Source organism: Neopsephotus bourkii, unplaced genomic scaffold, assembly GCF_033783945.1.
Source record: "Neopsephotus bourkii isolate Nb327-2 ecotype Australia unplaced genomic scaffold, CSIRO-AGI_Nbou_v1 NB_311, whole genome shotgun sequence".
Taxonomy (NCBI): Eukaryota; Metazoa; Chordata; class Aves; order Psittaciformes; family Psittacidae; genus Neopsephotus; species Neopsephotus bourkii.
The window spans coordinates 1-72,089 of record NW_026900819.1 but is presented as its reverse complement, the minus strand read 5'-3'; the positions used below and the strand labels follow the sequence as shown (position 1 = coordinate 72,089).

The 72,089-nt window shown below is 40.0% G+C and overlaps 2 protein-coding genes across 6 annotated transcripts; one reads left to right on the top strand and one right to left on the bottom strand.

Annotated features, from left to right (window-relative positions):
• The first annotated feature begins 33,364 nt into the window (after window positions 1-33,364).
• On the top strand, window positions 33,365-45,719 carry CCNH (cyclin H). 5 transcript variants are annotated; one of them, XM_061347262.1, is made up of 9 exons: window positions 33,365-33,507; window positions 33,653-33,775; window positions 35,999-36,072; window positions 36,344-36,554; window positions 36,845-37,008; window positions 39,345-39,415; window positions 41,318-41,429; window positions 41,997-42,057; window positions 45,646-45,719. In XM_061347262.1, the coding sequence occupies exons 1-9, from the start codon at window positions 33,391-33,393 to the stop codon at window positions 45,682-45,684; spliced, it is 972 nt and encodes a 323-aa protein (XP_061203246.1). In that variant the 5' UTR covers window positions 33,365-33,390; the 3' UTR covers window positions 45,685-45,719. The 5 variants fall into 5 exon arrangements, with proteins under 5 accessions (XP_061203246.1, XP_061203247.1, XP_061203249.1 ...); XM_061347263.1 differs by lacking the exon at window positions 45,646-45,719 and adding an exon at window positions 44,950-45,639 and having other exon boundaries at window positions 41,997-42,069; XM_061347265.1 differs by lacking the exon at window positions 45,646-45,719 and adding an exon at window positions 42,898-43,090.
• A 3,318-nt stretch (window positions 45,720-49,037) lies between these two features.
• Window positions 49,038-70,113, bottom strand: LOC133208972 (ras GTPase-activating protein 1). Its single transcript, XM_061347260.1, has 16 exons — window positions 69,789-70,113; window positions 68,064-68,220; window positions 65,652-65,739; window positions 62,985-63,062; window positions 61,545-61,702; window positions 61,193-61,269; window positions 60,343-60,515; window positions 59,972-60,131; window positions 59,635-59,777; window positions 58,432-58,547; window positions 58,224-58,310; window positions 55,548-55,615; window positions 53,523-53,611; window positions 51,838-51,915; window positions 50,384-50,518; window positions 49,038-49,568 (listed from the first exon to the last, which is right to left on the bottom strand). The coding sequence occupies exons 1-16, from the start codon at window positions 69,931-69,933 to the stop codon at window positions 49,485-49,487; spliced, it is 1,836 nt and encodes a 611-aa protein (XP_061203244.1). The 5' UTR covers window positions 69,934-70,113; the 3' UTR covers window positions 49,038-49,484.
• Between the last annotated feature and the right edge of the window lie 1,976 nt (window positions 70,114-72,089).

Here is a 72,089-nt window from a genome sequence, read left to right as displayed (position 1 = left end):
AATTCCAGATAAATTGTAAGGTCTTAAAAAGGCAGCCCTGTACCCAAACTCTAATTACTCCACCTACATCCAAAGAAAGAAGAGAACCACACTCTGCACATCTAATAGCACTCAGCTACTCTGATAAAAAATATTTGAAAGGATGTTTGCTTGGCATGGTATTAACGAGAAATCTCATCTGTTCAGAGGCAGTAATGCCCCTTTTAACTTCATTTCTTTAAGGAGCGGGGAATAATTTAGTTGAATAGGCAGTGGAGTGCCTCTTTCCTAGTTCTCTTTTTAAAGAAAATATTAGTGGCATCAGATCTCAGGGTTTTATATTATTATTATTATTATTGTTGTTGTTGTTGTTGTTGTTGTTGTTGTCGTTGCTGCTGTTATTGCTGTCTAAAGCCACTCTTGAAACATCAGGAAAGCAGCAATCTTCGCTACCTTGGTGAAATGAGAATGCAGATAGATAAGAGGTCTGTTTAGATTCATGTTCTCCATTCTTACAGAAAAGAAATGAGACATCCAAACATGTTGGCTAATCATGTCACAAACAGAAAAATTTTAAAAATATGCCTACCAAAACGATCCTGTGATTATTATTTACTGGTCTCAGCTGTTGCTGCTGAAGACAAAAAATGGAAGAACGATCTCCCACTGAATTTTAAGTTTTTATGATACTCACATTTTTCAAGGGCAGAAAATCTACCTGGCAAACAAACCTGACCTTTTTTTAAAGGTCATCACAGTCATTAGACTTATAAACTTGGATAGGTCTGATTAAAGCCAACAATGAATTTTAAAGTGCAGATGTAGCCATATGCTAACACACTCATGGGGGTCCTCCAAAGCGATCGTTGTCTTTTCTTCCTTTTCTTTCAGACTGACAACCCCAAATCATACCAAAAACCCCATACTTTGTATACATGGTTTTTGCTTGTTATATAGAGATGATCCTGTTATAAATAACTATTTACTGAAAGAAGAAGCAGTGAAGAGCACATAAAGGCCACATGCTGAAGCGCTTCTTCAAAGATTCCTTCTCATGCTGCTAGCCAATCTCTCCAGGCTGGACACATGGCAATGATGGAGGAAAATAGTTGCTCATTGTGTAGTAAATGAACTAAGAAGGATCATTTTCACAAGGATGTGTGCCCTGTGCTCCCTAGTTTTTCCTGCAGCTCATCCATCTCCTTCTCCCATCCCCTACTTGCCATGCCTGACAGCATATGCCATGATTATCTGTGTGATGATGTAACAGCCAGTGTGTGCATACTGAGTGACCAGCTGGTTGTTGCTTCTTATAAAGGACAAGGATCTGAATTATGACTTCCTTTGCCTCACCAGGGAGCACTAATTTGGACTTGTATTTTACATCCTGCCCACAATTTGCTGGTTACTGCCACTGAGAAGAGGATGGCCAAGTTCTTCAGTACTTTCAGAAGTGGCCAAAAGTTTAAGAAATGTTCAGTGAAAACTAGCAGACAGGTAGTATGATCAGATATATATCATTTTCCTAAGAGTTGGGTTGATAGTGTGTGTGCAATTAGGTGCAAATGCAATACAAAATACAGCACAAAATATGAGTTTTGGTGACTTCATACATTACCATCTGCCATATGAGTCACAGAATCCAGCTGGGTGCTTACAATCACCCTGTCCCAACTGTGAAAATAAAGCTTATTAGCTAAAGCCTTAGCATATTTCTACAAACCTGCACCTTTGCAGATTTGGGTTTAGGTTCTCCACCATCCTCAGTGAAGCATTTGGAATTTTCTTGCATATTGACAAGCATATTTTTTCAACCCAAAGCAATTTTTGGAGAAAATTTAGCTATTGCATATCTACCATGTGATTTTTGATGTTAGAATTGATGTTTGCTATGTGACCCTAGCCCAGCTCTTAGAGGCAATATATGGCTTAGGTAATGGAAAGAAAAAATTCTAAAGATGACCTTGATGCACAAAAGAAACACAATAAATATGTTAATATTCTAAAAGGATTGCTCTGAAAAGCTTACCTTTTTCTCCCTTCCAATAGTTAATTTATTTAACTGCAAGTTAACAAGACACCAATATGCAAGTCATCTATACTTCATTAGTATCAAATTCCCTTTAACACAGAACTGGATTCCTCTTCAGTCCCTCATCAAGCCTGATTTTAGTCCTCCACGGAAAAAGCTGGTAATGGTACAGATTCACAGGTGACCAGCAAAAAAACCTACCACTGCCATAATCTTAAATGTCAGATATGACAGATTTTTAATATTTTAATGGGGAAACTAGTATAAGATGAAGACAAGTTCTTTTGGCACAAACTAAGAAGATTTTTATGGCTTGCTAATCGACTTAGTGTGAGGTGCTCCTACCCATGGCAGGGGGGTTGGAACTAGATGATCTTAAGGTCCTTTCCAATCCTAACTATTCTATGATTCTAAATTTATTTACTGTTAGGATAGTTTCACATGCATTGCTATGCTTCAAACATGTTTTTGAGTGAGGACCAGCTCAGCTAAATCAATTTCACTCTAGATTATGAAGATCTTAGTGGTTGCCTTCTTGAAATCTTGCCCATCCCATAGCCACAGAAGGTATAAATTGCATTTTTGTAAAAGAAGTTAATTGGATGTTGAAGACTATATATTAGAAAAAAAACTCTTCCCTGTGAGGGTGGTGAGGCCCTGGCACAGGTTGCCCGAGAAGCTGTGGCTGCCCCATCCCTGGCAGTGCTCAAGGCCAGGTTGGATGGGGCTTAGACCAACCTGGTCTAGTGGGAGGTGTCCCTACCCGTGGCAGGGGGTTGGAAGTGGATGAGGTTTAAGGTGCCTCCCAATACAAACCAGTCTGTGATGCTGTTATTTTATAACAGAGTCAGTAACAGGGTGGAAATGCCTTTAGAATGGGAGGGGTGGCAGTCAATATGGTGCAAGTATTTGGCAAAGCAGATGCAGCTCCCAGGCAGTGGGCCAGCACACACACAGGAGTGTGCCTAGGAAGTACCATTCTTCCTTAATGACATTTTACATGTGATGCAAAAACTCTTCATGGCTGCATTTTCAGACTAATTTTTTAAGCAAAAGGCAAAAAGCTGCTAGCACTGAGTCCTGTTAATCTGTTTAGAAATGGAGTGTCAGGAGAAAAGCATGCTTTTTCAGCCAAGTCCTCTTCCACTTCATTTACATGGAAATGGACTGGAGGAAAGGATGCAGAAAAAGCAAGCAAGTAAGAAAAGTCATTAATAGTAAGGGCAACCAAGAAAACAGTTTTCACCTTCAAAACCTGTGGCTAAATTTAGATTTAAGGGTGTTGAGATTTAAGGGGAAGTAATGGCTGTGGATAGCAAAACGTTTAAAGTATTTGGCTGTACAAGGAATGTCCTTCTTAAAAAATGAATTTCACTTCAGCTGAGGAAAAGAGGCAGCCTAAGCACATCAGCAGTTTTCTAAGAATGTACAAACAGCAAAAAACTAGTGAGCTATTAAGCAGAGGATCCAAAGTTGTGCTACCAATTTGCCTGAGAAGGTAGGATTGCCGTGGTGCTCATGATGAGAGCTTCAGCTTTGCATTTTTTAACAGGATAACATGTAATTTATTACCCAAAGTCCTGGTATTACACTGGACATGACCTGCAGGAAGACAGGAGGTATCAAACTTATCACATCTTCATCCTGCTTCACACTCATTGCTAATCTCTGGCTGGAGGCTCTGGAATGTAAGATTCATCTGCTGAGGGCTCAGAGCAACTGTAAAACTGTGTTTCAAATTCTCCTTATCTGTTTGGGTTTGGGTTTGGTTCTTGTTGGGTTTGGTTTGTTTGTTGTTCTGGTTTGTGGTTTTTTTTAATTTTTTATTAGTTTGTTTGGTTTTTTTAAATGTAAAATTTGTAACTGCTTTTGTGTAATAAGACTTCTTTCCCCCACAGCAACCCTAGCCAACAAGGGCACCACCTGAAAACTAATAGGCTAAATAATAATGTGAAGTGGCTGCAGCTTTCTGTTTATCATATGAATAGAAGCAACAATGGTCACAGTAGGCAGGGTCTTAGGAGGAAGACATAAAGGATATACATTCACATAGAGCTCCATGTCAGCGTGCTACAAGCTCTGCAAAGGCAGAATGTGAATAATTGCATCAGATATGTCAAAAAAACAGCAAGCATGGGAATGGTGTGGGTTACTCAAAGTTTCACTGCCATAGCTCCTAGGCAAAGAGGGGAAATGTGCATGTTTATGAGGAAATAGTGTCCTGCAGATGAACAGATCTTTAAAACAAAAAAACTCACTTATCATAATTTCTTTATGGGAAATCATATTCAGATCAAGAACATGTTTATGCAGCAAAACACAGGGAGCAGACAGAAAGCTAACTTAACTTGGCTGTTTCAGTCATGAAAATGGGTCAAGGTAGGCTTCAGCCAATGTAGCTGGGACATAAGATCTTGGGAATTATGGATCAGTATATTCCTGGTTATCACTATGTTGTGCTTTTGTTAGCATGTTTGCTTCCATTTTCAAACTTAAATTAGCATAATTGAATTAGCACTGACTACAGCTTCAGGTTTGTTTTACTGCATTGAATAAATTTGAAACCAATAAAGTCAGACTCCATCACAGAAAGTGTCACTTTGTCATATTGGCACAAGGACAGATGAAAACTATGTGGGTGGCAGGGACAAATCTAGCTCATCCATACCAGGAGCTAAAATAGATATAAGCTTTCTCCTGTGAGGAAGCCGAAAGGCTGTCCCTGCCCACTTCAGCAGCATGCAAAACCAGATACAAAGAAGCATGAAATATGTAACAGGGTGCAGGCAGTCTTCATGCACAGTCATACTGTGATAGCTGTAAATTTGATGTACAGATGGTATTTAAGATTTGGAGAGTCTAAACAAAATAAATAGTTGTCCAAATAAATCAACACACGTTTGCATGTTGTAGATACCCAGTCTTCCATTGGATCTCTGAATAGTTTTATATTTCACATACAAATGTTAACTGAGAAAAAAAGAACTAAAAAAGAGAAATAATGGAAATCCAAATTATACTTTACTGGACGTACCAGTTGTGGGATTGTTCTGTTAAGTTCAGCTTAAAAAAATGGGGGGTGGGGGGCGGGGGGGGGGGAGTGGATTTGAGAATCCATCCAAAACTTCCTTCTAAAGCACCTGTAGCATGTGTCAGGAAATCATTGATATTTGAACGAAAACACATCATCTCTCACTAGAAATACACATGGCAGTCATGAACCAACCAAGAAGTACAGGCCAACTATACAAGGGTTCTGAAGGAATCTTCAAAGCATAGCTTGTTTACAGAAGCACATCCAGAGAAATATCCCCAGAATGCTAGCTTTTTCCAGTCACTAAAATCTTGACAACTAACTAAGATGTTCTGAGATTAAAATCTGTGAAAGAAGAGGAAAAGTTGAAACCTCAAAAGGCTGAGGCAACTGGGGTTTAATTGAATTAACTTGGGAATTTTAATTGGATGTTGAAGATTAGATATTAGGAAAAAACTCTTCCCTGTGAGAGTGGTGAGGACCTGCCACAGGCTGCCCAGAGAAGCTGTGGCTGCCCCATCCCTGGCAGTGTTCAAGGCCAGGTTGGACAGGGCTTGGAGCAATCTGGTTGAGTGAGAGGTGTCCCTGCCTGTGGCGGGGTGTTGGAACTGGATGAGCTTTAAGGTGCCTTCCAACCCAAGCCAGTCTGGGATTCTATGATTCTTGAATGCAGATAAAGCTCACCCATTTAGGATATGCTTAGCAAGACAAGGAGAGCAAAGAGGTGCTATAAAGGTGGGAGAGGGGAAGTTCTAGGGTGTCTCATCTTTCCAGATGAATGTAACAGCGAATCAGCAGAAAATTTTTGTACCTTTTCAGTAAATCAAAGTGCATATAATCAGAATAAAAAACATATAGTTCCATTAACATCAGCTTAAAGAAGCGAATTCATAACAGCTAAAAATCTGTCTCCCAGCATTTTCAAAAACACCTACAAAAGTTTGATGGCTCTTACAGCTCACTGTGACATATAAAGTCCTTTCCCTAGTAGGAAAGAAACACATATTTTATTAAAGCACAGGAGAACACATATCAGACTCAGTGTTGAAAATTACTGTGAGACCATTGTTGCAGATCACAAGAAGACTACAGTTTGAATTGATAGGACTCATTTTCAAAATATTAAAGTTGTGCTTTATTACCAGTAAGGAAAGGAGTCTGATAAAGATAATAATAATAATAATCAAGATATTACTTCTGCCTACACTGCAAGAGAGGAAAAGAATTCAGGGAACAGTAGCTACTGCTCTATAACTGAATTGTGTTCTTCCCCTACTACTTACCTCAAAACAAAAAGTACAGGTTAAAAAATGCAGTGAGATAGATAATGGAGCATCGGGGTGGCCAAACATCTTGATCTGCTCCGATACCTCAGAATCTTTCATTAAGATTTACATCATGAGGCTGACTTACGTGGCAAAGCAATTTTTTCACAGAAGAAAGAAGTGAGCGCTATCCGGCTGGATCAGTTGACATTTCTTGTGCTCATAGCAAATAATGGAGACTTCCTTGTGTGAACAGGACTGACCAATGGACATGCTGTCTTCAACCGCTCTGAAGCAGAGTGTTTTTCATGTGATTGCTGTGTCACTGCTTACAGTTGAACAAGTGGTACCCTGATTTTACCCATTTTCAGTCATGAAACAAGCAAGGCACAAGAAAACACCACTTTTTCAAAACGCTGCTCATACCGACATCAGTGTTTTCAAACTGAACTTTAATTCTTCATCTCAAAAACTGTCAGCTCAGCTCCCAGTTAAAAATGGCAATGAACAGTGCCTGAAGCACGACATCAGATCAGAATTTATTGGATATTTGCTTTGCTGAATTTCATCCAGGCAGCCATTTGCATTTATTTAAGGTGCATGAAAGGAATGCACATGTGCACACACAACAGTTTTTCTGATCTTGAAATTTTAGTAATGACAGTGGAAGTGTTTAATTATAGTGCAATTACAGTGGAATTGTCTAAGGCAAGGCTGGATAGAACTTTAAGCAACCTGGTCTAGTGGAAAGTGTCCCTGCCTCTGGCAGGGGGTTGGAACTGAATGAGCTTTAAGGTCCCTTCTGACCCAAAACCTTCTGATCCAGTCCCTGTAATTTCATGATTCTACAGGAAGTTGAACTATCTACAAGAAAAAACAGGAGAAAAACTCAAAAATTAAGAACACAACATATCCCTCATGGAGAATTATCATGACAGAAATGGCTGCATGCCAGCAGTGAACAATTAGCAAAATTACTGAGGACTTCATAGCACTTCTCACATCACTGCTCCATTCATGGTAAAAACAGATTGAGGACTGTTGTGATTAGACTTTTTTTTATGTGATAGTTGATAGCAGAGTTTTACTGAGTGAGATTGGACTGGTGTTCTCACCAAACCAAAAGGCCTTTCTGAGTGGGAGGTTTTGCAAAAGCATGAGCTTACCCAGCTTCTGGAAGCTTGTCCTTCTGCACAGAAACTGCTTTCATCTTGGTCCACTGTCCTGCATCCCAGCATGACACAACACAACACAGAGATACATTTAGGTCTGTTCCAGACTCAACAGCCCCAGCACTGATTTTAATGGTGTGAAAATACTTTGACAGCAGGTCAATATGCCAACAATGGAAATAATTGAACAGCTGCTGAAATGACATTTAATGGATAGTCTACTCAGAAAGGAAAGGACTACAATAATCAGAATGCTTATACTTATAGAAAAAGATGAAAAAATCCTCATAAAAATGAGATATATTAATGTTTTTTTCATGAGACATTGTATCTTGACAGGATGGAGCTGAGTCATGACAGATCAGTATCAAGTACAGGAAGAGTAAAAGTGATGAGGATGATGTTATGACCCACTTCTGACAGCAGTGAACTAGGATGCTGAGCACTTCTTAAGTCTTTTGGACTAGAAAGTGTTTTGCACCCTACAGTTGCTGAATACTAGCCAAGACAAGAAAAGCTGTTTTTAAAGCAGGAATTTTTGGCTAAGATTATTGGCTGCTACTGTATCATACATTTTTTATGACAAAGGAGTAATTTTTATTCTCAGCAATCACTGCAAAATAAAGACAACTGTTCTTTATACTAAGGGCATGACCTAATGGCATATTGGCTTCTGTGAGTTTTTGGTGTCTCCATACTTCACCGGTTCATGTCTTCGATTTCTCGCTGAACATTTTTATTGGCTGCCTAGTCTTCTTCGGTACACAGTATGTCCAACATTAATTCCTGCATCTCACTGGTTTGTTTCAGCTCAGCTGCACATTACTATCTACCACAGCAGGTATCTCCCAGGCACCCTGGATAACCTGACTGGGTGACCCTTGATAACCCTGATTTGGAAAGTGATTTGGCTAGCCATTTGCAGTTCATTGCATAAATAGGATCCAGGTGCCCAAATACCTTTCAGGATTGGAGCTGTGTTTGTACACAGGTATGCTGCTTTCCGACTTTGAGAAGCATGGCCACAGGCTCAGACGTGTCTGCTGGCTCCAGCAGAGCTTTTCTGACTTGCACTCTTTCAGGCTTGAGAGCCTCTTAGTCGTTTGATGGACACTGTATATTCCCAAAGAAATTATTATTCAAATAATGTCTTCAGTTAATCAAGTAGTATTCTTAATGGAGACAGAGCCACCTGCTAGGGCATCTTGATTAGGATTCCACTGTATTAAATTTACAGTAGTTGTGGGAAGACCAGATCCAAGCAAAACAAACCAGGTTTTCTTCTTTCTCTTCTTTTTTCTCAAAATTATTCAATGCACAGGAATTGCCTTCCCTCCTCAGCCAAGGAAAAAAGAAAAGACACCAAAACAACCTCAAAATCCACTCAACCCCCCCCAGATCTCACAACTTAACTTTCTATTTCTTCTCCAAGTTTAATCACAAAAAAACCCAACAACAACAACAACAAAAGAACAACAACCACCCACACACAAAAAATAATCTCCTCAAAAGCTTATTTAGTGCAAGGTTCACTAAAAAGAGGACCTGAGTTTACAAATGTAAAAGAAAGTTATCTGAATTTTTGGTTTGTAAAAAACCAAATCCAGTTTCACTGGCATGGGACTTCCATCCAGACATTTGTATGACTCTTGGAAAAAAACTTCACTTCTGTGGTGATCAGCAACGTGGAAGGTGCTTTACATTTTAGCAGCTGGGTAAATACTTTTAATGGACTTTTGTGTATGTGTTTATGACAACACAGGTGGTATCACAGAATCAAAACAAAACCCTGCTCTAGGCTTTTGCAAAGAAATGGAGAAAAACACTTCCTTTCAAATATTTTCATGTGTTTATTGGCAATATTTTAGAAATAGTTTTCAAAACAGCAGAAAACAGGAGCACATTACAGAAAACATACTTGTTTAAGACAGCCACTTGTACTGCAGACTGGGAGTTTTCAGAAACTGGCCACCCCCACCAGCCTTTATATGGATTACTTACAGGAAATTGTGTTTCTTTATTCGTTCATTCATTCATTTATTTGTCTTGGTCAGGTCAGGAGTAAGAAAAATAAAGTTTTGCTCTTGTAATCATCAGGAACAAGCTGCCATGGACTTGAAATACTAGCTCCTTCACAAAGTTCAGCTGTCATTGTTAAAAGGCGAAAAGAAAAAAAATGCAATGCTTCAGCATTGTGTTTTGGTTGCTTAGATGTGATGTGCTACTGGCAGCTAAAAAGAATTCATTTACAGAATAATTCATATAAGCAGCAGATGGTGAAATGACAGTACCATCAGCTGTTAAAAATATTAATCTAAGCTAACTATGAGAACTTGTACATGACCTAATCATCTACAGTGCCAGTTAAACACTTTGTGAATCTTTTTGCCATAGCACCCCTGGATAAGGTTGCTAGTAACCCCATAATATTGAAAGAAATCAGAAAAGTGCTTTTCAAATAATTTTCTAAAACAAAAATTTATAAAACAAACCTTTGTTTGTGTATCTGAGTGAAACCAGAGGATGATTACAGATGCGCAGTCAGGATCATACACTCACCTTCATTTTGTTTCAGGAAAAATATTATTTACTTTCATGAACATGCTTGAAGAACTTGGAAAATTACTGTTCAAATCAGCAGCGGCATCAGGACCCCTAACCTTTTTAATAAATGACAGTTGTCTGGGGAGAGATGATGAGAAAAAGTCGATTTTCTTTCCACTTAAACATAACAACATGACTAAGATATTGCTAAAATAAAAGTACAACATTTGTGTATCTCAGTTAATTAACACTGCGCCTTTGTCCTGTAATAAACATACATGTGACTCTTTAAGGTAAGGATAAGCTATATCCTGTAACAGCATCAGCTAGTTCAGATTAAAAACATGAATTTACATTTTAGAAGCCACTTCATTCTCATGAAAAAAACCCTAACATACTATAAAGATACTATATTCTAACTTTTGTACTCGTCATGATATTTCAAATTCCTCAAGTGTTCCTTAGCATTGCCTTATAACTTTGATTGAGAAACCTTAAGAAATCTGATGGCTCTTTATACCTTGTGCTCACATTTATGCAAATAGGGAAAATATCCAGCAGTATCCTTTAAAAAAAAATCACATATGTGACTGAATCTACAAAAGAGCAATCACAGACCATTTAATGTATTCCCCCCAGGGAGAAAATAAGAAAATCAAGGAGCAACAATCACAGGCAAAACTTTGCAATACAATTGCCTTGAAAAAGCTATAAATATTTCTCACAAAATAAATATTGTCCATTCCTGTCAGCCTTTTCAACCTCTTTTGTGTTCCCAGAAATTGCCCGTAATGAAAACAGAGCAGAGCCAATCAGACTGCTCCTACTGCACTGTAGGAGCTGGAAGCCCTGAATTTAAAATAAGTCTTCTGCATTATTCATAGACAATGTATGTTTATGTAAATTACCGAAAGCAGAAGTGTATATTAAAGCAGAAAAAGAAGTAAACCAAGTGCTGTTAAAAATACCCCACTTAAACTACACCTTAGCAGGATATATGTATGTATGTATATGTATGTCCCTTCTACACCTAAAAATGAGTGCAGACATGTGCTGTATCATGTATGGAAAATAAATATACTTCCTGGCTTCTAGGACAGTCATATTTTTCTACATTCATGCTGGAGCAAGTATATAAACACAAAACTAAGTAGGCGAACCTTTCAGAGAGAAAGGCACTGGGGGGATTTGGTACTGCTAGCTTCAGGGAAGTTATACATTTAAAACTACAGGAGAGATACTTGCTAGAGCAGTTCTCACTTGAGAACTTGGAAAAATAGAAAAAAATCTTAAACTTACTCTTTCAAAGAAACCCACAACATTTCTACGTCAAGGCTTCTCTTTTCACCCATTTTGACTAGCTACTATCTAGGCACATACACCATCTGCTGAAAGGAAAAGTTTTAGAGAAGAACTCATTCATTGCTAACACACAGGCAAGAGTTAAAATGCTAATTTCATTCTAGCATTATGAGTGACAAGAGGAGGAGGAACGTTTATGTAAAAGAGTTTTCTACTTTGAGGTCAACTCTGCAGCCCTCTGCAGCTGAGTAGTACGCATAGCAGAAATACATTGACTGTTCTCAGGTTCATATATTTGCATACAAGATTTAGTAACTTCTTTCTAATGTGTTTAAATTTGGCATTTTATTATTTTGGAAATCTCATACTAATATACGCTATGCATTAGGTTATACAATATTAATGAATATGACACAATCTATTACATAAATATTAAACTATGAGAAATCATTCCACTTTTCATTCTTTAAATAGACTGGTGGTTAAGCTTAAAGCATAACTTACTGAGTGACAATGACTGCATAATTACATATTCATTGTGAGCAGGAAACTGTTTTTCTGTTCTGTATTGCAATTTCCCTGTAATGCAATATAACAAACCCAACATCTTTTGGAATACTGCAGATTTACAAATTGCATCTCAAATGGTCCAAGTTCCTTTAAAAATATGTGTATTTCAAGTAATTCCTGACTTATTTGACACAAACAAGAGAGGCAGAAGCAGAAGAAATTTAGGGTCAAGGTGTCTGACAGGAAAGAAGTGTTTTGAAAGAAATTTTTCCATTCTGCCACAACACTGATTTTTCATCAGTTAGCACCTGGATTATAACATAAAAATGTCCCAGAGACTCCACTGTTGAGATGGTTTTAGAGTGTAGAAAATACACTCCTGTGGGAGGCAGCTGGACCTCAGGACTACATGGGCAAGCAGTACTCAATGAGTAACTTACCCCTGATTCCAAACATCTCTCTCCAGAACACTGGTCTGTACCTTACTTTTCCTACATGCACTTACACATCAAGTACCTCTCCATCACCATCTTCCTATATGTGTAGTACATTCATCATTTGGGAATGTTCATAATGGAACACGTAGACAAGGGTTTGGGTTGTTCTATCTGAGCAACACTGCCATGAATGTCAAAAATCCCCCAGGGCAAGGAGCTGAGGACCTATACTATTATGTCAACTCTCATCTCTCAGGGTTATAATAAGAAACATTCAATGCTATAAAGTCTGAGAATAGAGCACTGTAATTAGTTTATGCTGTTAACCCAATGACAAGCAGGATCCACTTGAAAGACTCTTCTAGAAAAGAATGTTCTGCACATAGATGTCTCCGAAAAGACTTTGTGTCTTTCAGTAATGGGTTGTACAAAACAAACTTGGCAATCTTGGACAGCAGTTTGATCAAGTGTTTGATACAGGCATCTGTCGTGGTTTAACCCTAGCCAGACAGATTGTTACCCACTCCCCCCCCCCCCCTTCTTGCCCTCCCCCTACTCCTGGGGGAACGGAGAGGAGAATCAAAAAGAAATGCAACTCCTATGGGTTGAGATAAGAACAGTATAGTAACTAAGGTATAGCACAAATCACTACTGCTACCACCAATAATAGTAATGATAAAGGAATTAACAAGGGAAGAGAATACAACACCCCATCACCAGCTGACCAATAACTCGACCCCAGCACGACCAAACACCGACCGATACCTCCTCCAACCCCTGCAGTCCACCTCTAGCCCCCTTCCCAGTTACATCGTGGGCATGACGTGCTGTGGTATGGAATACCTCTTTGGTCAGTTTGGGTCAGGTGTCCTGTCCCTGCTTCCTCACAGCTTCCCTCCTCCCTGGCAGAGCATGAGGCCCACAAAGTCCTTGGCCAAACCAAAACATCATTGTTTTTCAGCTCTGTTCCCAGCTGAAAGTCAAAACACAGCACTGCAACAGCTACCAAGAAAGAGAAAAATGACTGCTACTGCTAAACCCAGGACAGCATCTTACAATATTCCTGTGATATAGTACTCAGTATCTCTGATGCTGAGGAATGAAATGGTTACATATACTGGCTACATGCTTTACGTGATATTTCCTCCATAGATATATATACATACACACACATATCAAATCTATTTATACCAAAATAAACGTGCATTATCAGAAGGATCAACATACTTACCTTTCTGACAATATTGTGACTGTGCAAGGACCAAGTGAGATACAATCCAAGTAAGGAGATAAAACTACCTTATGCAATTTTAGGAAGCAACATATTTAGTCTTCTGCTGAGGCTGAGTTAAGGAAAAGAAATACAGTTAGAAGTTTGTTTTGACTAGATTGTGCGTGGATTTTTTGAGAAAAATTGTCAGTGTAACCCTTAAGAAGTTTAAGAAATCCAGACTGATATCCTAGAATCTCTCAGTGTGGTATTTTTCTTATTCAGGCAACTTAGTTAATAGACATGTTTCTTGGAAGTTTCTGAAAATAATCTCTTGAACAGAAAATTTAGCACAGTCATTGTGGTCCAAGAAAGGCAGCTCTCAGTCTTCAAACACAGCACCTGTCCTAGCTCTGAATGTCATAGCTGTTAAGTACTATGACCTGCCAAATTAGAAAGAGAAGTTCTGTTCTTTCAGAGAGGTCTCAGTGATATCCAACACATAACTCTGGAAGGCTGCAACAGCTGACTAAAAAGCTGAGACATTTAAATTATTGACTTTTATTACAGAAATACTTTAACGTATCTTACACAATGGTCCTCTTTCAGTTTATGGTAAATTACAGTGCACACACTTCAGAGGCAGACATCCAAGGAATGGTTATCAGAACAAGGCAGACTCTAGGGGTATGTGGAGCAAAACAATTCTCCAGTAAAATGACCTACACACTCATTAGGGAGTGATGCTATCTAAAAGCATTGGGACAGGTACTACATGCACAATTTCACACCCTCATTTTCAAAAAGTTTGTAGAAGTACCAGTCTTGGAGATTTTATTTTAAACTTCAGTGCAGAATGACTATGGAGTCTCCAACTCTACTTGTTCAGGTGCCCAGATAGAGTATTTTTTAGCTTGTTTGTGGCCTGGTTTCTGCCCTAAACACACTAAAACATACATGTATTAGATAATGAGAGAGCACTTGGAAGCTGTTGCCTAACACTGGAGAACCCATGCACCTCTGATATCTTCTGTATACAGACACAATCAAAATTAAGAACAAACCTTGCATTATACCTTGAGCTGTGGTCAGTAAGTAAACACTTGGTGAGACAGCAGCTGAAGATCTGGGGCGCATATTCCAAGCCCTTCCATAAGACTTGGGAAGGTTATATCCAGATGCTGTAGCTTAGCCATAGCTGGATGACGCAGGTAAGTCAAAACACATGTGCAATGGTGTTACAGCAATGTATTCCACTTGCTATACAATCATCGACTGAATGATAGTAAACCAATGGGAAGGAATTTCTTTCTAAACATGGAGAAAGACAGAAATAGCACAAAAAATACCCCAAATCATCTGGGTGATTACAGAATATTGTGGGGGTTTTGTTTATGAAAACCTCTCAAAATGAATAAGATGTAATGTAAAAATGGAATCACTGCAAAATGCCAGCAATTATTCTGCAAATTGTGCTTGTGGTTGGCATGAAGCTGCAGCTGATTTACACACAGCAAAGTAAGAAATAAAGCAATGTGACACACAGGACTTCAGAAACATCAGATATTCATTCCTCCTACAAATTCTACCAGCTCCAACAAATAAATACTGCCACTTATGGATCAAAGGCAGTGTTGCAATTATTATATGTTCACTGTATTCTAAACCTATTTGGTTTTCTTTAATGGGATTAGGACTAGGAACCTCAAGATCACACAATAGTTTCTCAAATAAACCAAAGGAACACCCTTTAAAGTTTATTACAGGGAAAAGTCTATATCTTCAATCAGAATGCCAGGATTTTATGGAATGAGAAAGTGTGCAGTGGAAGGATAAAACTCATCAGAGACTTGATATTCTGGGCAAACAATGCATGCATGAAGCTTATGTTATTATCTGAAGAACATTAACACAATAACAGCCTCTTCTCACTGAAACACTCTGAAGAAATAATTTCAATATCTTTATAGAGAAATGCCCTGTTTGAAACCTGCTAGTATTTTTATACAAAATGCTGGCTATTTCAAATCGTGTTTTGGTAAAGTGGGGAAGTATCCTTGGACACCTGCCATAACACTGATGCTGTACCAACAATAAAAACCCATAAAATTTACTTCTTAAAATATCAGCATAAAGCCATGGTAGATGTAGATACTATTCCATGATTGTCCAGGCAGATAAACTAAACAGATGAAATGAGATCATGATTCCATAGAATATAGAATGATTTGCATGGGAAGGGACCTTAAACGTCATCCAGTTCCAACCCCCTGACATGGGCAGAGACACCTTCCACTAAACCAGGTTGCTCCAAGCCCCGTCCAACCTGGCCTTGAACACTGTCAGGGATGTGTAACGTGTTATTTTGGCACTGGATGCTAGATGATATTTCTTGTTCTGTATTTGATAGCAAATGGGTGGTATCATGACTTCTTGTTAATATTACAATATTACAAGATAAATTAATAAATTACTTCTAGATATTGCCAGTGCTTAATCTTCCTTATTTCCCAATTGAGCAAGGCAGGTCCCTACTAAATATTCTCAGTCTCATAACTTATCAAGAGGCACAAAAGCAGTAAGGGTATATGAAGAAAAAATGTCCTTTAAGGAGGACGGGCAAACACAGCAAGAATGACTAAACCCTTCTGGCTGCCACCACCATTGCTGCTGATGATGAAAGAAGTAATATTTAGTAATTATTAAATGGCTTTAGGTAGGAGCCCAGCAAAAATTAGAGAATACAGTAATTTTAAGCTTGAGTATCCCAACAGCACTTCAGGGGCGCATGCCTTTTCTCCAGGATAAATTCAACATAATTGTGATGCCTAAAATTTTAATTCCAGATTACCTGGTATACTACCTGCTTTGGCAGTAAATCTTCCCAGCTCCACATTTCAGGGATTAATGTCAAACACAGAGATGGAAATTTGCAGCACCTAATGCAGCTGTCTATCAAAGAATGTTACTCCTTACAGTATCTTTTGAATATTACTTATTGATTAACATACACCTAACTCTACATGAGGAGGGGTGACCAACTACACTTAAGTCCTGCCTTTCAACATGTAAAAAGGAAGCCTGTGCTTTCATTCCACGTAGCATGTTCTAATCTGGGGATAAACAGTAAAACAGTAGCGACAATAAAAGCAGCCTCAAATGCCATAAACACAAACCAGACAATGTCACTTCTATTCAAGGGGAACTAAGCTTTTCCCTTTTCTTGTTTTATGGATTTTGAAGGGTACCTTGTTTGTTTTCAAACAGCACCTTAATATAGATGCTACACTGATTAATTATATCAATACTCCTGACTCCAACCACCCCAAGTGATGCACCAGCATGGACAGGTGTAGGTGAAGGGAAGCCAGAGCATGTTAAATTATGCAGCTGAAAAAAAAAAAATGACCACAAAGGAGTTATTTGATCAAGCTCTGCAGCAGACTGGAGTCTAGTGCCATTAAAGACAGCTTCAGGTCATCCTGGCTGACTTCAGTTTGATGCTCTGAAATGGTGCAAGTCTTTCATAGGTGCTGTGTCCCATCTGCTAGTATCGTGTGGATGCATTGTCCACTGCACACACTCCAAATGTGGCTGGAGACAAATGCAGCAGTCAGTTCAGGATCTGACCCAGCAGACGAGAACTGGTGGTAGGTGCTGCTGAAGCCTGTTTCATCCTTCTTGTCTCTGGATGGACAGAGGTGTTCCTGAGATCTCCTCTTCAAGGTGGGACAGGGATAAAATCTGGTGCTCTACAGCAAATCTGTAAGGAAACCTATATAGTTTGAGGAGCCTGGGATTAACTACTGCAGTCTGTGTTGTAGAAATGCTCCTTTCAGGCATAGCTAAACTGAGATCATTGTATCAGAAAGAAGTGCTCGTAGTATATTTAATTACAGGAACATTCATATCAACAGTTATATCAATCACTTAAAAATACAGAATGATAGTATGACAACAGAAATCACAGCGTTGATATGAAGTAGACTATTATCAGATTTATAGTTTTGTAATATAGAACTTAAATTCCAAGAAGTTATGCTTTACTAACAGGACCAGTAAAATATAAGTTCCATAATAAACCCCTTGCAAAACGCAGCTTTTTAAAATCCTCCATGTGACAGATACCTATATGATAAGAAACAAACCAGCTTTCACATTTTTCTTTTGAGAAGTTCATATAAAGAGTGGAAGACAGCAGAATTTTAATCAAATGAGAAAACATGACATTTTCTGAGTATGTGTGAATAGGCTCCAATCCATTTCGTAACATAACCACCTCCTAGCCTGTTTCTCTGATTTTCAGTAACACACAGTGACTGAAATCTCCACAGGTCTCCAGCAGCTCAGATTTCTGCAGCAAGTCCATTTGGGAATATAAATTGCCTCTTTGGGAAAATCTTATCTCACTGCTTTGTGGATGCACTTAAAGCATTGCAACAAGGGCAGAAGACAGAGGGAATACTCAAGGTCACAGAATCATAGAATCATTTAGGTTGGAAAAAACACCTAAGATCATTGAGTCCAATCATAAACCTAAAACTGCCAAGTCCATCACTGCGTCTAAATTAACCAGTCTAAAGCGCTTTTCCGAGACAGTAAAAGCGGTACACAGTTCATGAAATTCCAGTGAAGGACAAATTCAGTCATATGCCAATATGCCAATAATCCATACTCCACATAACAAATCTCTTCCTAACAGAAGATAAATAAATATATTTTACAAGATCATAGAATCCTAGAATCCTAGAATAGTTAGGGTTGCAAAGGACCTTAAGATCATCAAGTTCCAACTCCCCTGCCATGGGTAGGGGCACCTCACACTAAATTATCTCACCCAAGGCTCTGTCCAACCTGGACTTGAACACCACCAGGGATGGAGCATTCACAACTTCCCTGGGTAACCCATTCCAGTGCCTCACCACCCTAACAGGAAAGAACTTACTCCTTATATCTAATCCAAACTTCCCCTGTTTAAGTTTTAACCTGTTACCCCTTGTCCTGTCACTACAGTCCCTAATGAGGAGTCCATCCCCAGCATCCTTAAAGGCCCCTTCAGGTACTGGAGGGCTGCTATGAGGTCTCCACACAGCCTTCTCTTCTCCAGGCTGAACAGCCCCAACTTTCTCAGCTTATCTTCATATGGGAGGTGCTCCAGTGCCCTGATCATCCTTGTGGCCCTCCTCTGGACTTGTTCCAACAATACCATGTCCTTTTTATGTTGAGGACACCAGAACTGCACACAATACTCCAGATGAGGTCTCTTGAGAGCAGAGTAGAGGGGCAGGATCACCTTCTTTGACCTGCTGGTCATGCTCTGCTTGATGAAGCCCAGGATACGGGAAATACAAGGGTATTCATTATCATTGTTATCACACACATTAAAGGTGTATTTCTAATAATTATTGCTGAGCTCTCTGCTGTAAGACACAATGTCTCATTACCTTTGCCTCCTAAGAAAATACTGTAGAATGTCACTCGTGTAAAATCCTTCTCAGACTAGTTTTTATTCGGTGCCACTTTGTACGAACAATAAGAAATAAGAGTTTTTACTTTTCTACACCTCCCCTCACCAAAGCATATTTACCCCAGAATATTCATGCAGACAATCAGGGTAGAATTGCATTTAACCATTTCTACACTTAGCCTATCTAAAGGAATACTATCATAGGTTAGTTTTTAGAAGTTTATGTCAGATTTTGCTCCTTATCCCTAACATACACCTCTATTTTCCTATCATTTATGTCACGCTTTTTTTTTTTTAGTATTTATTTAGTGAATGCTCACCTATCAGTGTAATTCCTCTTTGTTTTAGTTGTTTACCTACAGTATGGAGCAAGTATTATCTACTGGTTAAAGCAGTGGGCTGAGTTTAAGGTGAATTCTTGAAACATTACAGATTTTTACGTGACCTTGGACAAGCCATTCAATGACCATTTCTCAGTGCTTTAATTCCTATCTGTAACACTGAAAGATGTAATAGATCCCGATTTTATTGCAAAGTTCTGAGGATAATTTCATAAATATTTGTTTCTCAACTGCTGTTTAATCTCTGCATCTATAGCAACAGCTACTGCAAATAACAAATCCAATAGTAAATGAAATAGCAAATAACCTGGTAACTTCCTTCTTGACATAATCGTTAGTGATGTCACACACTTCTAAAATAGAAAATTTCTGGAAAAGAAAATTTTAAGAAGTGAAAAGATAGAATGAAAAGATTAGAAAAGAACAGAGAAAAGGACAGAGAAGAAAATGGAAAAGGGAAGAGAAGGGAAGGAAAAACGTAAGTGGAATATAGGACTAAATGCAATTTTAGATTATCTAACATACATTACATTGAATTAACCTTTTTCCTTAATAATTAAATAAAAAAAGGAATTTCAGTGTATCTCATTTCAGTATGGATCCCAGTGAAGCAAATCTTTCTCAGTAAAGCATTTGATGTGATTTCAAATGGGAGTTTAAAAAGGATGAAGATTGATACCAAGATAGTCAATGAACAATAGATTAGCAACAGAAGAGTGTCAGGCATTTACTAGTGGACTTTCTTAGGCCTAATCTTTTCTAATATTTCCATTAGTGACCTTGTCACAAAAAAAAAATGAGAGCGTGCCAAGCATACTTGCTAAGGACAGAGGTTTAAAGTGTAAAGAGGAATATTCACATTGTGTAAGAATCATACTGAATTAATATCCCTTTGCAGACAATGAAGGGAATCAGAAAGGATTTTTTAAAGGATGGTCCAGAGTGGGATTTCACCTTTCACTTACATTTTCACCTTACCTTACACCTCTTGGAAAACATGATTTGTCTGAGAAAATGGATCTTCTTAACCTAGCACCTAAGCTGGGTGATGTGGCATCTTTGAAAATCAGAATATCATAAAGGAATAACCAAGTGACCTTGGGGGAAATAATAAGACAGAAAGGATGACATTTCATAGCTTGAAATACAAAGTGTTTACATATGTTTAGCTGTTAAGCAGATTTCATGCTAGGAACTTTGAGTCCACATTGAAAATGACAAGAGGCAAAGGCAAGGTCTGAAAACAACACTTGAGGAATTGTTTTTCATAGGATGACTGAGATATAATAAAGCCATGACAAAATAAACAAATAAAAATTAAACCAAAAGAAACGAAACAAAAAGACCACAAAAAACCCCCACCAACCAATCAACAACAACAAAATATATATCAGGAAAACTTCTATGACAGACAGGGAAGTGTTAATGCCATTGCCCAGAGCAATAGTAAGATGTTCATCAGGACATACAGTTTTGGTCAAAGGAAATTTGGAATGCACTTAGTGAAGAGAAAGTATATTTGTATGAGCTGAGAAAAAGAACGTCTGCCTTACACAACATTAAAAATGCTAAGCCTGACAACCTGTGGTCTAAGGATGAGGGAGATGGTGCGATAGCTGTTGAACTATGCTGCGCTGCTACAAAACCCAATGTGCTTAACATGGTCTTGAATACATGTAAACCAAAAAGTACATTAATGACTTCTAGGACAACATATTCTATAACAACCTCCTACTCAGAATACTGGGTCCAAACAATGTACCAAGTTTAAGATGGAGAAATTTATGGATGAGCTTTATGAACAGCAAACATACAGTTCCCAGGTTATGGTATGACGCTGCAATGAAACCATAAATAATTTTTTGGGATGCATTCTGAAATCACCAGATAAAAGGTGCTGCCTAATGTGCAAAATATGCTTTATAGCTAAATATCTAAAATCATAGAATCACAGAATAGTTAGGATTGGAAAGGACCTTAAGACCGCCTAGTTCCAACCCCCCTGCCATGGGCAGGGACACCTCACACTAAAGCATGTCACACAAGGGCTCTGTCCAACCTGGCCAGGAAAATCTGCTCCAAGATTTTGCCACAGAGGTGACACTGACTGGCCTGTAGTTCCCTGGGTCATCCATTTTCCCCTTCTTGAAAATGGGGGTTATATTTCCATTTTTCCAGTCGTCAGGAACTTCACCTGACTGCCATGAATTTTCAAATATGATGGACAGTGGCTGAGCAACCTCATTTGCCACCTCCTTCAGGACCTATGGATGGATTTCATCAGGTCCCATGGACTTGTGTACATTCAGGTTCTTAAGATGGTCTCGAACCTGATCCTCTCCTACAGTGGGCCTAGGGTCTTCATTCTCATAGTCCCTGCATCTGCCTTCCAAGACTTGGGTGGTGCGGTCAGAGCCTTTGCCAGTGAAGACTGAGGCAAAGAAGTCATTCAGAGTCTCAGTCTTCTCCAAATCCAGGGTAGCCAGCTCTCCTGATAGCTTCCAGAGGGGGCCCACATTGTCCCTAGTCTGTTTTTTATTTGCTATGTACCTATAGAATCCCTTCCTGTTATCCTTAATATCCCTAGCCAAGTTTAATTCTAACTGGGCCTTAGCTATCCTAACCTGGTCCCTAGCTTCCCGGACAACATCCCTGTACCCTTCCTAGGCCACCTGTCCTTGCTTCCACATCTTATAAGCCTCTTTTTTCCCTTGAATTTTCCTCAGCAGCTCCTTGTCCATCCAAGGAGGTCTCCTGGCCCTCCTGCTGCACTTTTTTCTAGCTGGGATGCAACACTCCTGAGCTTGTAGCAGGTGATCCTTGAATATCAACCAAGACTCTTGGGCCCCCCTCCCCTGTAGGGCTATATCCCATGGAACCTTCCTAAGCAGGTTCCTGAAGAGGCCAAAGTCTGCTCTCTTGAAGTCCAGGGAAGTGAGCTTGCCGCACACTCTTCTCACTGTTCTGAGGATCTTGAATTTGACCGTCTCATGATCGCTGCAACCAAGGCTGCCCTGGAGCATCACATTTCCTACCAGCCCTTCCCTGTTGGTGAGCACAAGGTCAAGCATGGCACCTTTCCTTGTAGTATCCTCTATTACTTGCAGGAGGAAGTTGTCTTCCACACAATTGAGGAACCTCCTGGATTGCTTGTGCTGGGCTGTACCGTCATTCCAACAGATGTCAGGGTGGCTGAAGTCTCCCATGAGAACAAGGGCCTGTGAGCGTGAGGCTGTTCCTATCTATCTATAGAGTGCTCCATCCAGAGTCCTCTTGATCAGGCGGTCTGTAACAGATCCCCACAAAAATGTCCCCCGCAGCTGTTCTTCCTTTAACCCTGACCCACAAACTCTCTGTTGACTGTTCACCTGTCCCCAGACAGAGTTCCATACTCTCCAGCCTATCCCTAACATAAATAGCAACTCCCCCTCCCCACCTGCCAGGCCTGTCTTTTCTAAAGAGCCTGTAACCTTCCATTCCAACACTCCAGTCATAGGAGCCATCCCACCATGTTTCTGTGATGTCAATGATATCATATCCCCATAGACGTGCACACACCTGTAATTTCTCGTTTGTTCTGCATACTACAGGCATTTGTATAGAGACACCCTATTCTTTCTTTCTTCTAAAAAATGCCAGGGAACCCTTACAGCTTTGTTATATGAGGAGGAAAATGAACACAGGCTAACAATGTAAGAATTAGGATTGCTGCATGGATGGATACACATGGATCATAGAAGTCAAATTAGTTAATGATTTTTGGTAGTCTCTACAAAGATATTCCATAGGATCTACATTATAGAAGTCTTATTTTTCTAATGTCTATGGCAGCACAAAAAGATGTCTGCCAGGCTACATTTAGACATTTGTCACTGGGTGCTTTCATTATGCAGTGTACACAAACTGTACAGTACTTTGGCTAATAAAACAAGTGCTCTTAATGGGATGTTGTGAGCAGTAAATGACAGCTACAGGGAAGACGTTCCTGGTACTGAAAGACTTAAGTATTTATGTGGCATAATTTTATAGTCACCCTTGATAACAAGGTCCTGTTCTGCTTTCCAATGCTGTTTTAGATCTGTGCAATGGCTGAGAAGCATTTACAAAGAAGAATTGGGGTGGACTGCCTCTCTGCTTCTCTTTATCCATGTAATCCTTGTACACTTAGAAAATGGTCACTCAGAAAATACCAAAGTAACTAAACTACACTAGTTTGACTAGTTTATATAGCTAACAGAAAAGTCCACATATTGCCTTGGTCCACTTTTGTCACCATCTTGAATGTACATATTTAAAGCAGGAATATGTGTTAGAAGGAAAATGAGTTGGTTGCCATTTCTCTAATTATTGAATTCACTGTGTGATGGGAGTAAAAATAAACTGAAATATATCCCTGGACCCACCCCAGAATAGCCGTGCCTTTTTCTTTCTTGAAAAGAACTCCAAGGGGGGTAACATGGAGACCTCCATCTGCTCTGTGCTTGTAATTTCCAGTGGAGTCAATGATTTACAGCTGGTTTAATTGAAGCATAGTACATAACAAGCTGAAAAGTATTTCAGAAAGATGAATCTTGAGGATAATATACAAAAGCCCTCAAGAAATAATGGGTTCAGAGGGCTTCTCCAAGCATAACTTGATCTCAAGTTCTTTTTGTGCTGGAGATGATGACACTGGTCACCTCTCAAAAGTATTTATTACCTTAAAAGTAATACAGAAAAATCAATTCAACAAGGTTTTATATTTAATTCATTGAAAATAATATACCTATCAGCAGGTTGAAAAGATTGTGGAATCTTGTGAACGATATGGTTTGTTTTCCTTAAGGGAAAAGAGCAGCACATTATTATGTGAGAATAAAAAAGATCTTCGGCTGTGCAAGTTCTCTGTCATCATCATTTTTCTTTTACCACTTTGCACGAGTACCGCAGCAGTTTACGCTAGCAGCACTGAGAGTGCCATGTCACTGTAAACAGCTCTACAGAAATTTCCTGCAGTATCTAGTCTTTGATTCAGTAACATGACTTTTTCTTACTGAAAATGAAGACTGGTTCTGAACCATAAGTGAGGTGAAGAACAACTTTCTCTGACAATTAAGCTACCTCATATAAAGAATGGGTCATGTTCCCTACAGTTGTGGGGTGGCTTCAGTATGATACCTCTAATATTCCCCCCCTCCCCCAAGAATCCTTTTTATGGATTATGAATCACTTTCAAGTTACTCTCCGATGAGTCCACAGCACACAAGAGTTTGAAACACGAACACAGTATTCTGATAAATAAGGCTCTTTAAGCACAAAATTTGTGTCATGCCAGATGTGATAAATCTTATCCAGCATTTACTAATGAGATCTGGTAGTGTTTTTGAATGAACAGAAGGAAGCTGCCTTTACTGGCATGATGCCTGATTTTACTGGGATAAGTTTTCATGTAGGTGACACTTTTCCTCCTATAAACAAGCACTTACACATTAAATGCTTACAGTGAATTTATGACTACCTCCTACTATTGCAAAAATCTGTCAGCCCATGTTGTGTAAGTTGTTTCAAACCAGAAGACCACAGGCAAGCAAGTCACAGCCTGTGAATACTACCAACATTTCCCTTAGCATTTTAAAGGAATATTGTACTCAAATTCAGATTGTTTATCTACAGGAAAAGAGACCACGTTATATATTTTCCACAGGTAAACTTCAAAAAAAGAAAGTCATGTCCAGAATATAGCAGAAATTTTCTTAGATACATCCTTCCTCTTTGTCATACTCATAAAACTGTAATTTTACACACTTCCACTTTTAAACTTGTGCATAAGGCATATGTTGATGATGCTCCCAGACACATCATTTCAAGACTAGTTCAGAATGTGGGGGAGATCACAGGAGTAAATCATGAGCATTGAATTACAATTTGACAGAAGCCCAGCTTTAGTTACATTTCAATATGTATTTTAGGTCTTCATTAAGCACCACAGAAAACTCAAAGCCCAATTTATTGCACAGATTTAAATGACAGTCACCATTGAAAGAAAAGTAGGTTACATTCTGTCGATTCTCCTCCCCATCCCTCTGGGAGGTGGGGGGAGAAAGCAGGGGGAGCGAGTGAGCAGCTACGTGGTTCTGGGTTGCCGACTGGGCTTAAACCACAACAGTTCTCTGTGGTGCCCAACGTCGGGCATTAAGGGTTGAGATAACAACAGATTTGACCAGAGTGTGTCCAAACGTGTTTGTGATAAGCATTCACTGTTTTGGATTAATAGTCACTTGTCACAATGATGATCTATTGGCTCTCAAAGTTGTTGCTCTTGATCTCGGAGTTTCAGCATGTTGTACCTTACTTACAGCTGGTATTTGCTGTTAGTGTTTATCAGCTGGGAGGCTTGGCCTAAGGTTCTTGTTTCGCTGTACTTTAGGGTAATGACTTGAAATACAATAGACTCATTGATCATGAAACTGATCTAGCTTGCGTTCCCAGTGTGGTCATCACCCCTATACTTTGGGAGGAATATAACAGAAGTGTTTAGCAATTGCACATGTTCTTTCACCTCCTCAGGTGGTCAACATATGAAGGAGACATTCCCTTATATATAATCTCCCCAGCCAGACCGTTTACAGTATCATTTAAGAGTTCTGAAGGTTTTGAATGTCCTTTGGGTACCCCTGAGACCTGCCTGCTGACTGTGACGGGGATCACCATGTTGGCACACATACAGAGTGTGTTTTACCATAACCATTTCATCTGATCATGAAAGTTAAGCAGACCCAGGTTTGGGTCTTGTCTAGGCTTACACGATGACACAGGAAGACCAAGAGATTTTCCCCAGAGCTGGACAGTCATGAGCGGCAGGGTGTGTGCGACAGTATGGGCAAGTATCTAGTCCAGTGGGACCCTCCAGTGCTTTGGAAGTGTTGGAGACGGAAGGCAGCAGTATGGAGTCCCAGATGACAAGCTGCAGAAACTGCTGAAGAAGAGGGTGAATCGAGTCAGTTTGCCAAAGTGAAAGCCACCCAGATGACCTTGGCCATTGCTGAATGAGAAAAGTGGCCAGTACTTTATACTGACTCATGGATGGTGGCAAATGCCCTGTGGGGGAGGTGCAGCAATGGAAGCAGAGGAATTGGCAGCACAGAGGTAAACCCATCTGGGCTGCTGCATGGTGGCAAGATATCGCTGCCTGGGTGCAGAACCTGGTGGTGAAGGTTCACCATCTAGATGCTCATGTACCCAAGAGTTGGGCCACTGAGGAACACCAGAACAACCAACAGGTAGATAAAGCTGCTAAGACTGAAGTGGCTCAGATGGACTTAGATTGGCAACATACAGGTAAATTATTTTTGGCCCCGTGGGCCCACGACACTTCAGGCTATCAGGGCAGAGATGTGACTTACAGATGGGCCCGTGATTAAGGGGTGGGCTTAACAATGGACACTATTGCCCAGGTTATTGGCGAGTGTGAAACACACTGCAATTAAGCAAGCCGCCCCTCTGGTATGGAGGACAATGGCTGAAGTAACAAATATGGGGAGGCCCAGAAGACTGACTATATCACACTCCCACCAACCTGCCAAGGCAAGCGCCATGTGCTTACCATGGTGGAAGCAACCACCAGATGGCTGGAAATGCACGCTGTGCCCCGTACCAATGCCTGGAACACTATCCTGGGCCTTGAGAAACAGATTTTGTGGCAACAAGGCACCCTAGAGGTTACTGAGTCAGACAATGGGACTCATTTCTGGAACAACCTTATAGACACTTGGGCCAAAGAGCATGGCATTGAGTGGGTATATCACATCTCCTAACATGCACCAGCCTCTGGGAAAATCAAAGGGTACAATGGGCTGTTAAAAACTACACTGAGAACAATGGGTGGTGGGACTTTCAAAAACTGGGATACACATTTACCAAAAGCCACCTGATTGGTCAACACCAGAGGATCTGCCAACAGGGCTGGCCCAGCCCCGTCAGAACTTTTACATACTGTAGAAGGGGACAAAGTTCCTATGGTGTACATGAAGAATCTGCTGGGGAAGACAGTCTGGGTTATTCCTATTTCAGGTAAAGGGAAACCCACTCATGGGATTGCTTTTGCTCAGGGACCCAAACACACTTGGTGGGTAATGCAGGAAGATGGGGAAATCCGATGTGTACTTCAAGGGGATCTTATTTTAGGGGAAAACAGCCAATGAACTCAATTGTATGCCGTTGCCTGTTATGTAGCACTTTTACAGCCCACCAACTAGATGTCTTCAGATCACCAGCGACTGGCCCTGACCTCCCTCTACCAGCATTCCAACAAAGAATGAACTTTGACAAAACCAGACAAGCTCAGCAGTGACCAGACAAATTTTGCGGTGTCATCAGCAGGCAACAGTCCGACACTGCAGAGTCTCTCCTGCTCTGAAAGACTGTTACAAGTGATGGAGCCCAACATCATGGATCAGATGAACTCAGCAGCTTTACAAGGATTGGTCCATGCACTAAGGAATGATCTCTCTCTGTCCATGTGTAGATGTAGATATATATATCTATATGAGACAAGAGTGATGGTATATTGAAAAATGCGGGATCTGAGCATGACAAGAGCGGAAGGGAAAAAGGGGTGGATACTGTCCTGGGTTCAGCAGTAGCAGTCATTTTTCTCCTTCTTAGTAGCTGGTGCAGTGCTGTTTTTGACTTTCAGGCTGGTAACACCAGTGTTTTTAGTTGGTGCTCAATAATGTTTACACTGACCAAGGACTTTCTGAGTCTCATGCTCTGCCAGGGAGGAGGGGAAGCCGAGAGGAAGAAGAGACAGGACACCTGACCCAGACTAACCAAAGAGGTATTCCATACCACAGCATGTCATGTCTAGTATATAAACTGGGGGCAGTTACCCGGAACGGCTAGATGACTGCTCGGGTCAGGTTCGGTATCGGTCGGTGGGTGGTGAGCAGTTGTATTCTCTTCCCTTGTTATTTCCCTTATTATTATTATTGGTGGTAACAGCAATGGGTTTGTGTTATACCTCAGTTACTGGACTGTTCTTATCTCAAACCATGGGAGTTGCATTCTTTTGATTCTCCTCCCCATCCCTCTGGGAGCGGACGGAGGAAGGTGGGAGTGAGCAAGTGGCTGCGTGGTTCTGAGTTGCAGGCTGGGCTTAAACCACAACCTACCTGTAAATGAAATATAGGTATAAAAATATATAAATGAAATATATAATTAAATATATAAATGAAATACAGGGGGTTGGAGCTGGATGACCTTTAAGATCTCTTCCAACCCAAACCATTCCATGATGCTAAATGTATCATATATTCCAATCATGTGAGATATTTACATTTCATGATTTTCAAAAATGCCAAAAAAACCCAAGAATATTCCATTCAAATAACACACGCTGTTGTGCAAAGTGAAAAGAAAAATGTTCTTAAACTTAATCCTAGTAGAAAATTTCCTTTCTAGCACACATACAAGTTGCTAGCATGTGATCTCAATTACATGGCAACCAGTAGAACCACAGAACTACAAGACTGATGGTCTTCACTGGCCAAGTCAAAATCACCTCTTATTTGTGGCACTTTTGACAGACATGTCACAAGGGAACTTCTACAGCAATTCTATGTTTTTGCTAACATCTGAACTGTGTTCTCCTTTCTTCTGTATCAGGCCAATGTCCTGTCCTTCAAAGACATGCAACCTTTGTGGCTATGAGAAGTATTCTTGCCATACTTCTATTTACTTCAGACAACTCCCATCTTTAGAAGGCTTTCAGATTTTTTCTTTCAGACTCTTGAAGCGGACCATGCCTTTTTATTGGAAGTGCCCCAAATGGAGAAGTGGTCCAGCTTATCTGTGGTAGGCAAAGCAAAAAAGCAGTATTAATAATGACGTACCCATTTGCAGTAGCCTGATGTTGGCTCCATATGAGGTTGGCTCCATATGAGGTACTCACATGTAAAGGCTTCTTAAACTGCCATGGCCAAACGCATGTGAAGTAATCACATAAAGTAACTTTAATTTTCAGGGTTTTTATGCGTTAGGCAGGAAAGGGAGCTCATGGAGCTCTGCAGGCTGTACCCACAGGGTCAAAACAACTGACAGATCCTTTAGTGAAAGCAGCCTATCTCTATCCTTTCCAGTCCCTTTGCAAACACATACCAATTTGAAGTAAGGTCTCAGAAAGAACTCCAGCAGCAAATAACCCTGAAATTTAGGGGAGTTCACATCAAACCTTACCTTTGTAACACTTCTTCCTTTATGTTAAAGTGAACTGAAGCCCCAGCTCTGAGTACTACGTTCTGCTACAATTCAGGTCCAGACCAGGATCTCATGTTGTAGCTCACATTTATTTACTAAAGTGGTATCTGCCTGTGCTAACTGAACATAAAATGACTGATCCACATGCTACCTTGGCATTTTGTGATTGTAAGCCTTAGAGAAAGCATCTGTAATGTTGAAAAACCTAAACCAGAAGAGGTCTACACACATCTTCTGGATGTACACACATCGTCTGGAAATGGCCTGCCTGTCCTATTTTTGTGGCCTACAACATACTGATTACTCTGTAGTGCCTAAGTGCTCTTACTTTTAAAGTACATTTCAAGCACACTTGGTTCCAAACATATCTTTGCAAACATGCCACAACAGCACTTCCTAAATATGAAGACGGCTGCAGTTTGTGACTCAGAAGCCCACATCCTCAGTTTCTTCTTAACTACGGGTACTACCAGTCCAGAAATCCAGTGATGACTCTTCAGCACCAGTGTCAGTACCTCAATTATATTCATATGAGATGACATATTGAAAGTGGAGTGAGTGGGAAGAATGGAGCAGCGAAAAAATTAAAAAGAACATCAGGGCAAAGTCAGTAAACGGAAGGAAGAAGTAAAGAAGGAAAAGCAAGAAACAAGGGATGGAACAAACAGAACTATCCCAATGAACGATTCAGGACATGCCAGTGAAGAATGGCAAAAATAACCACTTTACTCTGTAAAAGCCAGCCTTGGCTTTTGGTCTTCAGGAACATCTTCCACTGACTTCAACAGATGACCTGCACAGTAGCAAAAGTAACATACAAATCTGATTGCTGAGAAGGAATTCAGCCCTCATCACTGGATGAATGTGATGTGCCCTTAATTTAAGAATAAACAAACAGCTCTGCCTCAGCATACTTAAGTTCTGCTCCCATGATCCATGATTTCTTTAAGATCATACACTTAATATATTTCTGAAGTTGTACCTTATTAAATGCAGATGGTTTTCCTGTTTAAAGATGTAAAAGTCAGGAATTCCAAACTGTTCTTTCTGGTCCTTTTTCACTTATTTGAAGTCTGTGGTTTTGCTGCGTATCCTAACTTGTATGTCCCTGTATTGCATATTTGTACTTAAGTGGATTATAGCTATATACAGACACATTTTCTACTGGTTTGAATGACTGGTATATTTTGCTAACACAGAGTAGTGCTCCTTTGACAAAAAGATCTCACTGATACCAGTGACATTAAATGAAAAATAAAGTACTACTTAGCATGAGCAATAAAAATTTTAACTAGTTAACTAGTGTTAGGACAACTGATAGGGACCTTCAAGCTCATCCAGTTCCGACTGCCTGCAATGGGCAGGGACACATTCCACTAGACCAGGCTGCTCCAAGCCCTGTCCACCCTGGCCTTGAGCACTGCCAGGGATGGGGCAGCCACAACTTCCCTGGGCAACCTGTGCCAGAGCCTCACCACCCTCACAGGGAAGAACTTCTTCCTTATAGGAATATATTCCTTATATGGAATAGGTTGTCCAGGGAGGTTGTGAATGCTTCATCCATGGCAGTGTTCAAGGCTAGGTTGGATGAGGCCTTGGGTAGTATGGTTTAGAGCGAGGTGTCCCTGCCCATGGCAGGGGGGGTGGAACTTGGTGATCTTAAGGTCCTTTCCAACCCTAACTATTCTATGATTCTATGATTCTATATCTAATCTGAACTTTCCCTGATTAAGTTTGAAACCATCACTTGAGTTTGAAACCATCACCTCTTGTCCTATCACTACAGTCTCTGATTAAGAGTCATTCTCCAACATCCTGCCAGGCCCCCTTCAGATATTGGAAGGCTGCTATGAGGTCTCCATGCAGCTTCTGTTCTCCAGGCTGAACAGCCCCATTTTTTTCAGCCTGTCTTCCTACAGGAGGTGCTCCAGTCCCCTGATTATCCTCGTAGCCTCATCTGGACTTGCTCCGACAGCTCCATGTTCTTCTTCTGTTGAGCAAACCAGAACTGCACGCAGAGTTCCAATGGAGTCTCATGAGAGCAGAATATAGGGGCAGGATCTCCTCCTTTGACCTGCTGATCATGTTCCTTTTGATGCAGCCCAGCACATGGGTGGTTTCTGGGCTGCAAGCGCACACTGAAGGTGGCTCATGTTCAGTTTCTTGCCACCCAATACCCCCAAGTCCTTCTCCGCAAGGCTGCTCTGAGTCTCTTCTCTGCTCAACCTGTAGCTGTGCCTGGGATTGCCCTGACACAGAAGTAGGACCTTGCACTTGGCTTGGTTGAACTCTATGGGGTTGGCACTGGCTACCTCTCAAGTGTGTTAATGTCCTTCAGGATCACATCCCTTCCCTCTAGTGTCTTAACTGAACCACACAGCTTGACTTCCTCAGGGTACATCAATCCCACTGTCCATGTTGCCCACAAAGATGCTGAACAGGATCAGTTTCCCAACACTGATCCCTGAGGTATACCACTTGTTACTGGTCTCCAACTGGACATTAAGCTGTTGACCACAACCCTCTCTATGAGGCCAACCGGCCAATTTGTTATCCACTGGGTGTCCAGCCATCAAATTTATGTCACTCGTTTAGAGACAAGGATGCCATGCGGAACAGTGTTGAAACAGTCCTTAACTATTCATATGGTGACTCCACCACTTCCCTGGGTAGCCTGTTCCAGTGCCTGACAACCCTTTCTGTGAAGAAATTGCTCAGTCTAAACCTCTCCTGGTGCAGCTTAAGGCCATTTCCTCCTGTCCTACCACTTGTTACTTGGGAGAAGAGGCCAACTCCCATCCCATTACAACCTTACTACAACCTACTACTGGCATGAGGGGGCTAGAGAACTATTTCTTCTCACATACTTCTTTTTAAACTCAACAAGATGGATTTCATTTGCTACAACATAAAGAATTTCCTGCTTGCTTTCTTTCCTGCTGTGGTTTATGCCCAGCTCCCAGTTTATCCCCGCTCCCAGAGGGATGGGGAGGAGAACTGAAAGAATGTGACTCTCACAGGCTGAGATAAGAACAGTCCAGTAACTAAGGTATAACACAAACCACTACTGCTACCACCAATAATAATAATGATAAGGTAAATAACAAGGGAAAAGAATACAACTGCTCACCACCTGCTGACGGACACCAAGTCCAACCCAAGCAGTGATCTGAGCCTTCCGGGCAACTCCCCCCAGGTTATACAGTGGGCATGATGTGCTGTGGTATGGAACACCTCTTTGGGTCAGGTGTCCTGTCTCTGCTTCCTCCCGACTTCCCTTCCTCCCTGGCAGAGCATGAGACTCACAAAGTCCTTGGTCAGAGTAAACGTTACTGAGCAACAACTAAAACCATCGGTGTTATCAGCGTTGTTCCCAGACTGAAAGACAAAAACACAGCACTGCAGCAGCTACTAAGGAGAAAAAATGACTGCTACTGCTGAACCCAGGACAATGCCGTATGTATTTATTTCACTACACATCTTCTGTGATACAGGGTCTCTGTGGGTAAGGATCTCTTACCTCAGGGGGTGTGAGTTTTAGCATAACAATGAACCAAGTGGCTTTGGGGACACGGGTACCCTCTGTTTTGCTGATCTTTTCAAAATAAACTATGTGGTTTTGACCTTGAGTTTGTTCTTAACCTTTCTCAAGTTCGCTGTTACTCTTTTTCTCACCCAGACTGCTCCTTTCATACTTGTACCCTGACATTCCCACTTCCCGTTCCGGGCCCGCCCTCCCCTCAGCGATCCTTAGGCCTCCCCCCACCTCCCCGCCGCTGAACTACACCTCCCAGCAGTGCCCCGCCCACACCGGAAAGCGTAATACCGTAGAACGTGGGGGCCGTTGTCATTATTACCGTCGTCATGTACCACAGCAGCACGCAGCGCAAGCACTGGATCTTCTGCAGCGGGCAGGAGCTGGAGCGGTGCCGGGAGGAGGCCAACCGCAACTTCCACAGCAAGGCTGCGGCGACTGGGAAGGTGTGGGAGTGGGAGCCGTGAGGAAGGAGAGGAAGAGGGCGGTCGGGAGGCGTACGTCAGCCTTGCGGCCTCCTCTGAGGGGCGGAGCTGGGGGGTGGGGAGAGGCGCAGCACATGAGGCAGACTTACCTTTGCTTACCCTCAAGGTCCAACAGAGCGACCTTCGGCTGCTGAAGCCCCATGAGGAGCTGGCGATATGCAAGCACTACGAAAAGCGGCTGCTGGACTTCTGCTCCGTCTTCAAGCCTGCCATGCCGAGATCCGTGGTGGTAAGCGGCGGAGCCTGTGTGTCCTTTGGATATCCTTCAGATTTTTTTGTCTGACAATGCTGCAGTCTGTGTTTCAAGCCCTTTTTTCACTCTGTTTTCAGGGTAGTGTAGGCGGTGTTATCTATAGAATCAGAGAATCAACGAGGTAGGAAATCTGCTGTAAGATCATCAGGTCCACCTTTTACCCCAGAACTTTTAACTGTAGCTAAAGGAGGCAGTCCCAAACTTGAGCTGTCACCTAGTTGTTTCTCAAGCACTGATGCTTGTGTGACCACAAAGCAAGCTTTATTGGCAGTAAACTAACCTATAGAGGTTAAAGAGTAAAGGGAAAAATACCTTTGAATGACTTAACTTGAGCACATTTCAGAAGGGAGAGAGTGGGGGCTGACAGCTGTAGTAGAGAATAAAGTTGTGCTGCTTTTGTTACCCAGCCATTATGATGTATAATCTGTATTGTCTCCTGTCCGTTCCAAAGGTGCCGCTGGTCTGGGTACTTGTCCATACTGTCCCACACATACTGCCACTCATGACTGTACAGCCATGAGGAAGATCTCTTAGAGGTATTGTTAGATCATCATTTGACCTTAGACAAGACCTAAACCACATACAGCAGCATGCTGGTTCCCAGCAAAAGGAGCAGACTGGTTTCAAGGGTACTCAAAAGACATTAAAAATCCTTAAAATTCTCAAATGCTGCTGTAAATAGCCTGGGGGGGGGGAGGGGCAGAAGGTGTGGGAAGATGTCTCCTTCACAGTTTGGTCCTCCAAGGCAGGGAAAAAAAGAGGTGTAACTGTTAACATTTCCCATTACATGCCTCCCAAAGTACAGAGGTGGTGGCCATGCTGAGAGTGCATGCCAGATCAGTTTCATGATCAATAATTCTGTTGTATCACAAGCCATTGTCTTAAAATACAACAAAATGAGAACCTTAGCCCCAGCCCCAGAGCTGATAAACACTATAACAGCAAGTACAGGTTGCAAGTAAGGTGTGACATACTGGAACTCTGAGACCAAGCACAACAACTCTTGAGAGCCAGTAAATCAGCATTGTGGCAAGTGACTATTAATCCAAAAGAATGAATGCTTATCACAAATACAATTAGACACACTCTGGTCAGATCTGTCGTTATCTCAGCCCTTTAAGCCAGAAAGGACTGCTGTTGTTTGAGTGCAGCCGGGTAACCAAGAACCATGCAGCCATTCTCTCACTCCCTTTCCCCCCCCTGCCTCCCAGAGGGCTGGAGAGGGGAACTGAAAGAATGTAACTCCCACGGGCGGAGATAAGAACCCTCTCATTACTAAGGTACAATACAAAATTACTACTATTAATAAGGAAAAGAACAAGGTGAGAGAATATAAAACTAAAAGAGAAAGAAAAAACAATAAGCACAAGTGATGGCTTACCAGCTGCCAACTGATACTCGGCCCGACTGGAGTAGGGCTTTAACCTTCCGGGTAACTGCCCCCAGTTTATATACTGGGCATGACGTGCTTTGGTATGGAATACCCCTTTGGCTAGTTTGGGTCAGTTGTCCTCTCTCTGCTTCCTCCCATCTTCCCCTCCTTCCTGGTAGAGTGTGAGACTGAAAAATCCTTGATCAGGGTAAGCATTACTGAGCAACATTAAAAACAGCGGTGTGTTATCAAGTGTTTTTCTCAGATTAAAGCCAAGCCACAGCACTGCACCAGCTACTTAGCAAAGAGGAAAAAACCAACTATTACCGCTGAAATCAAGACACCCTTGTTAGAGTATGTGTGTTGGATCAGAGCTGCCAAGTAATGGTTACGGAAAACATCTGCTTTCATGCCGATGGCATTCAGACCATTCGCTGCAGTACTTCTTGACACAGGGAAGCATGATTGTTAAACACACTGGGAAACTTACTGATCTAAAAAAGATGTTCTGCCTGGGACTATTCACAGCTTTCAGAATCCTTTTCAGTCTTTGATTTTTGAACTTCATGTAAGTTTCACATTTTTCTCATGAAGATATTACAGGCTTTTTGAACATAAATATTGCAGGCATACATGTATTAGACTTTCAAATGGTCTTAGTGTATCCTGTATATATGTAGTATATATTCAAACATGCCTATTCTGTTTCATGATTTATTTTTTTTTTTAGTTTATATTTCTTTTTTCTTAATCTGTTTTTGCTTCTACACTTACTTTTCCCTCCCTTGTTTTTTTGTGTGTGTGTGTTGTTTTTTTTTTTAATCTAGGGAACAGCTTCCATGTATTTCAAACGTTTTTACCTCAATAACTCAGTGATGGAGTATCATCCTCGGATAATAATGTGAGTTACCAGTGCATCTTGAGTTATTCTGTCAAGCAAAATATTGGAGGTTTAATCTTTGTACCTGTAAAGACCTGAAAAAATGAGAAAGGACATCTGAGAGCTTAAATACAAGTAACGGCAAAGTATGGTCACTTCCAGTTTCCATTTGGAAGTTTTTTATGTTCAGAATATGGTGTTTTGAAGATAAACATTTTCCGAACAGGGCTGTTGATAAGAAGCTGCATACTACGTATGTCGATACTTTTTTTTCCTTTTTTCTCTCCTGAAGGCTGACATGTGTATTTTTGGCCTGTAAAGTGGATGAATTTAATGTATCCAGTGCACAGTTTGTTGGTAACCTTCGAGAAAGCCCTGCCGGACAGGAAAAAGCTCTTGAGCAAATACTGGAATATGAGCTACTGCTTATTCAGCAGCTGAACTTCCATCTTATTGTCCATAATCCATACAGGCCATTTGAGGGATTTCTAATCGATCTAAAGGTAATACTGTTTAATGTGCTACATACCCCGTATACTGACGTAATACAAATCCATCATGGGTTGTGTTAAAAACCTTTATTTGCTTTTGTGCCTACGATTGTAAAAGATTTAGTTTCTAAAGTGATAGGCAGGTATCTGGGAGGAAGTTGGTTTAGTTGTCTCAAGTTGTGGCTGTAAGCCACATGGTCTGTTACTTTTTAGCGTTACTAAGTACTATTGAATTACGTGGTCTGCGCTCACGAACAAGAAGGCAAGGAACATCTACTTACTTTCCGAATACTTCCTTTCAGACTCGCTATCCAGTGCTGGAGAATCCTGAAGTTCTGAGGAAAACAGCTGATGACTTCCTCAGTCGAGTGGCTCTGACGGATGCATACCTGCTGTTCAGTCCCTCACAGATAGCTCTTGCTGCTATATTATCCAGTGGTTCAAGAGCAGGAATTAATATGGAAAGGTAATATTTTCATTATGGGTATGATTTAAACCTCTTATTTGCTTCCTGTATAAAATAGTTGGATTATAGACATTCTTAAGTAGTACAAGTGTGTATTTACTGACTCTGATGTGTTCTTTAAATATATTCCAAAACTGAAGCAATGCTGATTTTGATTGGTTGGTTGGTGGGGTTTTGTTTTTGATATTTTTTTTTCTGTTGTTTGGTTTTTTATTTTGGTTTGTGTGTGGTGGTTTTTTGTTGTTGTTTGGTTGGTTGTTTTTTTTGTGTGTTTTGGCTTTGTTTTGGGTTTTTTTCCCTCCATTTTCAAAATGTAGGTGACAAATGCAATATTTAGTATATGGTTTTAAATTTTGAAGAAAGGAAAAAAACAAAAAACAAATGGATGACTTTGCCCTAAAATTAGAGCAGCCCAGGATTTTCAGACTCATCTTGAAGGTCAGAGTGAAGAATGTGGGAACACAGTAGAAACTGAGAGTATTGGAACACTTAAGGAATCACTTACCTTAAAAATCTTAGGGTTTTTTTTTTTTAATATCAGCTTGCAGTTAAATGAAATTACACTGAAATGACAGCTGCTACGTATGTGGAAACTGAGGGTTGTATTTGACTGGTGCATCTGTTCAGTTTCCATGGAAATGGACTAAATAGTGTCAGTCCCTTTAAAACAGCATGTAAGTGCTGTTTTAAATCAGTCCCTTCTTCCTTTCTTTTGTCTACCCACTGGTGTTTTCAAAGGTATTATCAAACACTTCGATATCATTACTGAAATGCATATTTGATTTGGTTTCTTTCCTTTTAAGGACAAAACACACTCCTTTCAGAAAACAGCTGAGGTAGTTGCTGTAAGTAGCTGCAGCTGGAGTGTTTTAATCACATAATGCTCTGTGTGAGCAATTTGCACCTAGAGTGTACCAACTGCAGGCAGCAGGGTCTGCTGCAGGATGCAGATGGTTCCTTTTAAAGGTACTTCACTTCCATCTGCTCTAAATGAGTATCAGATCTCTCTTGTTCTGAAAGAGCAAGACGGTGTAGGAGTGTCCTCCACAACGCTGACTGTCCGAAGAGTGTAAAAACATTCAGATGTTTACTGTGACTTGAAACTTGTTGGATTTCATTCCTAAACATGTATTCTGTACTATTTGTGCCAAAATTCAGAAAAGCATGCCTACAAAAAGAACTAGAATAATTTGTAGATAATGTGTGAATCAAGTTATGTCTTTGCATATTTGTGAAGAGCGGAAGTCTTTGTCACCCGTCTGTACCATACTGTTGCTATAACCTTGTCATTTATTATTTTATGTGAGTTTCACATGCTGGGTATGAGAGAAGCTAATGCTGCAGCTCAGGTCTTGTGGACGTGTGGGTAGGTACACACCTGCAAGGGTGAGACAAAGCGTGGAAGATTTTAAAATCTGTTGCTGCTGTGACCTTCAGTGTATAGTTCAGTCTTGAAAAAGTGAAGGGTTCAGGAAAACACAGGTGCTTTGGCTAATAGATGGCTTCAAATTAATCTTCAGTTCTGGTATTAGCACAAAGTTAAATAATACTCTTAAATTTGAGCTCTACAAGAGCATTGGTGTTAAGAGAGCAGATACCAGCTTTGTGGTGGCTGGTGCATCTGTCTGTGACCTGCAGCTGATACAGCTGATAATGTCAGAAATGAAGTAAATTTGAGCTTAGACTGAACAGGTTGATATGCTTTGGAGTTGTTGAATTTTTTAATTTATCCATAAGTACATTCCCTGGGAAGGCATATAACTACTTGGTTATTGCCAGTCCTGTTGAGGTTTGTTGCTTACATGTCTTGGTGTTTTACTCAGGAGGTGTATGTACTAATGTTCTTACTGAAAGGAAGTTGGAATCTGAGGGAAGAGGAAGGGATGCACAGGCTTTTACAAGACAGCTTTAAGCCTTTGCTTTCATCTGCCTAAAGAAGTTATTCTGTCTTGCAAACTTTACTGTCTCTTGGTCTGACTGAACACTTCTGTACTATTGCCTTTTCCAGCAGTCATACTGTGTAATAGCGTGATGTTAACATGACACTTGACAGTCTTAAATGTAAATTGACTTAACACAGTGAGGCTCAAATCCAATTCCATACATGGCAGGGGAATGCTTTCTTCATATTCTTACAGAAGAATGTTGCAAATTACAGATTTGCTTTTTTATCATTTTATAGCACTTGTATAACCAAAGTGTTCTTGCTAGGTGTAATCATGAAGCTCTAGCGGGTGTAGGTAATGAATAATACATATTTTATTAACTAATTTTAGCTGCTACAAATAATTATAACATTTTAATGTAAGGACTTACTCTTCCATGTCTTTTTGCAGTTATTTATCAGAAAGTCTTAAGCTAAAAGAAGACAGAACAGCCCTGGCAAAGCTACTAGATGGCATGAAATGTAAGTAAACATTGGGAAAATATGATAAACAGTATTTCTAAAGGAGGGAAAACAGCTTTTAACAAACAACAGAAACTTTAAGCAGAAGGTTGTGCTTCAAGGGCTTTTCTTTACCTGGTTGCATGTGTAAGATGAGTAAAACACGGGCGGTAGAATGAACTACTCAGCTTGTGGATGCAAAGGGAGACAGTGAGGCTTTCCAGTGATACGAACAAATAAAACTGAAAGCCAAAAGGCCTGATGCTTCTGAGAATATAAGTGCTACAGACAGTTAAGTGCTAGGAGATGGCTACAAAGTGAGAACTTTGTTTTGGGAACTAGGTTATGGGCTTTGTAGATCGGGATGAAATAACTTTTTCAGTTGCTGTGTCTTAAAAATTAAAAAGCCTGCACATAACTACTTCTGCCACCAGAGGGTATCTTTTCTAAGCTAAATGGTTAGCCAGAATTTGTATTTCACTTCTGTTTTGCAGCAGGAAAGATGTTTCAAAAGATGTTTAGGTTTGCTAGTGTGAGAAATATATAGATAAAAATAATAAGAATGCCAGCATGATTTAGCTCAGATAATGGGGAATGTAGTATACCGATTATTACCATTTCTAAATGAATTAAAAAAGCTGGGATACAACATTTCCAATAAGTGAATAAATATGTAATGCGCTCATTTAAAATGGGAGGGTGATAGCATTAAAAATGCAGTCCTTTGATTAAACTGACTGTAGTAGAGAATGCACTATACAAATCACTAGGATCTGCAACTAAATTTAAATTGAATTTATAAAACTTAAGATGCTCTTCCCTTTCTCTTCCTGCTAACAAATTCAGTCTTCAGGTTTCCATTGCTACGATGCAAAGGAAATGCTGGGATCACTTACTCTTTACTTGCATTATCCTGGAAGGTAGCTTCAGCCCAAAGGCAGCTCTTTTGTAAACAAATGATTCCTGAAAAGAAATTTTGTAACCTCTGTGTATGATTAGTTTAACAGAAAAATGCTGATAGGATTAAAAAAATCTTGTTTCTTGCAGGGTAGCTGTAAATTTAGGTTTAATTCTTAACAAGACTGAAAGCAGTCTTTACTTAAGAAGGAGGTACGATGCTGAATGTGAAAAATGCCTCTGCTTTTCTGAGGCTTGTTAGCAGAGAAACATGAACTCTACATTGCTATAACTTACCTTGAGGAAATCCAAGATCAACGATGCTAATGATTTGTTTCAGTGTAGTTCTTGTGCTCGGCTTCAGCTGTACCTTAATGTTATTTAAAACTAATACTTGGAATAAGATGATAGTTATGTCTTTTTGATCCTGTAAAGTTTTAGTGCTGGTAGGATGGGAAGTTCTGTAAGCAAGCAGTTAGGGGGAGTTAATACTTTGAATGTCTGATGCTTGCTTTGACAAACAAGGTTTTTATGTTGTGAGCTTTCTGTGTCAGGTGTCTTTTGACTCTGTTTTAAAAGCTACATATGATGCTTTCAAAACAGTGGGGTCTTCCATGGGTTGCACGAGTCTATCCTACCTCACCATGGTCTGCACCACAGGCTGCAGGGGAACCTGTGCTCTGGCACCTGGAGCACAGCCTCCACCTGCTTCTGCACTGACCTGGGGGTCTGCAGGGCTGTTGCTGTCACATATGCTCATGGCTCTTTTCCAGCTGCAGTTGTGCAGGTTTTTTTTCCCTGTATATGTTCTCCCAGCGGTGCTGTCACTGTTCTTGAGGTGCTCAGCCATGGCCTGTCTTGTAGCTGGCTGCATTGTCTCTATCAGACATGGGAAGCTTCGAGTAACTTCACACAGAAGGCACTTCTGTACTCCCCCACTGCCAAAAACTTTCCATGCAAACCCTGTACAACAAGGTAGAGCAGAAATTATTTAATGTGCTTAGGGCTGTGTTGTTGCCATTGTAGGCATGAACAATCTTATAAGGAAATATGAGCTGCCAAAGCCTGAAGAGGTTGTTGCTCTAAAACAGAAACTGGAGAAGTGTCACAGCTTGGATCTTTTACTTAATACCAACTCGTAAGTAACTCTTTGATGTTAAACTTCTGCCCTTTTTGTTGCTATGGAAACATTAGTTTTCTCTGTGTGAGGGATGAAGAGTGAAAACATCTAAATACATACACCAGGACGTCTGTTCACATTCTTATTGTGCAAGTGTCTGCTGGAATCTGAGAACCAAGATTCAAAAGCAATGCTTCCAGTAATACATAAATATCTTCTTTTGTGCTGATTTGCACAAACTAATTTGCAAGCTCCAATACTGATTATTTTGTAACAGAGCATTTGAAACCCTGGTGGCTTCTAAGGTCTGCCCACTTGATGTCATACGTAGAATCAAGGGCTTTAAAATCATATGATTAAAATAAGAATTGTGTAAAGGGTTAATGTTTTCTTAACACTTACGTTGATGCCATAGAATTTCATGATTTTCTTTTCTGCCCTTTTCACTTTGCTGCCCACTGTAGACTTCTAGCAAGCTGCCTAGTTTAAGCACTGGAGGTTTTTTATGATAGGTCCATAATCTTAATTTTGTGGCCAAATAAGGAGACTGACCTATAAATTTTTTTTTTTCTGCTTGGGGGTTAGGAAGAAGAGGAAAGGTTATGAAGATGATGAATATGTTGCAAAGAAACCTAAAATGGATGAGGTCAGTAAACCTGTTTTACAAGTTGTCCTGGGTTCAGCAGTAGCAGTCATTTTTCTCTTTCTTGGTAGCTGGTGCAGTGCTGTGTTTTGACTTTTGGCCTGGGAACAGAGCTGAAAACAATGATGTTTTGGTTTGGCCAAGGACTTGGTGGGCCTCATGCTCTGCCAGGGAGGAGGGAAGCTGGGAGGAAGCAGAGACAGGACACCTGACCCAAACTGACCAAAGAGGTATTCCATACCACAGCATGTCATGCCCAGGATGTAACTGGGAGTGACCCGGAAGGACTGTGGACTGTGGGGTTGGAGGAGGTGTCAGTTGGTGTTTGGTCGGGCTGGGGGGGCCAAGTTATTGGTCGGCTGGTGCTGAGGTGTTGCATTCTCTTCCCTTGTTATTTCTCTTATCATTATTATTATTGGTGGTAGCAGTAGTGGTTTGTGTTATACCTTAGTTACTAAACTGTTCTTAGCTCAACCAGTGGGAGTTGCATTCTTTTTGATTCTCCTCTCCGTCCCTCCAGCAGCAGGGGGAGGGCAAGAAGGCAGGGAAGTGAGTGAACAAGCTGTCTGGCTAGGTTTAAACCATGACACAAGTACTTTTTTTTCCACTCTAACTGCCATGACAAAAGCAACACAGCTACTGAGACAAACTTCTGTACCCATTAATACTCTTTTATGTGTTGTGAGGCATAATACATATATCCAGTACTTAGGAGGGTTCTTAAATACCCCCATCTTTTGTGGGGAGGGGAAGGAACATGCAGGCCATACTTGCTGCTGTTCTCTGAGCATTGAAGTTATTTTAACAAACCACAGACCAGCATCAAGATTCGTCCTTCAGCAGGGGAAACTCCCATGATGCCAGTGAGGGGGAATAGCTGTGTGACTGAGGTTTGGAGTGCTGTGATGGAGTTTTTGAAAAGCCAGGAACTGAACACTTGTGGGGAAATTCCAGCTTTACAGGTGGAAACTCAGAATTATGGATGAAATAAATGAGTATATGCTGGAATAAAGACAAAGTAGGCTTTCTGAAGGAAGTTTTTATGTGTTGATTTTAATTTTTTTCTTGCTGGCCAGTGTTTCTAGAACTGTTTTCAATGCTTTATTTTGCTGCTTGCACAATGCAGAAGTCAGCTGCTGGACTGAATTTCTACGTCAGCCAGTTTGCTAGGAACACTTGCATAAATTACAGCTGGGTAGCTAGTACCCCGGGTTATAAGAACCAAATAGAAATAAGGTGGAGATGGACTGAGGAGAGCTGCCAAGCAGATGAAAGCAGAATTAAGGTAATCCTTCAGAACTAACCTGAATGCTTTTCAGAGCTTTTATTTATGACTTTGTCTGGAAGCTGTAGGCTATGCATTCTGGTGGAGCTTTGTGAAGAACTATTTTTAACTGGACTTCTCTTGATACTGAAGATGTTGTCTATCTAGATGATCTAAGGCATCTTAAGTATGGCATTTAGAAAAATTTGCTAACAGCTGAAGAGGGCCATCTGTTAACATAAAATACAGGATGTGTGTTTTCACTTCCATAGGTTTCCACTTTCTCACAAAATGAGTGAGAGAACAGATTCTGCTGAGCTCTGGAGACTTGCTCCTTCCCTTCCCTGGTTTAATTTAAAGGTCCTTTTATCTTAGTTATGCTGCTGTAGATTGAGGCATTTTGTATTTTTGTTTGTTGCTGTGTTTTGATATTGTGTTGTTTTTCTCATAAACATATATTCAGAATCTTTTTTTTTTTTAAGAAATAAACCGGTTTGATAAATTCACCTACAGCATTTCAGGATAAGCACTTGCACAGTGTTAACAGATCCTGAAACCTAGGTTTTTTAAATATTGGTGCACCTGAATTGTGAAGGGTTTGAAGTTGTATAATTTCATGTCTGAGTAACTGTCACATACAAGAGCAGATCTGAGTTGGCCAGGATGTAAAGGAGCAAGTGTGCTTAACTTTTTGAAAGCTTTTAGTGCCTGTGTACTGCTTAAGCCTTGAGACTTCACTAATCCTGTAGTTAGCTGATCAAAATGATATATGTATTTCTTTAAATAATTAGGCTGTGGTATGCAAGTGCACAATCAGTTCTAATCTACTTGCAAGATTTTGTTTCTTGATTTAATTGTTTACAGCTGAAGTTGATACCAATGTCAAGGCTGTTACTGGTATGGAAATGATACAATATGAAATGATAGAAGAAACATACAGATAGTGGTTAAGCATGGCTGACTCAGGTGCCATAGAAGTGGAGAACCCATAAAACCCACAGGATACTGGGAAAAAGCTGAAATACAAGCTCTTGGGGAAATCTCTACGTTGTTGTGGTTCATGAAGAAGTGTGAGCTAAACTTCATACAGGTGCTCAAATGTGCAGCTGCTAAAGTGATTCTGACCCTATAACTTGAAAAGTAGGCATGGATTTAGCTTTGTGAGAGTGGTGAGGCCCTGGCACAGGTTGCCCAGAGAAGCTGTGTCTGCCCCATCCCTGGCAGTGTTCAAGGCCAGGCGGGACGGGGCTTGGAGCAACCTGATGTAGTGGGAGGTGTCCCTGCCCATGGCAGGGGTTGGAACTGGGTGAGCTTTAAGGTCCTTTCTAACCCAGACCAGTCTGTGATAACTAGCTTTAAGTTTAAAGGGCTTCATCACCACTAGTTTAAATATTTTAGTCCTTTTTCTGGTTTGGAATACTTCTATTAGGCATTAAATCCTGGGTATAAAGATCATAGCAGAAAGCAACAAAAGGCCTTAGTTTCAGGAGGCTTTCAGTCCTGTGTTCTGGCATTAGCTGTTAATAGCTAAAATAAATAAATAAATAAATAAATGTGTGTGTGTGTGTGTGTGTGTATCTTCCCTGTGATATATTTACTTGGCTGTTATTTCTGTTTTAGTCCCTGCAAAGGCTCTGGAGCATGCTGGATAGAACTGCCTGGGAGAGGCATGCAGGAAACATTTAAAATTAACCCATGAATCAAAACTTCATTGGAGTCTCATGCTAGACTATGACCTACCTAGAGCAATGCCTTTAACTGCACTCACATTTAGCAGTGGCAAAGTCTGAGCAGGAATTCAGATTGTGGGGAATCTCAGGGAAGAGACACCTTTAGTGTCATTTAGCAGTTCTTGGCCATGACCTTAGCTGAGGCATGTCATGAGAATCTGAAGGGGATCTTCACAAACGTGTTTCATTGGGTGACTTCGGTGTAGCCTCCTTGTTTCCAGTTTGAGCTAGCCCTGTCAGTTAACCAGGCCTGGCAGCTGCTACCCAGGTGGCAGTAGAATGGAGCCTACAAGTCAAGCAGGGCCTAGCGTCCTGACAAGAACATCCTGACAGAACTTGGCAGGTCTGCCAAGTCATGCAGAGAGGCGCTATGCTTTAGATCAGTCTGACACTGCTGTTTGAGTCTGTTACTGATGGCAGGCACAGTTCAGAGTTGTGAAATTGCTTGTGCTGCTTGAATTGTGTTTGACTTCTAGTAGAGGTTTCTGTGACAGCATATGCTGTGCACCTACATTTACATGCTGCCTGATACACTGTAGTATAAAATACACTAAATTCACACACTGCTCAAGGTGTTGCTGTTTTTGCTTCCATTAGGAAGAGTGGACTGATGATGATTTTGTGGACTCAATGTAACCTTGAAGAAAGATGGAATCTGACCACAACAGAAAAGCGTCTTGTGAACCTTTCTGCCACACTTTTTACTTTCTGTCATGAGGTATTTATTCTGCTGTTTTTTAATAAAGCATTTTAATTCACTAAAATGATTTAATTCCACTAAACCTTCATCTATTCAAGGTCACACATCAGTAAGAATCATAGAATCAGCCTGGTTTTGGTTGGAAGGGACCTTAAAGCCCATCCAGTTCCAACCCCCTGCCACAGTTAGGGATACCTTCCACCAGACCAGGTTGCTCCAAGCCCTATCCAACCTGGCCTTGAGCACTGCCAGGCATGGGGCAGCTACAGCTTCTCTGGGCAGCCTGTGCCAGGGCCTCAGCACCCTCACAGTAAGCAGCTTCTTCTCTTTTATCTAACTGGAACTTTCCCTGATTACGTTTGAACCCATCACCTCTTGTCCTATTGTTACAGTTGCTGGTGAAGTGCTACTCCCCAGCATCCTTATAGGCTCCCTTCAGATACTGGAAGGCTGCTATGAGGTCTCCACGCAGCCTTGCCTTCTCCAGGCTGAACAGCCCCAACTTTCTCAGCCTCTCTTCATACAGGAGGTGCTCCAGCCCCTGATCATGCTTTTGGCTCCCCTCTGGACTTGTTCCAACAGCTCTATGTCCTTGTGTTGAGAACACCAGAACTGCACAAAGTACTCCAAGTGGCGTCTCACGAGAGCAGAGGGGCAACATCACCTCCTTTGACCTTTGTGCTCTAAGACCTGTTTTCTTTAAGAGATCTGACACTTCAGAAGAGTTTTGGTTCAGGACCAGTTTTGAGGTGTGAACACAGAGTGGCAGTAGCTGATTTTGACTGGGCATTTATTGAAGTGACTAAACACAAGCCAGGGGCAACAGGCCCATCTGTGCTTTAGAGCAGGATGTCCTCCCCTCTTCCCAAGCTTGTTGGAACACCTGAACGAGCACAGCTATGGCTGTAACACTTGGTACCTTTGAAGCTGTTACATGCACTGGGAGGCTGCAGCAACATACTTTACAGTATGGGAAGTCATAATCACACCTCTGACTTTACTGTTGTGATCTCAGGTGGGATTGCTGTGGCTTAACTTACCTCAGGGTAAGAGTATTTCTGAAGTCCTCCTAAGCAGTTCGATGTCTTCCACATCTACAGCAAAGTCTATTTCCTTTCAGTACCCTGTTTTAGAGCATCATACAGTTTCATAAAACACACACCTAAGCATAGCATCAGGACTTTCTCAGTTTCAGTCTTGTCAGTCCATATGTAATGGGCATATAGCCAGCCAAATGTATTCTCACAGTTTGTATTTTTACACTGCCTACAGCTCATCAGCTGCATTTAGCCACTCTGGTTTTGACACATCCTTCTGTACCTGGGCCATTGGCCGACTGGTGAGGGAAGGAATGCAGGTATCACAGCTTCACGCCATGCCTGGCACCATTTGCACAACACTCATGTCATCCAGGAGAGAAAGTGTGACTGAGCACAGCTGAAGTCATGTGCTGAGGTCCTGAATGGGCTGGAATCTGAAAGCAGAGCATGGACTACTTCGTCACACAGAATGAACTGCAAACTGGGAGGTGTATAGAGGGAGAACAAGGTTGTTAATTAACCTTTTCCTCTGAGGTACGGTTTATTACAGGCATGACAGCCATAGGTTAAAACAGAAGCTTTATGGGATGATCTGAAAAACAATTCAGTAACACCAAGATCTTGCATTACCTCTCTGCCAACTGTGAAGATCAGGAACCCTCAGCTACAGCACTGCAGGAACCTGGCCAGCCCCACAAGGGTCCACTGCAGGCTGAGGATGTGCAGTGACCTTGCAGCAGAGACCCAAAGAGAAAGCCTGCATGAGTTACGAGTGGAAAAAGCAGTTCTTGTAGACAGGAGATAGTGTGGTGGTTCTAAAGGTGTAACAGTTGTGTTCCTGTTACACAATTGCTTTGTCCATCAGTCTCAGCATCCTTTTATTCCTGACTCACTGCCTAGAGAAGTTACAAATGTTGATGCTGAAATACCCACAGAATCAACTCCGTATTTTATGGTTTTAACAGTTTGTGGCAGCTTGCTCCTTTCTTCTGCTTAAGCAACAGCCACCAGCGTTGGTCATGATGGCTGCACCCAGCCAGAGATGAGAAACACCACCACAGCTCAGGGCTGTACCACTGGCTCAGGAGTGAGTTGAGCCCACATCAGCTGGAGTATGTCTGGTATGAAAATGCGAGTTGAGTCAGTTATCTCACTGCATTTGTTATGGAGCCCATAACAGACTCTGTAACATAAATGTCATAACCTAGTGGACAGCCCAGGGCTTGTTAAGCATGCCAGGATCTCCCCTTGAGTAGGGACAACTTTTGGGGTCATTGCTGAAGGTAGAGAGGTTCCTTGCCACATCAGATGCTCAGCAAGGGAATAAGCACACTGAAACTATAAAACCTCAGCTAAAGGATATGAGAGACTGAATGTGCATATATCCTTTAAGCATAAACTGCTGACCAACTCTGGGGGTAAGTCTGGGTGGAGCCATACCTTGACTCCTCTCCATGGAAGAGTCTGGAATGCAGGGAGGTCTTCCTGCACCTCATGACTCAACAGGAGGATCTCCCTGACATTTTCCTGTCCTCTAATTCAGTAAATACTCAAGTGCACCTTGCCACTGAAGCTTGTTAAACCACTGTCACATTTACCACTGAACTTGAACTCACTCCTTTATATCACTCTCATACGAGTGTATGACTCCATCCATGACGCAGATCTAACATTGTCTCTCTTGTTCTGTGAAAAGAATGCACACATTAAGGTACATGGAGAAGGTAACACTGTTGGAGAATTCATGCTAAAGAAGAGACACCTTGTGAGCATTTCAAAGTGCATTGTGTGAAGACACGGTAAAAAATTTCCACAGCAGCCAAAGTCAGAGCCAGTTTCCATCAAGAGTTGATCTGTAGCTTGATTTATTTTTAAAAACTTGTCTTTTCACTTATAAAAATAATATTGATGCACACACAAGACCAACCAATAAATATTTTATAAAATGGTTTAATGGACTCATTCATGTATGATACAGTGCTAATAAAGTTACTGAATTCTAATTATTCACTGTTGTAAACATTTTACAAAAGCATTGTGATTTATCTGGATACACAGTTCCTGATGGAAGAACTATTCAGACTGAATCAGTGGCACATTAAAGAATAAAGCTGACAAGATCCCTTCTACATATTCTTTTGACATTATTTCAGCAAGGGAAAGAGCATGGTATAAAAAGTACACAGGGAAGATTGATCTTACCATAACCATCAAACTCTGAAAACTGTAAATACAAATTCAAGTGGTTGAAACAGTCAAAGACACAAGTGTATCCAGTCAGAAATTACAGTAAGAAATGTTATCCAGGTACATGTGGCTGTCAAAGCAACACACTTCATGTCAGTTGATGATCCTCTTCCAACAAGTCAGAAAAACTTTGGCAATTGTAGGCATTGAAAACAATTTTCAAAGTTCATGACAGTCACAGCATTTTCTTTGCAGAAGGTAAACTGTACACCAAGGCTCAGAGGCTGTAAAAACTTGTTCCAAGTGGAAAAAAAGTGCAAATATCTTGCACAGAGAGTTTAAAAAGCTGATGGTAAAATTATTCACTAACCAAATCTTTGTTGTCTTTTTGCACAGTTCACACGTCACTGGGAACGTGACAAGGTGTGCTATTTTTGGCAAGAGCAGAAAAAATGATGGGTTCCCATGTTAGACATGCTGGATCCATGCAGAATTCGGGTAGAGGACTGCTACCTGATGTTATTAGACACTGAATACTGATTTTGTTTTTGTTGAAGCAGTTCTGTAATAGCCAACAGCTTCTTAAGAACATGCTGCATGTGGAAAGAGTCAGTAAAACTGTACGTTAGCCACTGGAGACAAGAAGAGTCATGTGCTTGAGAAGCATCTTCAGCATTAGCCTATCAGACCTGCTGCTAGGTAGTTTACAATACCATAGACTGGTTTGGGTTGGAAGAGACCTTAAAGCTTATCCAGTTCCAACCCCCTGCCACAGACAGGGACACCTCCCACTAGACCAGGTTGCTTCAAGCCCCATCCAACCTGGCCTTGAACACTGCCAGGGATGGGGCAGCCACAGCTTCTCCCTTGCAAGCAAAAACAATTAAAAAAGGAAACAGATAATTTGACAGTATGACATTACCTTAAAAAAAACAGTGTTGCCAACTCCTGTCTTTCCATTCACAGACCTATTTGCTGCTTTGTGGCTAAGAAAGTGTCCTTCTAACCCTTGTAAGAAGCGCTTGCCAGGTTTGTTCAAAAGTGTACTGGCAAGGTAGGAAGCAGAAACGAGGCATCAACAGAAAGCTAGCCAAAGTAAGTTTAGTTCTCAAGTGGGAAAAGATCTGAAAACAAATGATCCAGAGAGCCCATCAGGAGACAGCAGTTTTGTGGGTTTAGGCTTCCTGTAGAAACTAAAACTTCCTCTGGAAACTAAAACCAAACCCTCTTTGGTTTTGTTGCATGAAGAAACAAAACTATGGACTAAGCATCTACGTTCACAACTAACAACCTCCTAGTGAATGGCAGAAGCTTACAAACACTTATCAAGTCAAATTGATACTATGCTTTAGCTCCAGACATGCTATCAGTATCCAAAGAGACTCATTCGTTAGCCATTGGTGTTTACCTGCATCACACCTCTCTCATTACTGAGTGTCCGGAGCTCATCTGAGTGTGCCACGCAGATCTCGTGCAAGGCTGCCAGGTCGCGAGACAGGTCAGTCCTCGAGTGTTCGGTAGTGTCTGGAAGCTCAGGAACGTTCTTCAACAGAAGAAGTCAAAGAACAGGTTTAGGGTGCACATGGGTAAGTTACAGCTCCACTGCCAGTGTTGTTGCGCACCACAAACACCTACTGTGATGATAATCCCTCCAGCTATATCTCCCATCTTTCTACTATGAACGATGTGTACTACAATTTTTACTCCTGCTGGAAGGGCTCTTACTGGAAGATCTGGTAGTGCTACACCACCACTGAGATGACCACATACGACTCACAACCTTCCCCTAAATGAGAGGGGATCATAGAATCACACAGTACAACCTTACAGTAAAGAACTTCTTCCTTATATCTAATCTGATATGAGGAATGGGTTTAAACCCATTACCCCTTGTCTTAACTCTACAGTCCCTGATAAAGACTCTCTCTCCAGCATCCTTGTATGGACCCTTCAGATACTGGAAGGCTGCTATGAGGTCTCCACTTCTCCATCCATTAGCTGCTTTTTCCCAACAGTCAAAATTGAGAGAAGAGCAACAAAAAAAACCCCAGTAAAATCCGCAACTCAGTAAATTGGTCATAAACCAATAATGTTGTAATTAAACCAGCAGATTAATCAACACATGTTTTCACGTTTTTCTGAAAATCAACTATTTTCAGAGCCCTTGTGCAAAACCTGTAATTTTTACACTGTCTACAGCTCACCATCTGAAACTGACCTATCATAGTATGAAGAAGCTGCAATTTAACCAGAAAAAGGTAACATATGGCAACCTACCCAAATGCCACACTCATTTTTACTTTTGGTATCTGAGTATTTTACATCTTATCAAAATATGTACGTATATGAAGTATATATCAAACATGTCTTGCAGGTGACTTTTAGGGGATCAATTCAGTAAGATCAACTCATTTTTGTCGTCATGGTTTTCAAAACGAGTTTTTGGTTTAGAACCAGACATGTATAACATGAGGACCTAACTCCTGCTACAGCTGTCATTTACAAAACACCAGCAGTTTGAAAGAAGCCTGTAACTGCAGTTCACCTTCAAACTACAGTATGTACAATGGATGCAGTGACACATCTGGTAAAGCACAGCTGAAACTCAACCTGTATTTTTTAAAGAAGAAGAATAATTTCCATCTCTGGTCAAAACCATAGGAAAAGCTATTTAGCAAAAATTTTGGTTTAAAACCTATTTTAAAAGATTAGTGTTTGCATAAGAAAAGTGTATTCAGTTACAAGCACTCAAAACTGTGGGGGTGCTGATGCATTTCTGAGCTAGTTGATTAGAGGTGGAAAGAATGTTTACTTACAGTGCTGCTGTGTAACTTCCACTAAAGATCTTTTTTAACCACTTACCCCCAGTTCATCCAAGAACATGATCATGCGATGTTTGTTGCTTTTGATGAATGGATTCACCCCTTCCATATATGGCTCCTAGTAAATTTTAGAAGTATTTATTAGAAAAAAAACACCCCAATCAATGCCAAGATAATTGCCACACCTGCCATAAACAGTGCAGTCAAATAACACTGCATAGAACGTGTGTAGTCTGAAGTGATTTTATCTTTTCAAGTGAATTTCAAATGCATGTGTGTGCAGCCACTCAGAAGACTACAGAATTCAATATTTTCTTAGAAGAATCAGATCTCCAACTCAAATACTTTCTTGTACATGTCTACTGGTGTGAATTTGCACTGAGGCAAATGTCTTTTGGTACCCAGCTGCAGTGAAAGCTCTACTACTTTTAAAGCTATGATCCTTGTTCTTCCATTAATGCTTACATTCCAAGTTATGTGTGTTAGAGAAATAACTTTATAACACCTCCCTGAAGTCACTTGCATTATACCTAAATCAGCAGATTTATTTTTCAGCCATGTTTTGGTGTGGTAACACAGACAGACCAGTTGTTGCTGTCATTCTTAGTGTTATTACAGAAACTTAATTGAAAGCTGTGTCTTCTTGGTGCAATATATATACTTGATTTACAACATTAATTATTTATGTCTATCAATAGAAAAATGAAAGTGAGTGCAAGCGAAAGAGGTGCTTTGAAGTGCTGTACAACAGAACACACCAATATAAAAAGAATTAAGTGCAGGATGAAAGTGGGAGAGGAAGAAAATTCAGCTCTTCGATTGTTTCAGGATTAGATCACCTATATCAAGCTGGGAACTTAGGCCTGATTAGTCTCAGTCTGAAAATTAATTACTATATAGAGACAGAGCACAGGTGTGGAATACATTTCAAGGTTGTGTATGGAAACACACCAGTATTACTGGAAGATGACTCCCCTTTGCTGTCAAATAATCAATCAAAACGCAAAAAAATCTCCCATAATTTATTTAAGGCAGAGTATTTATCCTTCTGATTCTCTATGCTCTAGCAGTTCTTGTAATGTCTTTTTGATATATGGATATTCCAAAAGAAAACGCGCCTGTTTTACCATAATGGATGCTTGTGGTGGGATGGCTGACTGCCCTTCCTCCGCCTCTGATCCCCTCTAACACAGGAAATACTCAAGTATGACTGCTAGCTTTTCTGTTGCACATGGAAAAAAGAATGTTCCGCAGACTCCCAGGGTTGTCTTTGGAACAGGTACCTGCTGAGTCTATCTGTGTTCTCATGGCATCAACATATGGTTGCATCACACTATAATACCTAGTGTTATGGTCATTCATTCATCAATTATTTTAACAGACTATTGCTGGTGTTCCTACCAAAGATTCAAAATCTTGGTGGAATCTACCAAGGCATTAACATGAGTTTATAGATGACCTCTTCTCAAATGATTATGACTCCCCTTCCCAATCTGACCAGACTTGATGCTACTGCTCTGGGTCAGATTAACACCCCCTTTAGCTCTAAATGAAGAAGGCAAACAAAACTGCAGTAATGAGGCCTCCTTGCTGATGAGGACAAACAGACCATGTGTCAGGCTTTGCAGGAGAAAATACAACAGATTTTTGCATGTGTTACAAAGGAACACTGAAATGTACTGGGAACGGTTCTCTACTGTGCTATGGGTGTAAAATGATAGTCACCTTGGCTCCAAATTCAACCAGATTTGCTAAATTCTGCACAGACTTGGCGACCAGCGTCAGTGTTCTTGCAGCAGTGGGGGAAGGAGAATCTGGCAGAAGTACAGAGCAGAAAGTTACTGGCCATGCTACTTAAAACTGACAAACAGGCACATGAGAGTAAACCCCTTCCTAATTCCCACCTTTTCATGGAATAATTTATTTTTAGTATTACAGCAGAACTGCACATGGAAGACGTCACTTGGTAAAATACAACTTATGCTGCTTTAGTAATGTGCACAAAAATACATTAAGATGAACAGCTGATCTTCTGTAATAGCTGCATACAGAACAAGTATACATAGAGTGGTGTTGGTAAGAGGTGAAGTAAGAACCATTTTCACAAAGATGAAACAGTTCTTTTGGAAAGAGAATTAATTTGTTCTTAAAAAAATAATTTGCCTTTAGAATTAAGATCGAAAAGCAAATTTACCTTTTCCCTTATTTGTGTATTTTCCACACAAGTGGCCTCTAACAAGTTACACAAATTATACTGTAAGTTACAGCATCAGGAAACCAATATATAGGTGATATGCAATCATGGGTTGTATTTCCATGAGATTATAGTCCTTGCTGTACAAAACATCACACTTAACACTTCACATTTAAGTCAGTTAGAACTTCCTTTCCCAAGAAGTGACATTACCAAGTGTTGTCTGACACTATTATTTTTTCCTTCAGTTAAATGGCTGTGTTGAAAGCCAAGTTTGAAGTGCTCCAAAATGGGTGTTGTTATTATATAAGCTATAAATATTATAATTCTTCGTTGTCTACCTGCATCTTTTGTTGTTTTTTCTTCCCTTCCCTCTCCAAAATCCATTTAAAAATAAATTCTAATTTTTCTGGCATAGCTGCAGCAATGCAGCTTATGTCAGTTATTCATCCATCTAGTGCTTGGTACAATACAAGCCTTGGAAGCAGCAACGCTGGAAAGAAAGCATTGTTAGCCTTGGAATCTGGAACTTCAGGTTAGAAGAACTGATCTAAGGAAGTGAATGACTTTAAGAAACCTCAAAAGATGCTTGAAATAAAAGGTTTAACTTTTGAAACAAAGATTATTTTCTTTTCAGTCACAGCTGTCGAGGCGATACTGGGCTGAGCCTATACACCCAGCCTTCAGAATACCTTTTTCTTATTACAGAAGAAGGTAAGTTGGAAGCTTTCATCCTTTTCTTGAACAGCCCTAAAAAGCTGTGTCTGTATGTTCACCGTAGAAGTAGTCTTGAATATTAGCTGGCTGTACATCAGCAGGACTTTTAACAGACAGGTTTAAAAGGGATTACTTAAATTTAGAAGCAACTTTTTACACCTGTAGACGTGGTGCAACTCAAGTTAGGAGGTACTTGAGAATTACCTGAAGAACTAAAATCCTAAAGAAAGGAGCACTGTGTCAGGCCATATCACTCAGTGCTTCCTTCAAAGCATGTATGGAAATGATTCCTGGGTGGCAGAAAGGAACTCTTTTCCATACAGCCCTTCTCTGTATAGAAATTACATACTATAATTTAGTATAGATTAAAGAGAGATGCTAGAAAACATACTACATCATCTTAAAAACTGTCTACGAATAAAGAAAAAAAGGAATTTCTCTATCAGATTTCTGATTTCCATTTTACTGGTAGAAATTTTACTGGTAGAAATCAAAACTCAGCTAGGGAGAGGACGAAGAGCAATGGCTTGTGCAAACTAAATGCCCTCTAGCTTGGGGTTATCTTTGCCAAGGAATAAAACAGAAACAGAGATGTAGTGTAACATAGGCAAACTTTAAACTAGGCAACTCAGACATCCAAATATTTTACCTCTAGTAACAGAGTTTTCAGTAGTTAATTGCTTTTCTTTGTTTCCTCTCACAGAATAAGTTAGAAATGCCCACAGATCATTTCCAGGTGCTTAAGGCAAAGGACATGGGATAATCCGTGCTTCATGGGATCATCCATGTTTCATGCCTGCTATATAAAGTACGAATTAAAATCTGAAGCATACAGTCACCTGAGATGATATTAAACATCCTTGGGTTCAGGATAGCAGGACAAATCAAGCGAAGAAAAACAAAGCCACTGAAATGAGAAGAAATTCGTATTTTGTTCAGCAAAATTAGAGAATTAATGTAAAAATTGTGTATTCTTTAAAGATTCAAATTAGCACAGTATCTTTCGGAGACAGACACCAACCAAACAGCCTGTGCTCTGTGAATACATTAACATGAAAGCTAAATTACAATGCTACAACTTCAACTATGGTTAGAGCTGAACAAATAGGCATACTGATTTCCCAGTTATGGCAAACTGTTGAAACCGTATGGGAAGATCCTAACGGTAAAGCCAGTATCAGACCACGCCAGCTTCAAAAGGAGGAGGTCCCACAGGTTTTCCATTGTTTGCTACCACAAAGGATCCATCCCACAGCAACCGCTCCCCAAGCCAATGCAGCGAGGAGTGTAGGAGCCAGTGGGCAGAGGGAACCTTTTGTTTGGTAGCAACACAGCCTTAAGTCAGCTTAAATTGATCCATATCCTGATGACAGTATGCTACAGTAGAGAAATAGCAAGGGATCTGCTACTTTCTTCCATTAAATAATTGCTGCCATCTAGAAAGCTGGGAAAAAAGCACTCTGTTTTGATGGCAGAACTAGCAGCTCATTAACAGAAACCCACAACAGCCTCCAGTTGCATGAGAAAAAGATAACTTTCTGTTAATAGCAGAAATAAAAACCATCCATCTCTGGTTAACTTCAATTCTGGCTAATTGCTATACACTGAAGCAACATGTGGACCAACTAAAGCAATTTAAATCATCTGTAATTTGGTTTGGAGTGCTTGGACACTGCTAACAGACTGGTTCTCACTGCAGCAATACCAAAGCCAGATCACTTACAAAAGAAGGAAGGGGACCTTGCCTGCTGATAAGTACATACTGACAGTAATGTACATATTACTTGGAAATGACACACTTCATAGTAAGGTTAACTTACCTTCCATATGTACAAGACATCCAATATATACTGTACTTCTTCCTTCAAGAACCATGAATTATGGGCTATGAGTTCCCAAGACAGCAGTTTTTCGCCATATGTAAAGCTATAGTATCTTCTATGGTGTAAATTTAAAGCTATGAGGAAGTAATTAATTTTGAAGTCATGGCATATACAGCAATTTCTCTTTTAAAGTGCCCAAACTTGAATGCCAGTAGGGTATGAACCTAGTATGGACCCTGCTGTTACAGAAGAAGATCTGATGCTTCCAACACTGGTCAACCTGCCTAAATTAAGTCAATATCTATAAGGGGTTTATTACCAGACAGAAATCACTAGTAAGCACCTGTGAAGACTATCATCACAAGAGCAAGTTATCTCATATTTACAGCATCCAGGGGAGACCTCTGGAAAACCCTGAATGCAAGCTGTGTCCACTAGGGAAAACCACATGGTTCTCTCTGGAGCTGGGGAGGAATATACAGAGACACAGTACTCATGGCTGAGCCCTACAGCCTCTCACAAGAGGGGCTTTCACAGCAAGAGCAGCCTCCATAATGCCCTTGCGTCATATCCTGGATGACATAGGGCTTCTGGTGTCAAAATGATAAATGCAAGCCAAAGACAAGTTCTCTGAAAGACTTCCTCCATGGAAAATTAACCATGGCAAATCATATGACTGCCAGACGCCACAACCCATGAAAGACGTGGCTCTGACACCTTTAAAAAAACTGGTAGCATTTAGGAAGAGTGTCAAGACGACATCTTTGTCAAAGGTTTTTGTTTGACCTGCACTGGCAATGGACAGTGTTAGAGAAAGAACTTCTGTATTACATTGGCTTATGGATCTGCACTGGAGTTTTTGTGGCTGATATGACTTCAGAGGAGTCAGATTCACTAACCTCCTGCAAAATTTTTGGGGAAGCTCTGGAATGTTTCAGCATAATTGGCAGGAGCAGATAAATGAAACTAAACCGTGACAGCATAAAATTAATGGTTTTAGAAACGAGCAGAGTGTTGATTCAGAGTGATCAGAACCAGCAGCTCATCATCAGTGACCAGGAGCCTTCTCTGATGCAGAAAACTACATATGCCAATGCTAACAGTACCTTGGTGAAATCTAACAGTCCAACTGTCTTTGTGAGAATGTATCTGACTCCTTACTGTGTTGGGTCTGCATTTTAAAGTGCATGGATCTTAAACCATGCCAGATTTCTCCAGCAATTAACACATACTACATAGGAGTCCCTGGGAAGGGCACAGTCCTCCCAGATGGCATATGGCAGGAATGTGATCTTCAGAGATCACTGCTCTTTACTGGTATCAAAAAGGTCAACTGCTGCTTTGAGAGATGTTTTTCTTTCCCAGCATGAAAAAGGAAATCAGATTAATTTGTAAAACTTGACAAAACACAAGTAAATTCAAAATTGAAACCATTAAGTAGAGCTACACTGACCTCTATTCTACATTGTCTTATTGTGGCAAGGCTCTAAGTACATAATTAAGAATCTAGCACGCTCATAATCCTTAACTGGGATATCATGCCTCAGCACTGTAAGTATCTTAAAGACTGCTGTAACCTAAGTAAGTAAGGTACAGTTTTGTCACTGAAAAGAAACATAGAGGAGCATGCTGAAGTATGTCTTTAACAAGACTTGAAAATATCATTTCAGTGTAAAGTGACAAGTAACTTACCTAACAACTCTGGTTCTCATGGTGGTATTAGCTGGCCACTTGTTTTGAACAGACTTCTGTAGGCACCCGTAAATATACCTCAATGTCCTGCAAAAATAAAAGCTACTTAACTCATTCCATTAAACTCACAGGAGCAGAAGGTGAACCAGTAAGACATCATTTTAGGATGCAGCGTAATTCACATCAACAGGAGTTTTCAAATACTTACGGAGGCAGTATCTCTGCAGCCATGAATATTTTCTCCACCAATTCTGAAAGTATACTGAGTAGATGTGCCAAATTAGTGTTTACATCTTCATTTTTTTCTAACTTTGATGGATTTAACTACAACAAAGAAGAGAAAAAGATGATGCTTCTCTAACTAGAACTACATATACAGGTTTTCAATATACACACTGAATGCTACTTCCAAGTAAGTTAATTATTCTGCTGCTGTACAAGTCTCTTACAGAACTCGCAAATCTCTTTCAATGTCTAGTCAGGAAATACAAAGAGGCAATTGTTTGAAGTTCTAATACACTAGGTTTTTAACAGGTCACATATTCACTGCTATCAATTGGCATGACCACTCATCATTTCCACAAGTAAGTTCAAGTGAAACACAGAAATTAGCAGGGTTATTTTAAAAACAGCTTCAGACCCAACATCAATCATTTAATATCAGGAAGTTTAAAATTAAAACTGAAGTTCAGACATTCACTTCTATCATATCTTTAGTTTACTAGAAATTGCTTAGTTCAGGACATTCAGTAACTGCTACAGAACAGCCTAAAATCGCTAAAGATACATAAGTCACTAAAAGTAATTTTAATTAAAAAAACTTAAAAAGTTTTACTGTGAATATTGTTTAAAGCCAAAATCTAGGAAAAAAATGTATCTCTTAATGAACTCATTTCCTGTAGAAAGTTGGGGCTGTTCAGCCTGGAGAAGAGAAGGCTGCATGGAGACCTCATAGCAGCCTTCCAGTATCTGAAGGGGGCATATAGGGATGCTGGGGATGGACTGTAGTGGGGACAAGGGGTAATGGGTTAAAACTTAAACAGGGGAAGTTTAGATTGGATATAAGGAGGAAATTCGTTCCTGTTAGGGTGGTGAGGCACTGAAATAGGTTGTCCAGGGAGGTTGTGAATGCTCCATCCCTGGCGGTGTTCAAGGCCAGGTTGGACGAGGCCTTGGGTAATATGGTTTATTGCGAGGTGTCCCTGCCCATGGCAGGAGGGTTGGAACTTGGTGATCTTAAGGTCCTTTCCAACCCTAACTATTCTATGATTCTATGATTTCTCATGTAAATAAATTTCAGTTCTGAAACAATAATAAATGAAGCTAAAATTTAATGCAAACACCAAACATAACCAGTAGGTAAGTGTGTCAACAAACCAAAAAGTTTTAAAACTTAGCTCAGGGTTATCACCTCACAGGACTGCTTGCTCTCCATTATCTTTAATATAGAGTCTTTCAGTGCATGGTGAACAAAACTTGTTGCTGTGGCTTTCATGTACTGCTCCATAAGTGTACTTGCTAAAGTGGTGGCACGAAACAAGGTAGTAGCTTCATCTGGATGAAAAGATGGCAAAGCGAAAAGTTGAGAGGAGCAGACAATAAAAAGCAGAGGAAAAATGAGCTATCTTTATATTTTGATATATGTTGTAACTAAAGGACAAGAAAAAAAAGGTGGGTGCTGGAGCCGAGCCCTTCCCTCCCCACTTGCTCAGAGTTCCACTAAACAGCAGTGTAATTTAGGGCAGTACCTTCCATGCTTATCTCCCTGTCATTCAGTGTCCGTAACAACAAGGACTCAAGCTTTTCATGAAGAAAAATCTTCAATAAAATGCCAGCCAACAGTGTTCTATCCTGTCCACAAACATGCGATAAGGCATAGACTACATGAAGTTCTTTCTGGAGGATAAGCTGAAAGAAAAACAGAATTTCGAAATATTCAGAAGCTTCACCTAACATATAACAGCTTTGGAAAAACTAGTACCATACATCTGTAAGTGATGTACAGACGTCACTATAAATATCATTTACTGATGTCAACCAGTCTCACTGATAGGTGTCTCAAACAACCAACAAACTGAGTTTTGACAGATAGAACAAGGGAAGTCGAACAACTTTATACCTCTTTAAACTCATTGTACTCCTCTTCTGGCATGATCTTCTCCATAGAGTATCGTGCTCGAACACGCAAAGATCCTGGCTCAATACCCTTTAATGGTACATGGGAACTGAGTTGAAACCACTCATCTGTTGCATGTCCTTTTTGTAATCGGCTTAATTGGCAACGCATAAACACTTAAGGAAAGAAAGCATTGTTCAAGTACGTTATTACAAAAAAAACAGTCCTACTATTGAGTAAAGAACCAGTTTATTTTCAGCACATATCATCTTGTTTCAGTAAAAGTTTGTTAATAAGAGTAAACGAAATTTTTGCCATCACTATATTGACAGATTCTCTCTTAAGTCATTAAACAGCCTCCTGTAAACTGCAGAAATGCAAAGCATTTAATGTATATATACATATACATTAAAAAATGCCACATGGGTACTGATAGTTTTCTTTGTAACACCCAAGCAGTGACTGAAAAAGTGCTACCCTGCAAATCCAGGTAGCAGTGAGAAACTAAAAACCAGATACGTGTTCATAATTCTCTGCTCTCTTTCCAGCCTCAGGCTGATACCACCATCAGGTCTGCTCCTTGACCACTTTGTTACTCCTTACTATATTTATTATAATGATGAAAGACAACTCAAGATTGTAAACCTGAGTTTATTACTAAAAACCATTCTCATTGTAAAAAACATTAATGGAATGCCAGTACCAGACAGACAAAACATACAAACGCAGCAGTATGGTGAGCATGAAAATGACAGTGTTTGTGACAGCGTGACAGTGTTTGACCAGAATAATGAAAACCACACTGCTGCAATACATATGCATCCTTTATAGAAAAAAAAACCAACAAACTTACATATATCCGGATCTTTACTTTTCTTTGTTTTGTTACTAAGACTTATCTCAAATCTATTAATATCAGCTGACAGATCACTAGGAGAAAAGACAGGAAGTCTCAATTAATATTATACTTGGCTGGCATTTAAGCTTATTCTAGACTCATTTCAATCCTGCTAAAGACACTTGTATTAACAAAATATTTAGGTGCCTACAGAAAATTCTGCACATGCAAAATTTGGCTGAAATGTTGCTGCTGTACAAACACACATATAGTATTTTTTAAAAGCATATGTAAAACCAGTACACACTGTTAAAAATCTTGAATGCATGCAACAAGTGAAATTCAGTAATTAAAGATTAAAACTTACTCAAAGACAAATTCTTCTGACCACACAGGGTTCTGCCCTTCCCTGATGTGTGTTTTTGCTACTTGGACACTGTTCAAGTAGATGTTACAGTATGGATTAGTAAAATGCTTTACTGGGAGTGTATGAGCTTCTTCTACATGCAGAATAAGACTGCTGACCTAAAAAAAAAACAAAAAAAACCCCACAATGGAAATACACAAAATCTCCTTTTGTGGCTAAACCAGAAATATGAAACACATGAATGAATGACTCGCTATACTCTAAGCAGAGGATTAACATGAATATATGAATACTGAATATAAACTAAAATTTCCCACTAAGAGCAGCAAGTAACGGAACAACATTTAAGAGACACCAGTACCAAAATAAGAGAAACTCAAATAATTAGTAAAGATAAATCTCCAGCCCCATGTTTTTAAGCATCTTGTTTTCCTTTTTTTTTTTTTTTTTTTTAATTATCTTTGAGGCATTAAGACTTACACCTTCTTTGCACAGAAAACTTTACTGAAATCAAAGACAGGTACCTTGAATAAAAGCCAAGGATGATTCCAAACACAATGGCTTATTTGCTGCTTTACTAACAGAGTACATAGAATTACCTTGTGCAACACATTACATTCTATTCTTTTACGTAGCTGACCATTTTCTTCACTTTTTGAATTAAAGGATTATTTCAGACTTTCATTCTTTCTGCTTTGCTTTTGCAGCTTGAACCCCCCAATTCCACCTAATTTAGTTCATTTATACAGAAATATCCAAACATCTCTAATACGAACTACAGAATAGTTGTGTGTTCTGAAAAATACCCTATTCTTTTCTCTGGTATCTGTTAAAACAACTACATTCAATGTTCCTAACATTCAAAAATATCAGGAATTCTTGAGTTATTTTCCTGTTATTCTCCTGTCATCATAGATTTCACCATTTATGACTGACTGTCCTCTACCTCTGAGGAACTTCTGGCAAACACAGAATTTTCAAGAATACAAGAAAAATTAAGCCATAAGTATGGTTCACCATGTATTTGTTACTGAAAATTAATAGTATTAGCTACATGTCACATAATTTTGTCAATTTTTTTGAAGTTTTCCATAAGTGGAAATAATTTTTAATATTTTAAAATAAAGCATTTTAAAAGTTTAGCTGATACAAATGCTGACTTCTTTACACCTTTATTCCAATTTAGTTAGAAAATAATACCTAGCAAAGCACATCAGACTGGCTAACACCATTCCCAGCTGTACATATGTACTGGCTATAACAAAGTGTAAGTCATTCTGTTTGGTTTCATAAGGGCATTGCATAGGTGCAAAAAAGAAACTAAGTACATGCAGGATTTACTACTGCTGAAAGGAAAATTTGGAGATCTGTTAGTATAATTTTGCAACAAGGAGACAGAACACTCCTCCACATGGATGGCCAGCCCCATATCAGCTTCACCTGACGAAGACGTTTATTTGATGTTCCTGGACTGGTTTTTCTTAAACTGCAAAACATCTGCAGAGCTTTCATCCAGTCCTAAGAGAGAAGGATACAGATCAGTGTCACGAAACAAAGTCAGATAAAGCTTCTTTCAGTGGAAGAGACATACCTAAAAAGAATAAATTTTCCCTTTAGGTTGGCAGAACTTAAGTTTTCTGTAATTCCAAATTTGGAAGTGTGAATATTAAAGCAAAATTCTTATCTTTACTTAGCACAACCTAATAAGGGATTTGCAAGTCTGAACCATTTTCTCTTTCAGAAACATCAAGCATTACTAACAGATATACAGTGTGACCTTTACCAATTTTCCACTCTAGTAACATTACACAGAATTACAAATGGTATAAAAAAATGAAGCAAAACTTATTTGCTCCTGAGAATATTAAGGTTAGCAAGGCAAACCGTTCTGATTATTCTCTACAGTACTTCTGTAAGGCTAGTAATACTGTGCATGCTTCGAACAAACTAAAGCAATACTAACAGAAATACAGAGCATGTACCCAACATTCCCCACTTCACTCACAAATGTGTACAGCAGAGTGGATGGATGGATTCCATTTGGATCAAGGAAGTAAACAGATTGACTTACACCAAAATGATTGTAGAACCTTTGTGCATGTTTTTTTTAAACAAATAAGCTGCTAAGAGGCACTGACAACTCGCCATGCCACCAGTGAAAAAGTCACTGCAGCATGAGAAAGTTGCTAACAGGGGAGCTTTGCAAGGGGCCTTTGGAAGGTGGAAGATACGAAGATATGTTGTAGCCTCGTTCTCTATTTTTTTGTCTCCTGAATTTTGTATTGCTCATGCAAAGCACGTAATTTAGGCATTGACCAATAGCCTTCTGTCTATGTCTCAGAGATCCGCCATGTAGTCTCAAAGTAAAAATTAACAGTGTTATTAAAAAATCCACAATGCTTTTTCAATTTTACCCATCACATTTTAAAGACACAGGAAGATGTGCTGCAGCTATTTTCAGCGAGGCCACTTTGCAAGTCAGGTTTCAGCTTCCAAATCCTTCCACAGAAGGAAAAGCTTCCAACTTGTTTCCTTATTCTCAGGACTAGCAATTGAAGAAACAAACGCCTCCTAAATACTCTAACATAAATATTTCCTGGATGCACGGTACACCTCTCTATTCACTCATAGCAGGAAAACCTTTCCCCTTTAATGCCAGAGCTTACAGCAGTGAGAATGAACAATGTGCTACATTGCAAGCACAGTGACACCCGCATGTAAGGGTGCATTTTACATTCCCTTTAATTTCATACAAACCATAAGGATGCAGTTCTCAGAATGGCGCTGCTCTGATATTTATTTACTGCACTGTAAGAGCCCTAATACACAAATAAAACTGTTCTATGAAATGCTGCAGAGTAAAGAAAGATGAACTTTCTCAAAAGAGAAATATCTATAAACTTTTCTGGGTCAAAGCCATATTATAAAAAAAAAAAAATTAAAAACCCCCCCAAACAACAGTATTCTGTATAAATGCAGTGAACAGCCTGTTAAGCAGATCAAAACCAAAAGCACATTATGCCAAATGGTCATGGAACAAGACAGGACAGTCCGTCTTCTACGCATTATTAATTCTTTGGATTTCTAGAACACCAAAGACATTGCAGATGTGACCAAAAAATCAGTGTACAGAGATGTGTGTGGTAACTGATGTACACTCAATTTCTATACAGTGCCCTGCTTCTCAAAGACACTACATTAAGAGTTGTGCAACAAATGCCCACATCATTCTGATGTCATCTCAGCAAGTTTCATGAATTTGTATTCATTTAACAGGAAAATTTGTATTTCCCTTTTAAATAAAGCGCAACTAGAAAACTGGATTTATATAACCTCTATGCTCTGGTGGATAGCAAGCTATTATGAGTGCTCTCAACAGCCTTAAATCCATTCTAATAAAATCAAATGCAAAGCTTAACTTCTGATGCAACAAGTGTATTTCAGAGGTGTACACTTGATAAATAAGGATATTATCTCATCTGAGTTATGCTCTCCTGCTGGCGAGTGAATTTCAGAGAATTAGGCTTCTATGCTACAATCCTGAGTAAGCAAACAACTGCTGGAGTTAGTCACTGAATTAAACCAGAAAACTTTACTTTTTGTGCATCATCAGGGCCCAGGACTATGAATAACCACCAGTTTTTGGACAGAGCAAGTAACTAGAAAAGGCAGCTGATCAGCATCCTTTGGTCACTGGGTACAACATAGGTGCATTAGCATTTTGGTGCACATCAAGAACATGCACTTTGAAGAAAAACTCCCACTTACCATGCTTCAGCTTCTAACATGCAAAAATCCTGGAAAGTAAATTATTCTGAACTATGTAAAAAAAAAATCTGTTCTCCAGAAACATTTAATGGAAAATAATGGCAGTTTAGTCCATGAGACCCAACTGGAACTTCTCCAAAGTAAAACCCACAAGTGCTGGATTCTCAACATCAATCCTTGCCCTTACAGATCCACTACTACTCCACTGTAAGACCTGATAACAAACATAATCAGTATTTGTTATACACTTGCTTCCTGTTTTCAAAGTGCAATCATTAAACACCAGATGACAAAAGAAAAATTACTTCTTAAATTATATTTACCAACAAAAGCTCTCACCTGTGCTTGTTCTGGAGTTTCGCCTGCAAAGTAAAAGATGTAATGCTCTTCACTAAAGTGCTGAACTACTATCTGAAAACAGTTTGGCCTTAAAAATAAACAAAACAAAAAATGTAAGTTTTATTAATCTTCGTAATATTAACTGACACCTTGACTTGTTGCTCTATGCGATAACAAAGTTTACACAGAACTAATATATTTCTGATGTTTGGCTGTAAGAAGGACTGAACATCACATTAATCTGTTTATATACATGCAGCATCACCACACATGGAAAGAGGAAGAACTCCAGCTAAAAATAAATCTTAGGTCCTTTGAAACTGCATTTTGGTTTCAATGTATTATGTCATTTTAAGAATACCACATTTCAGTGCAGCTAGTTTGTTTCAGAATATTGGGAAACTTTCAGAATGGTCTGTACTGAATAGACGTGTGCTGCCTTTCAGTTAAGGCAATAAACAGCTGTCTGGTAATGGAAAAGACTTGCTGACAAGGGCTGTTCCTAGAGGCTTTCAAAGCAGATGCTCAGCCTTAGTTCCCAACCAATTAATCATAAATTAAGGATGTGTTCTTTCAGGAGTTCAGGAAATACATTAACATAAAGAATCCTCTACCTGAATGTGTCTCAGCTCTCACAATCACATACCAATCATCAAATGTACGTGACAAACCTCTACAACCTCAAATGCTACATTAGCGCCTTTGCCATTTTGCACACCTCCACCCATTTGCCAAAAAGTTACCAAAATATTTTGCTTTGTTAAACTACAAGATATTTAAAGTGTCCACTTTGCTCGTCACCTTTCACACTGCTCTCAGGGAAATGTAGTTCTCCCAAAAGCAGTGTTACATGGAGGATACTACTTCACCTGCAAGGGAGTTTCAGTCTTCTGTTACCCCATCCATTTCACTGCCTGGCAAAATGCTGACACAGCACTCTGCGGCCATGTCAGAGAGCAGATCTACTTAAATCACTGCCACCAAAGAACCATGCAGAGCTGCAGACTCCACTGTACTTTGGAGGAAAGAGCAAAGGCAGTTTCTACCAGCTACTTAAAAAGCAGGGGAACTTTGTCTCAGCTACATTTCGTCACTAACAGCTTCCTAAGCTACTGCATCCACGCACTTCCTCTGACCCATATTTAGTGTCACTTACCATCCAACTACACTTTAACACACAGCACAGTGTTTCTTAGAAGCTGTTTAAAGCCAGTGTTCCTTGTATACAATATACACCAAAGCCTCCTGCATAATTGTCACCTTACAGAAGGAAAACAGTATTTTTTTTCTTACTGTTCTGGTACTCCTTATCGATGCTCCTCATTCCATTAGTTCAACAGATTTTTTTCAAAATTATTAGACAAGATTAAAAAACACCAGACAAGATCAAACAAAAGTACCAGTCTTTGCAGCGTAAGAAATGCCACTGATTTGAAGCATCTGCCTTGACGTTTGCTCACAAAAATACCTAGAATTTGATTATGTACCATTTTAAAATAAATGTTGATATCTGTGAGATAACCAGACTTACCATCTGGAGGTAACAACTCCTGCAACACCTTACTTGTTGGAGGAAGTATACTTATTTTTTCAGTAAGACAATTTAACACAGGATGGTAGAGAGTTTTTATAACTACCAATGAACACATATGTATACTCTAAAAATGATATGCAAAAGACTTTTGATTCTCAACTTCTTTGCTGATAATCACATCCCTTGTAGTTGGCATATCTTGAATATAAAAATACTACAGTCAATAAGCCTTGATGTGAAAATTACCTCAGAATATAGTAATTGTGCAAAACCAACTTCTAAGGATGTTGACTTGTAAGAACTAGTTTACTATTGAGCTGGTCTAATCTAACAAAAGTACTTGTTCTTAAATAGAAAAGCCCTCACAGACTCCATCCAACCAAGTCAGCTTTCAAATACCTATCAAAAGAATGTAGCTTTTTCTGAAGTGATAAAACTCTTTTTATCTTGTCAAATCCTGGTTCAAAAGGACTAAAACACTCAGTTCATAAATTCTAATGCCTGTAAAATGCAACATGGAACAATTAATGTGCTCAATATTAAAAAATGACAATGCAAAAAGCTCAAATCATCATCACATTTTATTTCACAATAAAACTTTAAGACTAAATTCTAAAATTTATAACTATATGTAGTTGTGTTTATATATAGTGACTAGCAACCAAGTTGCCAGGCTAAACAAGTTACTGTTCTTCAGCTACATCTGCCTACATATGTTCTGGCAACCCACATCAATTACAAACTGTTGGTGTAAACCAAGAGCCACAATGCTAGCCAGAGCTATTGGCCTGCTAGCAACATACTGCCCATGTCTTGCACATGCTTCAAACTATCAGCCAACTTTCCCACTGCACACAGGAAAATTAAAAGTGTCATACCTGCCAAACAAACTGTCATGCACTCCATAGACGGAACACACGCTGAGGTCTATTAGTCCTTTGGGTTTTGTGGCTCGTTTTTCACTTTCAAAATAAATAAGCTGGGCATCGTTTCCCTCTAATATAAAGTACAAGTTTTTCCATCTCTTTCCTTTACCTGTGGAAGACAGAGTCAAAGAAGTTATGATATTGTTTAGAAGAAAATGTATATTTTATAAGCAAAAGAAGAGGGCAGTAAAGCTTTTGTCAAATTGTTAACAGAAGAACAATGTACAGGTAATCACACTTAAGTTACAGTATCATTATACATACACAGTTTTATGCAACACATGGCTAAAACTTGACCCTCTTCACAGATGCAGGTAGAGTTGCAAAAAGGTTCTCTAAACATTTTCACTGATTTCAACAAGATTAAGCAAGTGCATATAAGCTACTATGAGCAGTGATTTACTGAGTGTTAAGACTGCATCTACACAGTTACAATTTTAATTAAGATACAGACTCCTGACAAAAGTTACTCCTAAACTCTGACCAGTGTTTAACAGACTGAATCACAGTACCTTAAAACAGCATGTCTGAAGAACAGAAATGGGAACACGTTATATACAAACTTAAATCAGAACCATTGCCCAGACAAAACCACACATAATTTGTATGATTTCACTAGTTTCAGAGAAAATGGTTTCTGAACTGCAATGGATTAAGTACCTTCTGAAACTAACGTTCTAAGTCACAGTCCCACTTAGAAAAAGCTTTTAGCCTTAATTTTATACTTGGTCATCATAAATCCACCTTGTACCTTAAGAAACAAGTACTGGCTCTGTTTTGAAAAGACAAATCTGACACCCACTTAGTACCCTGTCTCCCAGAGGCCAGAGTGATTTTATTGAATTTGTTCTGTATGCAGTTCTATGTGCATCTAACTACACCTACTCTGCAATCCAGTTTGCACATCTAAAGTATCTCATTATCACTTCTAGCGAAAGGTTTTCAACTAATTCTTATTTGATTCCTTACTCTATTGACATCCCTCTACACCTTCTCTCAGAATCAGCCTTCTCAATAGAAAAGATCCCCTCCTTGTCCTGTTCAGAGGGTTTACAGTTTGCTTTTTGAATATCGCATTTACATTTGGCTATATTTTATTTTACATTTTATTTACTTTATATTTGGCTATTTGATTCTATGATTCTGTATGTAAAATCGTACCTTCTTTCTCACTCTTGGTCGCCATCCAGATTACTATCTGTATCTTACCCTTCTAGTTATGGTCTCCATCATTTGCAGAAATCTTATTACCGATAGTTTGTGTGCTTCCATTAATTTTAATTTTTATAAAGGTAGAAATATATCACTTAGTAAGGGATTAGCCTGCTAAGAACATCAAAGGCTTGCTCAATGGCAGTTCTTCCGGGTTATATTGAGCTGAGTCAAGCAGTCAGCTTTTCACCTATTTATTAGATGTTATGTCGACTGTGTCAACATTAGAATCCTAAAAAAGTCACTATGTATCTTGTACAGCAGAATATAAATTTTAAATTTAAGATTTAAAACATGTAACTTGGAATAACAAAATTTAACCAGCTGCACTCTTCAACGAATGTACAGATTTATAATATTTTAGCTAATGATCCTTATGGATCCCGTCCAACTTGAGACATTCTATGACCCACATCTGCATTTTAGAAAAGAATAAAAAGATCTGTAGAAGTAAATATAACTCACTTTTTTTCAGAAGATAACCTTTTTTGACAATATTTTTATAAAAGGCATCCTTTGTTTTCCGACGAATTGTATTATAGATTTCTTTTCCATCCACTGTATCATTAAGCACTTGTTCTTGGTGCTGGTAAACATGTAAGAAAAACATATTTTAAGCTCAGAAAAAATTGCATACTATGTAGCTGCAACCAGGATAATCTTCTTGAACGGTAACTCACTACTATTGTTCCCTCATGCATTTTAATAAAGCAATATAATTTTTCATGCTAAAAATGTAATTATTTCCATATTTCCACAATTATGATCGAAGAACAAAGTTTTGAATAAAGACCAACTTCTACAAAGGAACAATGTATCTTTTTCATATTAAATAAAAAGCAGCATCTTTCACTGCCATTTCTCTCACATTTATGCCAGTCTTTAAGGCTCTCTGTCTTCTACCAAAGATTTTGTGACTGAGTAATCATGGATAAACTCTGAAGCAACAGGAATGCTGTAGATCACAATTACAAGTGACCCAACATTGCACAGTCCCTCATTAATTTAATTAGAACTTCTCTAATGTCCTAATTGAGTAGAAGACAAGACAAAATAAAACAGAAACAGGAAACTGAAACAGGATAAACTCACACCAAAAATTACAGGATCTGAAAACTCAAGTAGCTGAAAGAATGGCCAAAAGCCAAGTTTAACTTCACTGAGCAAGCTGAGCAGCAAAAGTTCTTTAGCCATAAGGAAACATGAAAAGCAAGACTGCAGTGAGAACAGCATTACGATGAACAAGCTCATACTAAATATTCTACTTTTCTTCCTGTCTTTGCACCTACAGGAATTATGACTTTGGACAACATGACAAAAGTAAGACAAAAAATACTTTGGTAATGCTAGGACGAATTACCAGGACCTACAACAGAAGCAACATCCAGATGTTTGAGCTCAAAATCGTCTCCATAACATAACTTTACCAAGTCTTGGGAAACAGGAGAGGTGCCTGAGGACTGGAGGAAAGCAAATGTCACTCCTGTCTTCAAAAAGGGCAAGAAGGAGGACCCGGGTAACTATAGACCGGTTAGCCTCACCTCCATTCCTGGGAAAGTGATGGAACACCTTATCCTTGGTGCCATCTTAAGGCATATCAAGGATAAGAGGGTTATGAGGGGCAGTCAACATGGCTTCACCAAGGGGAAGTCGTGCTTGACCAATCTCGTAGCCTTTTATGAGGAAATAACACGGTGGATGAATGATGGCAGAGCGGTGGCTGAAGGAGAGAAGCCGGAGAGTTGTAGTCTATGGGGCGGAGTCTAGTTGGAGGCCTGTATCTAGTGGAGAGCCTCAAGGGTCGGTACTGGGACCAGTATTATTTAATATATTCATCAACGATTTAGATGAGGGAATTGAGTGTACTATCAGCAAGTTTGCTGATGACACTAAGCTGGGAGGGGTGGCCGACACACCAGAAGGCTGTGCTGCCATCCAGAGAGACCTGGACAGGCTGGAGAGTTGGGCGGGGAATAACTTGATGAAATATAACAAGGGAAAGTGTAGAGTCCTGCATCTGGGCAGGAACAACTCCAGGTTCCAGTATAGGTTGGGGAACGACCTGTTAGAGAGCAGTGTAGGGGAGAGGGACCTGGGGGTCCTGGTGGACGACAGGGTGACCATGAGCCGACACTGTGCCCTTGTGGCCAAGAAGGCCAATGGCATCCTGGGTTGTATTAGAAGGGGGGTGGTTAGTAGGTCGAGAGAGGTCCTCCTTCCCCTCTACTCTGCCCTGGTGAGACCTCATCTGGAATATTGTGTCCAGTTCTGGGCCCCTCAGTTTAAGAAGGACAGGGACCTGCTGGAGAGAGTCCAGCGCAGGGCAACTAAGATGATTAAGGGAGTGGAGCATCTCCCTTATGAGGAAAGACTGAGGGAGCTGGGTCTCTATAGTTTGGAGAAGAGGAGATTGAGGGGTGACCTTCTTAGTGTATATAAATATATAAAGGGGGAGTGTCATGAGGATGGAGCCAGGCTCTTCTCAGTGGCTAACAATGAAAGGACAAGGGGAAATGGGTACAAATTGGAACACAAGAGGTTCCAATTAAACCTGAGAAGAAACTTCTTCTCAGTGAGGGTGACAGAACACTGGAACAGGCTGCCCAGGGAGGTTGTGGAATCTCCTTCTTTGGAGACATTCAAGACCCGCCTGGACACATTCCTGTGTAACCTTATCTAGGTGTTCCTGCTCCGGCAGGGGGATTGGACTAGATGATCTTTTGAGGTCCCTTCCAATCTCTAACATACTGTGATACTGTGATACTG

Excerpts from the sequence above, each read along its gene's own strand:
- LOC133208972 (XM_061347260.1), bottom strand. The coding sequence starts at position 69,933 with ATGTTTTTCTTACATGTTTACCAGCACCAAGAACAAGTGCTTAATGAT. Across the intron at positions 58,311-58,431 it reads GCTGCAGAGATACTGCCTCC|GACATTGAGGTATATTTACG; the intron begins GTAAGTATTTGA and ends TTATTTTTGCAG. Across the intron at positions 50,519-51,837 it reads TGTTCTTGGATGAACTGGGG|AACGTTCCTGAGCTTCCAGA; the intron begins GTAAGTGGTTAA and ends CTTCTGTTGAAG.
- CCNH (XM_061347261.1), top strand. The coding sequence starts at position 33,391 with ATGTACCACAGCAGCACGCAGCGCAAGCACTGGATCTTCTGCAGCGGG. Across the intron at positions 36,073-36,343 it reads TATCATCCTCGGATAATAAT|GCTGACATGTGTATTTTTGG; the intron begins GTGAGTTACCAG and ends TCTCTCCTGAAG. Across the intron at positions 36,555-36,844 it reads GATTTCTAATCGATCTAAAG|ACTCGCTATCCAGTGCTGGA; the intron begins GTAATACTGTTT and ends ACTTCCTTTCAG.